This window comes from Taudactylus pleione, unplaced genomic scaffold (genome assembly GCF_031769625.1).
Source record: "Taudactylus pleione unplaced genomic scaffold, aTauple2 ptg000022l, whole genome shotgun sequence".
NCBI classification, from domain to species: domain Eukaryota; kingdom Metazoa; phylum Chordata; class Amphibia; order Anura; family Myobatrachidae; genus Taudactylus; species Taudactylus pleione.
In genome coordinates this window covers 1,117,167-1,189,255 of record NW_028284424.1, presented here as the reverse complement: position 1 = coordinate 1,189,255, position 72,089 = coordinate 1,117,167, and the positions used below count along the sequence as shown (strand labels likewise).

General features: G+C 43.0%; 1 protein-coding gene across 2 annotated transcripts; it reads right to left on the bottom strand.

Annotated features, from left to right (window-relative positions):
* Nucleotides 1-35,299: 35,299 nt before the first annotated feature.
* ARPP19 (cAMP regulated phosphoprotein 19) lies at nt 35,300-62,629 on the bottom strand. 2 transcript variants are annotated; one of them, XM_088451021.1, is made up of 4 exons: nt 62,448-62,629; nt 57,084-57,131; nt 49,944-50,066; nt 35,300-37,184 (listed from the first exon to the last, which is right to left on the bottom strand). In XM_088451021.1, exons 1-4 carry the CDS (start codon nt 62,505-62,507, stop codon nt 37,014-37,016), a joined length of 402 nt encoding a protein of 133 aa, XP_088307147.1. In that variant the 5' UTR covers nt 62,508-62,629; the 3' UTR covers nt 35,300-37,013. The 2 variants fall into 2 exon arrangements, with proteins under 2 accessions (XP_088307147.1, XP_088307148.1); XM_088451022.1 differs by lacking the exon at nt 57,084-57,131.
* Nucleotides 62,630-72,089: the final 9,460 nt, after the last annotated feature.

Here is a 72,089-nt window from a genome sequence, read left to right as displayed (position 1 = left end):
TTTTGGTTCATGAATTGATCAATGCATTTAAGCTTGCAGCCCCTGTCACGGGACCCCACTTTACTGCAAGTCCCTACTCTATTGCTCAGAATTATAACATGGACATAGCCATCACATTAGTGTTAAACTCAGGGTATGCTATCAAGGTTTAAAGCTCACAGCAACTTTGCTTTTAAATGTGAGACAGTTACCAAGCACACCTGTTGCAAAGCACCTAGGAAAACAGCTGACACAAGTTAGATAACTAGTTAAAAGGGGTGCATGAGAAAATGTGATCACAAAATGATTAATTATAAAAATTAATCGTAATAAACAAAAAGCACTAATCCATGGCACTCACCATTCCTAGATTTGGGGTGCAACATGGTATGTGACCACATTGTTTAAATAGAAATCACAGGGGCTCTGCACTCACTATAATAACTAACAATAATAATAATAAACATAATAAACAGTGGGGTTTTGGTTCATGAATTGATCAATGCATTTAAGCTTGCAGCCCCCGTCACGGGACCCCACTTTACTGCAAGTCCCTACTCTATTGCTCAGAATTATAACATGGACATAGCCATTGGTAACCTTGGGTCCTGCTATTCATGTGGATGTTACTTTGACACATTCCCAGTGGAGTCATGCGGGGGGGGGTAAGGGCAGCACTGGGTGGCACCAGCTGCTCTGCTACTTTGCTGTCACCCCCTCGGATGGTGTCACCAAGGACCGGTGATGGCAAGAGTCATCCATTATACACACCCCTGTGTCAGGAAAGGCTGGGGGCTGCCCAGCAGCTCCTGGAGCCTTAGCGTGATGAGACACATGGTCATGACCCCAAAACTGCACATAATAGGGGGCGTGGCTTTGCGAACACAAGAACATGCCTTCTATCGTGCCCGCCTTTACATGTCAATTCCCTGGAGTGGGATTCCTCTCTGACCCAATGGCTTTCTTGTAGCAGATGCATGAACTTCTGATTTAGTCCTACGGATTCACGCATTAGCATAAGGTCAGCCATTTTGCATGCAACTCAGAATCAGCCTCACTTTACTGTAATGCTAAATGACACTTTGTCACCTGGCAAACTCTTTTGGCATATCTGCCGCAGCGGATTCACTATAGACACCGTTTCTGTACTGTGATGCTATATGACACTATGGCAGTGGTTCCCAAACTGTGTGCCTTGGCACCCTGGGGTGCCTCAGGGCACTTGAAGGGGTGCCTCAGGTTGGTTGTTCAGCACCAAATCAAAATATTTATGGTCAATGTAATGTAAATATGTGGACAAACAGAAGCGCAAACCTGTCCACCATCACATAATTGAACCTAATGGTGCATACACACGGTCAGATTTTTCCTTCAGATATGAATGATAACGATTTAAAAATCGAAGGAAAATCTGACATATCTGACATGCCTGAACGATGGACGATCTACAATGCGCGTTCCCGTTTGTCAGATAACGATATCTGACATCTGATGTGTTTGCAGTCAGACTTGGACGATTCCATTCATTTTAATGCAGTCAAAAATCGTTCAATCGTTCAAATCGTTCAAAACTTTGGTAAAATCGTTCAATCGTTCATCTGACAAGTCTGACAAATCTGACCGTGTGTATGCTCCATAAGGATGACAGGTCAGCACAATTTACTTCACTTTACTACTTCACTACATTTTTTTCTGAATTTCTCAACAAACTTTTGGCTTAAGGGGGCGTGAAAACAATTCTGATGCACTAGGGCGCCGCGATTCAAAATAGTTTTATGAACCACTGCACTATGGTGTATATTTAAGTGCAGGATTCTAGAAATGGAGATGTTGCCCATAGCAACCAATCAGATTATACTTAACATTTATCTAGCACCTTCTCAAAGATAATAGCTAGAATCTGATTGTTTGCTATGGGCAACATCTCCACTTCTAAAACCCGCACTTTAGTAAGTATACCCATTACATTAGATTGGAACACTGCTGCTTTGTGTATCAACCGTAGTAAAATCACCCTAATATATATATATATTAGGGGTGTAGCGTGCAGCCATGGAGCATGCGTGTGCTACACATGCCCCCCAAGTGTGCCAGGTAGGGGGAGTGTCCAGCGGGTTGGGTATGGATTACAGGCGGTCAGGATGCCGCCGGTCAGAAACCCGACACCCATAGGAGGTAAGTATGCTAGCCCCTACCATAACCCCTACCCTAACCCTCCCTCCCTGGTGCCTAAACCTAACCTCCCCCCTAGTGCCTAAGCCTAACCTCCCCCTCCCCGCACCTTAAACCTAACCCTTCCTCCCCGGGGCCTAAACCTAACCACCCCCCTAGTGCCTAAACCTAACCTCCCCCTATCCACACACTGACCCTCCCCCTAGTGCCTAACCCTAACCCCGCACCGTAACCCTCCCCTAACTGCCGATACTTACTTTCCGAATGCTGGTGGTCAGGATTCTGGTGCTGGGATCCTGACGCTGTGGGAATTTCGGCGCCGGTATTTAGACCATCGGCATCCCGCACGCCGGGATGCCAACTACATCCCTGTCCAGCATGTAGGGGCAAATTAAAGGGAAATAAAAATATACATTAGGGGCAGTATCAAACTGGGACATGGAGGGCTAGATATATTCCAACCCACTAAAGTAATTCCACCAATTAAAAATAAACCACACAGTAGTGCCCACAAGTCACGTTATGCCGCAGAGTAGTGCCCCTTATTTATATTACACCACACACTAGTGTATTTTATTCATGTTACGCCACTGTAGTGCCCCTTATTCACATTATATTACAAAATACAATGCACGTTAGATCACACATTAGTGCCATTACTTTGCGTTATGCCACAGTTTGGGCTATTTTTCCACATTATGCTACACAGTAGTCCCCACATGTCATGTGCCAAAATAATATCCATAATTCACATTATGCCACAGTAGTGCCCCTTATTCACATTATACCTAACAATAGTGCCCCTTATTTAAGTTATGCCACAGTAGTTCCCTTTTACACATTATGCCACAGTAGTGCCCCTTATACATATGCCATAGTAGTGCCCCTTATTGGCATTTGGTGTCAGAGCAGTCAGACGTGACCTCACCAGACTCACCGCTCAGGCTTCTCCCAGTCATGGTTGCCGTGACCCAGGCTCTGAGCAGCAGCACCCGGCTCAGGCCGGCTGATGTCAGGGCTAGGGTGGAAGGTGGGAACCACCTCAGAGGTGAGAAAGAGAAGGGGGTGATGATAGGAGGGCACCACCTCCTCCTCCCTCTTTGTTATTGCCTGTGGCTCCACCCTTCCTCCCTTCTGTTCAGTCCAAGAGTTAGGTTAAGATCCCACAGGGCCCTATGCAAAATTATGCCTCAGGGCTACAATTATGCCTCTGACCTTAATATATATATAAATACATACAGTGTATATATTTCTCACACCGCTTTCACCACTCACTCAGATCTTCAACCCTTCTCACACATATCTCCTCCCCTCAAACACACACAACGCTATCCCCTCTTTTAGACCCTGCAACAGCTCTTCCCCTTACACAGCTTTCCCCCTCACTCAGCTTCCCCTCACACACACAGCACTCCCCCCTCACTCAGCCTCCCCTCATACACACAGCGCTCCCCCCTCACTCAGATCTTCTCCTCACTCAGATCCCCCCCTTCACGCACACAGTTTTCCCCCTCACACAGACCAACCCCAGCATACACTCATTACACATACAGCTTTTCCACTTACCAAAGCTCCCCTCCCTTCACACACACAGATATTCCCCCTTAATCAGATCTCCTTAACCCCTCCTTACTGTTGCAGGGCGCTGGAGATCAGCCATTCAAATGGGGGGGGGGATCACCTGCTGATGAGCTGAGCTTGAATCACATAAAGAGATCAGTGCATCCACAACCGCTGCTCTGTCCACACGATGCCCACTCTCTGGAGGCAGTGATCTCTTTATGTGTTTCACGCTCAGCAGGTGCTCTACCCTTCGTCGGATGGCTGACCTCCAGCACCCTGGCCGGGTGCTGGAGGTCAGCCATCTCCCTGTAGCGTTACAGTGCTACAAACTCTGGCCTTTTCTTTATATGCCTGTTCCTGGTGGTGACTCCACCCAAGCTATCTTCAGTATTCCAAGGGATAGGGGATTCACTAAGGGTCAGCTTGGGATCACCCCTTAGGACTTAGGGTCTGATTCACTACGGAACACAATTCTGCTTATACGCACGCACCACAGTTGCTAATATCAGCGGTGCTATTTAAATGTGTGCATTCACATTGCGAACGCAGACAGACATAAGGACACCCACTTCCAGTTACATTCATATACTAGGGCAACATAGCAAAACAATCAGCAACATCGAGTAACATCGGACCCATACTCACACAAGCCCTGACCTTACTCAGAAATTGCTAATAGCCACGCACGCTATCAGTGATATGGCTGCTTATGGCCACACAGTGGATAATTTATGCACGCCCCCTGCAAAAGCGTTGAAAGGCACTGGCACGCCTGCATTCGCCCAACCACCTCCTCGTCACCACCAAAAAATGGCACTTCCTGTCAATCACTCTGCTCTGGGTCTGCATAGCTTCTGCAAATGCAGTTCCCATCGCAATTGCTAGTCCGCTCACGTGCACTGCAATGCATACACATGCGCAGAACGTAACAATCGACCGATTGCGTGCATTTTTGCAACTGCGATCCGTGAGGAATCAGGCCTTTAATCTATAAATCCCAACTTCAGCAGGACAGTCAGCATTTGAAGGCTCTGTCTCACTGTCAGGATCGAGACTGCATTGTCCCAATATGCCTTGGAGTCTGGAGGTATGACACATTCACACTACTCAACTGCAACAGAGCAGTAGTAAACGGGTGTCGCACACACCTGCCACTGGGGCATGCAGCATAGATAGGATGGTAGGAGGGTAACTAGAGAGAGATAAGGGGAAGCTTAGTGCTTTTCAGCACTAGACACGCCCCTCGATGTGACATCACCCATGGGCCCTATCATCTAACAACCACTCAAAATTTGGAGGTATGCTGGTCTGTATGTGATCTGAACCTGTTACCCTTCCCTTGCCCAAAATAGATAACACGCACTGAAACAAATTTTAAAAATAAGTAACCCAATAGGATGGTGTTAATTTTATTCAAAAATACTACATAGAATTCATATTTGAATATATTATGGTACCAATATTACAAATGTTTAACCTCAACCATATTTACCAACCTTTGGGCTACCCACTTCAGGAGGGGGCAGCCAGGTTGGCACTGCGGGAGGTATAGAGCTGCTGAAGTGGATGGTTCTAGGGGCGTGGCCCTGCTAGACAATGCAGAGATTACCGGCATAGTAAAGCAGGGGGTGGGGCCAAGATGACTGTATTTTCCACAATTCACATTACTGGGAGACAGATTTTTTTCCAGGCAGCCAGGAGCACCACCCGATTTTCAGGTGCCTCCCAGCCATCCTGAGAGAGTAGGTAAGTATGCTCTTAACTCGCAATATAACTTTCACCTGCCTCAAATTAGAAACAAAACATTATGGGTGGACTTCAATTAGCCACAGGCTTTACCATGCAGCTTCAGCTCCCAAGTAAAAGTGCCTGAAGCTATTCAATTAGGAGTCTGGGTGACCAGCTCTGAGACAGCATTTAACACAGATTTCTGCTCATACCTCCAAATGTGCTGCTACTGCCAATTGTAGTTTCCCATTATGTTGATGTTAATTTCTTGGTGGAATCCTTCTCCTTGCTCCTCACAAATGGCTCCAGAGCAGTATGTATCATTAATTTAAAAAAAATGCAGTAAAACCTCAGAAAATTGCAATTTTCTAAGGTTTACCACAATGTATGGCTTGCCAAATGTATGCAAAAGATCCACAGCACATTTCTGAAAAATCTGCTGTGATATATCTGGGGTAATTAGATCATATAGAGAGGTCAGTGGTGCAGTGAGTAGGTTCATAATAAAGATCCACACGCAGCTTTGCAGGTTAAAAATAAAAGTTATGGTAGACTTACCTTTGTTAACTCTTTTTCTTCGATGTCCACAGGGATACCATGGGATGTAGGTGGTTGGAACTAACCGGGCACCAAACAGTCAAAGCTTTAGCTCCCAGGATGCATGGGTCCTCCTCCACATATACCCCGCCCCCAGCCAAAGGCAGACCAGTTTTGTGAAGAAGCCCAAGGCAGGAGCAGGAAAGAGGGGAACGAAGAACAGTACACTCGAGAAACACTCTCCCAAAAGATGAAGGAATCGGTGATCAAGAGAAAAAATACCCAATGAAGCCAGGTGCATCAGGGTGGGTGCCCTGTGGACCCTATGAATCTTGCAGAAAAAAAGTTAACAAAGGTAAGTCTACCATAACTCTTATTTTCTTCAGGGTCCATAGGGATCCACAGGGATACCATTGGGATGTCCTAAAGCAATTCCTCCCAAGGGTGGGGACGCTCCCGAGCAGAAAGGAGAATCCAGCGCTTGAAGGAAGCATCCTGAGAGGCAACACAAAGCAAGAGAGAATCTGATTTCCTAAAGGAATTAGTACCATGCACGTAGATCCAAAGAGCATGAACCACATCCAGGGAGGCTTCACCTGCAAAGAGAATGGAGGACTGGAAGACCAGAACCACAATCTACATCTTTCAAATGAAACCAGGATACCACTTTAGGGAAGTAACCAGCCTGGGTACGGAGGACAGCACTGTCTGGATGAAAGATCAAAAGGGGGGAGAGACAGGAGAGCGTTGCCAAATCAGATACCCTGCGTGCAGAGGAGATAGCCAGGAGAAAGAGCATATTCACCATCAGCTACTTGAGGTCTACTGAGTCCAGGGGTTCAAATGGAGAAGCCTGTAGAGCCTGGAAAACCAAGGACAAATCCCACAGGGCCACCGGAGGGACAAAGGGATGTTGAAGGTGGAGAACACCCTGAAAGAATGTTCTGACATCAAACAGGGGAGCAATCCTTCACTGGAACCAGACTGACAATGCAGATATCTGAACTCTAAGGGAGGCCAGGCGGAGGCCGAGGTCTAACCCAGCCTGGAGAAAGGCAAGCACCCGGGAGACCCTAAAAATTGTAGGGTCATAGCCTCTGGGGGAGCACCATTGAAAGTAAGAGTGCCAAACTCTATAACAGATGTGGGCTGAGGAAGGCTTATGCGCTCTGAGCATCGTCTGGACCACAGAACAAAAGGGCCCTGCGCTAAAAGATCCTGCTGTAGAGGTAGTGGAATGGGAGTGTCTATGGATAGACTCCATAGGTCGGTAAACCAATGGTGCCTGGGCCAGGCTTGAGCTATCAGTATAACCATGCTGCCTTCTTGCTTGAACTTTCGGAGAACCGTTGGGAGGAGGGAGATTGGAGGAAAGAGGTATGCAAGATTGAAGTCCTACCTCACTGCCAGAACATCCACAAAGGCGGTTGAGTGGTCTCTGGTCCTGGACCCATACCTGGGGACCCTGTGGTTGTGACGTGAGACCATGAGGTCTACGTCTGGTAGTCTCTATTTGTCCACCAAGAGTTGAAAGACATCTGGGTGTAGAGCCCATTCTCTGGCGTGTACATCCTGATGGCTTAGGAAGTCAGCTTCCCAATTGAGGACTCCGGGAATGAACACTGCCAAGATTGCTGGGAGATGATGTTCGGCTCAGACCAGGATGTGTGTTACTTTCCACTCTCATCCTTCACGCCATTCACTTCATTTTGAAACACAATTATTTTTTGTCTAATCATGTTTTTTATTTACAAGTTCTTGGCACAGCGATGGGGACCAGGTTCTCGCCAAGTTATGCTAACATCTATATGGGTGCATTTGAAAAAGAGTACATTTGGGGCGGCCCCTTCGGCACGAACCTGGTCCTCTACACTCAGTATATAGATGATTTGTTTTTTATTTGGAAGGGTGATTATTTGTCTATTTCACTTTTTGTACAATATCTTAATCACAATCACTTTAACCTCACTTTCACTAGTACACATGACCAGACCACCATTAATTTGTTAGACATCACTTTAAAAATCATTGATAATCAGATCAACACATCAACGTTTCAAAAAGAAGTAGACTGCAACAATTACATCAGTTATAACAGTAACCATCAAAAAAGCTGGCTTAAAAATATCCCTAAAGGGCAACTTCGTAGATTCAGAAGAAATTGTTCAGAGAAAGAAATATTTGTAGAACAAGCTACACCTCTAAAGCTTATCCTCAAGATCTCCTTGATAGAGCTTTCAATGAAATTGTAACACTGGATAGGTCCTCATTACTCATTAAAAAAGATAAAACAGTAGAAGAAAATGGAAAAATAGATAGATCTCTTGATTTTGTGTCCAAGCAAAATAGCTTGTCACACAGAATCAAGAACATCATTACTATCAGTTTCTCGATTTTAAAACTAGATCCTGTTTTGAAAACTGAATTAAACAATAAACCTATTGTGATTTTTAGAAAAGCGGACAACTTACATAGGAAATCAGTGTCAAGCCATTTTTCATATGGGGATACACATAACATCAGCTTCAATACTATCACTTGGGCCCCAAAACCCATAGGTTGTTTTAGGTGCAATCACACCAGATGCATCACATGTAAATATACATCCAATTGGGAAAAAAACTTCCATTCAGCTATTACAACACAGTCATTCACTATGGGTACTTTTGTTAACTGCTAAACTAATTATGTTATCTATGTTTTGTCATGCCCTTGTATTAAACAATATGTGGGTTGCACCACTAGGAAATTTAAACTTCGCTTCCTAGAACATAGACGTAATATCATAAATCGCATGACAAAACATAGCATAGGTCGTCATTTTGTACAGGAACACAAGGCTAATCCAGAGCTATTGAAGGCATTCATTATAGAACAAGTCCCTATAACTCAAAGGGGAGTAGACGGGTATAAAATATTATGTATGAGAGAAGCCTTTTGGATTCATACTCTACATACATTATCTCCAGATGGACTAAATGAATCCATTAAATTGGATTTTTGATACACCATCGCCCTCTTTCCATTTATTCATTACATGTTTCCCCCCCCCCTCTCCCCCTACATATACATGGTTACTTGCTTTCGGCCAGGAGTAGTGATCCCACTGCGCTGCCCGGATCTAGGATTGCCATTATATCTTATTTAGAAAATAAAAAAGGGGGGTATTTACAACAGGGACTGTCCCTTCTTTCCCCAATAGGTCAGTCCTACATTGGGAATAAGATTAGTCTTATATTTATTCATGAGTCACCGTTGATTGTCCATTTTTCATTATTTTCTCACTTGATGTCAGGCATCCATAGTTAGTTACATCGACAGGTCTCTAAATGTATCTTATTAAGAATTTTTCTGTGATACTTATGTGATCTGCTTTCTAAGAATACTATTAAGACAACTTACTTTTGATATATGGTAGTTCAAATTATACATTGCCTAGTTCAATCATCCTCTCTCTTATTAATTTAATATATTTTTAACTTTATATATTTTTTTCAAATTAGATATTTGTTTTACTTTATGGTAATTTTTTGGTTTCATTTTATCTTGAATATACACATATTTATCCTGTATATATTTATCTTTGTGTATTCTAATTTTTATTTATCAAAATATCATATAGGGTAACTCATAGGTTATTTCTTTCTTCTATTTATTATTATTCTTTCCTTCTCCTTTTTATCTGTCATGTAATATATGTACAATACATATGTATACAAAATATTGATTTACCATACTGAGGAACACATAGGCCACATTATAGATATTTTTATAATTATTTATTTAATATGTTTATCCATTTTTTTTGTTATTTAATATATGGTCAATACATATATGTTATAAACTTATTTATATTTACATAGTCTTACATGTGCAATTTTTTGTAATTATTTTATATGTTCTATTTTATGAATAATTGTTTATAACTTTGTGCAGTCCCAATAACACAAACATAAAATAATTGCTTTGGGTTGACACTCTGGAACAGCTAAATGACCTAGCTGAAGTAGATCTTGCAATTAAAACTAATGAACTGAGCTCTTTAAACCCTATACCGGATAGCGGATATCATACCTTCTGAGTGTTCATTATCCGGAGCAACGTGTCAAGGATTCCACTTGCTCCTACCAGACTGTCATCCATCCTGCTATTTGGGTTCTTCCCTGCATGAGGAGGCTGCCGTTAATTGTTGGTTGGGCTTTACTTGGCGGCTGTCTGCACCTACACGGGGGACATATCCGTGTATATGGAGCATCCAGACATCGGCTCCTAACCTGTCAGCACCGCCAGCACTGTGCTCCCGCTGACGAGCGGTCAGAGCGCTACCTTCTCCCGGAGATCACATTCACGGCATCTCCCTGTGGGCTACCTGGATACTGGACAGATCTGCATGGTAACTATTCCACAATATACGAGAGAAATACTCCCGCTATTAGCGGTAGAGACATTGGCCCTCATTCAGAGCCGTACGCTCTGAGCAGAGTGCACGCTCTGAATGAGGGCCGGGCTCCATGAAAATGGAGCGTCCTCCTGGACGCTCGTATAGCTGTGGGTCACCACCCACAGGCTATACGAGCGTGCATTGTGATGGCCGCGATGGTCGTGACCATCGCGACCATCGAAATTGCGAGCCGGAGCCTACGGTTGAGGTTTTCAACCGCAAGCTCCGGAGTGATTTTGGCTCTATCAGAGCCAAAATCACTCCCACTGACATCACTAGTGATGTCAGTGGGCCGGCTTTTGACGGGAGGCGTTCCCGTGGGAACGCCCCCGTCAGGGAGGCACACCCCCGGCACGCCCACCAAAGGGGGCGTGCTGTCAATCAACATTGACAGCACGCCCCCTTTGATCGGACACAACGAGCGAAGGACTTTCCTTCGCTCGTCGCGTCTGACGCATGCGCATGACGGAGCTCCCTCCGTCGTGCGCATGCTCAGTCCATAACATCGACCCACTTGCGAGCGGACAGCCGCTCGCGAGTGGGTCTGAATCAGGCCCATTATTCATTATACACCATTTGCACTCAGGTTTATGTAGGAAAGTGCATTTATTTCCATTTATCCAGTAATTCCCAACAGCAACTATTCATTATTGCTGGTCTATGCCATATGGACATAAACGCTTACAAAGAAGATATATTGTCTCACTGTTTATGTTATAGGATCATCCTATTCAAGTCTTGTTTTATCAGAACAGACGCATCCATACCAGCAGTTTTAATATAGCAGTGTCCTCCTAGGACAGTCTGAATTATTGCACAGAGGAATACTCATTTGTCATGCCATTTGGACACTTATTTTCATAAAGAAAGAAAACTTTTTTACTGTTGCATATTTCAGGATTATCCATATCAAAGCTCTGTTTCTATATTGGAACAGATTCATTTATACCAGCAGTCCTAATATAGGAGTGTCAATCTTTGGAAAGTCTGAACACTGTACAGAGCAATGTTATATTGTTATTGTTGCTGATATTCACCTATGTTTATTTATTATTGTCATTATTCATTTGTCATTAAATTATTGGAATCTATTTATTACAAACAAGCGCTCCTATACTTCTTTCTTTGTTCACTTTCCGCATGGCTGCCTGACTTTGCGTGCCTCCCTGATGTTTGAGGCAGGCTACCGCAGTCGTGTTATCGAACTGGATTTCGACTGGCCTGCCCCAGAGAAGATCTCGTGCCAGACTGAGCGCTCTGTACACTGCTGGAAGCTCCAGAATGTTTATGGGCAGGCAACTTTCCTGGGTTGTCCACCAACCCTGAAAGGTACGATGACCGGTTACCGCGCCCCAATAGCTAAGGCTGGCATCTGTAGTGAGAAGCTCCCAATTTGGAATCCAGAAGGGGCAACCCAGATGAGATGTCTGTAGCCACCGTGAGAGGGAAAGCTGGACCTCCGGAGGGAGGAGGATCGTCTGGGACTGGATCAGATGACATTGCCCATTCCACCGGGAGAGAATCAGTTGTTGAAGGGGTCTGGAGTGGAACTGGGCATATTCCACCATATCGAATGTGTATACCATGGATCCCAGAACCTGCATTGCTGAGTGAATGGCTTCAATTGCGGAGCAAGTAACGCACGCGCAAGTGCAGTGCCGAAATTTTGTCCGCTGGCAGAAAGATCCTTTGTATTTGAAAATCCAGGAATGCACCCAGATGTAACATCCACTGTGTCGGAGAGAGGGAGGGCTTTTTCTAATTGATGAGCCAGTCTAGTGTTTGCAGGCAGGCAATGGTCAGCTGGAGATGGCATTGTAACACAGCTGGTGAACGTGCCAATATTAAGAGGTCGTCTAGGTATGGCAGGATTCTGACTCCCTAGTGCCTGAGGTAGGCCTCCATAACTGCCATTATTTTGGTAAAGGCCCGAGGGGCCCTTGATAGACCAAAGGGCAGTGGCTGAAACTGGTAATGATGCTGCAGAACAGCAAACCGTAGGAACTATTGGTGGATTGGAGTAATAGGCATAGGCACATGCAGGTATGCATCCTGAATTTCCAGAGAAACCATGAAATCCCCAGGCTCCAATGACAGGACAATTGATCGTAGAGTTTCCATGTTGAACTTGGGCACTCGGATAACTTTGTTGAGGGATTTGAGATTCAGAATAGGCCGATGAGACCCGTTCGGCTTCTGAACCAAAAAGAGAATGGAATAAAACCCAGTTCATCGATGAACTGAAGGAACCATTATTATCACACCTGAACTCAGCAGGGAGTGAATGGCTTCCTGTAGGGCCAGGGTCTTGATAGGGTCTGATGGGAGACCTGTACAAAAAATTTGCTGGGGAGGACGCTTCAGGAAGGTGAAGGTATATCCCTGAGAGACCACTTCTCGGACACAGGAGTCTGTTGTTGTTTGACGCCAAGAGTCGGCAAATCGAAGAAGTCAGCCTCCCACCCTGGGATGTCTGCCCCATCAGCCAGAGGGTTTGTCGTCAGACTTGTAAGCTGGACGTCTGGCCGACCAAGACTGTTTGGATCTCGGCTTGGTGGAACTAGGCTGCCTGGGAAAGGACTGTATTTTGCCTTACCCTGGGGGCGAAAGGAACGAAAAAAAGGATGGCCAAGGCTTAGGGGAAGCTGCTGATGGCAGAAAAAAAAAGATTTTGAGGCTGCCACGGTAGCTATGATTTTGTCCAACTCTGCACCAAACAACCTGTCTAAAGAGAAGGGCCTTCTTGGATTCTGTGTCCACTTTCCAGGACCATAGCCAAAGGACCCGGCGGGCAACTACCGAGGTCGCAGATGCCTTAGTGGCAAGGAGTTCAGTAACCAACGCAGCTTCTCCCAAATAAGAGGCTGCTTCCTGAATATGGGAGATGTAGGCTAGTTGTTCCCTGGTAGCATCTAATGGCAGGCTGTCTTCCAGTGCCTCTGCCCATCCTTCGATAGCCTTAGCTACCCAGGCCGCGGGCCTAGCCAGACTAGTAATAGTGTCAGAGAGCGAGTAGACTGACTTGAGACAAGTTTCCAGTTTTCTATCCGTAGCATCCTTAAGGGAGGATGTAAATGGTAAAGGCAGAGTAGAGCTTCTGACTAAGCGTGCCACTTGCGAATCAACAGTAGGAGGGACTTCTCACTTAGTACACTCACCAGTAGAGAGATGGTAAAAAGACGCCAGTCTTTTTGGGACCTGGAACCATTTGCCAGGATTATCCCAAGCTTCCCCCATGAGCTCAGCTGGTCTGATTGAGAGAATTCAACATTAACCACCTTTTGACGTTTAAACATTAGGGTTTTAGGCTTAGGGGCTGGTTCATCATCCTCCTTGTTTAGGATCGATTTAACTGCCCTCACTAAAGAAGGGACCCGGGAGAGAACCTTGTGCATCATCTGTTTCCTGAGATGATGCGTCAGAATCCGAAAGCTGGGTGGACTGAGAGGATGATACAGTTCGCCAATGTGCAGTGGGAGGAGGGTGAGGAGGAGGAACAGCTCAGAGGCTGGAAACCTCATGTGGGGGTTCGCACTCTGAGCTGGGGGAGGATCTACCGGGAGAGATCCTACCTACCTGCTGGCCTCAACAAGTCCTACCTAGCTGTACCGCTGGTGCCCACATAATCACCGGACCGCTCACCGATGCTGTGGCACCGGTGGAGGTTGTTGGAGCAGCCCAATCGAACGCCCAGTGCTGCTTGCTCCTAATATTTTTTTTTTTTAAATACTAAGAAATAATAAAAATAAAACTTGGGGCTGTCTAATGCAGTCCCCCTGTCTAAAGATGCAACCGGCTCCCTTCCAGCACCAAACACAAACTGTCCTGCCTTTGGCTGGGGGTGGGGTATATGTGGAGGAGGACCGGTGCATCCTGTGAGCTAAATATTTGACTGTTTGGTGCCCGGTTAGCTCCAACCACCTACACCCCATGGTATCCCTGATGATCCCTATGGACCCTGAAGAAGAAATGAAAATAAATGGTGCTTTACTGTCAGCATTTTGGAAACAAAATAATAAACAACCTAGCCCCCCATGCAGGGCACTACTTCACTGATTGAACCATGCTAGTCTGCAAATGTAACACAGTCTCTTGTAGTCCCAGTCCTGTCTCTTACAGGAATGAACACAGCCCCCTGGTCTTCACACAAAGTCTCTCTTGTGGTCCTCCCTGACTGGCTTGCAGGTCAAGACACTGGCCTCTTAGCCTGACTTCCACAAAGTCACACAAACAGTCCCAGAGATTTGTGGTCCTCCATGCCTGACTTCAGGTCTGGACACCGGCCCTCCAGGCACACTGGGCTCTGTAGCTGCCACTGTCCCACTTGGACTCTGCTCTGGCGGCCTGACTGATCTGCCTCAGTCCTCCTTGGACTGAATCCACTGGGCAGCCTCTAGGTGTGGTCACACTTGGTTTAATTTTACTACCATGTGTGGGTGGATCCCTCCAGCCCCACACAGAATCCATGGTTCACTACCGCCACCTAGCATAATTTTGCCACATTGCTATGGACCAGTGGCACAGCAGGCTCCACTGAATTCTATGGGGCTGCTATGTGCTCATATGCATCAAGCTCTGGAAAATATAACTTACAGAGCTTAAGCCCGATAGGCAATGCCACCTATAGATGGCATGGCTTATAGTAGGCTATGGGCTTCCTTTATGCAGCAATTCTCTGGAGAGGGATCCCCCCATGGCTTGCTTGTAGCAGATGCACAAACCCCTGCATTAGTCCTACGCAGGGGCTTAACTAGGTATTTGAAGGCCCCATAGAAAAAGTTTGTAAGGGCCCCTATGTACCACCCAATGGTGAAAAATGTATATAACACGTCACTTTGACATGGAAGATGGGCTCCCTAAGCTCTGGGCCCCATAGCAGATGCACCTCTTGCACCTATGGTAGTTACGGCCATGGTCTTAAGGATTCACTCATTAGCGTAAGGTAAATCAGTCTTCCAGGGCTGCCTGCAACTACAGCCACTTTGCATGTGACTCAGAATCAACCCCACTGTACTGTGATGCTAAATGACACTTAGTACTGTAAGGTATAAAACCAAGTATAACTACCTTACTTCCAGGTGAGAATAAGGCTCAGATACTTCAGACCAGGGGAGGCCAAACTACATCCCTAGGGCCAAACATGGCCTACCACCTGCTGTACTCCAGTACCCTAGTTCTAGCAGGTTGGCCACTTTGAGAAACAGCAGAACGTGTTCTTAGCTGCAGGCTGAGAGCCTTGGAGAAGTTTGAACCACACTGCCTCCTTTGCTCTAGGGAGAGATTGGTGGGTGGGGACTTTTCCAGCGCCAATCTCCAATTCCTGGCATCTGTGGCCTTTTCAGATTGCATCTTGGCTCTGCGGTCAGCAGCACTATAGGACTCCACAGCAGGCACTCTGCATCTCCATCATCCTGTACTGAGGTACACACATGTATTTATGCATATTTAATTGGGAACACTGCTGTGTATCATATTTTAAATTCGGGACACAAATGTGTAGATTATTATCAACTTAGAGATTTCTGTGTGTCTTATGAATTGGGGTCATTACAGTGGCATATTATCAGTTGGGGGCATTACTGTGTGGCACATTAAGAGCAGGGGCATTGTGTAATATCAATTGGGGCAGCACTGTTGGGGGCATTACTGTGTGTCAGGTATGGTGGCATAACTAGGGTATTTGGGGCCCAGGGCAAGATGAAAAATGCAGGCCCCCTCAAGTGTATGTGCGTGCCGGAAAAGTGGGCGTGGCCACATGCCACAAGGGGTGTGGACACTGAAAAAGGGGGCATGTCAACATGACACATCACTGTTTCTCGTCACTCTGGGAATATTCCTTTCGATTCCATGTGCACCTTAATGCCCCCAGTAGTAGCGCCCCTCATGCAATGTCCACTGTAGTAGTGCCCCTTATGCAGTGTCCCCAGTAATAGTGCTCCTTATGCAATGCCCCCTATTGTAGTGCCCCTAATACAATGCCCCCAGTAGTGCCCCTTATACAGTGCCCCCAGTAGTGCCCCTTATACAGTGCCCCCTGTTGTATGCAGTGTCCCCAGTAGTATTCAATGCCTCCTGTTGTATGGCCCCTTATAAAGTGCTCCCAGTAGTGCCCCACTATACAGTGCCCCAAATAGTTCCTCTTATGCAGTGCCCCTTATACAGAGCCCCAAGTAGTGCCCCTTATACAATATCCCTTATACAGTGCCACAGTAGTGTCCCTTATACAGTGCCCCCAGTAGTGCTCCTTACATATATAACACACTGACACACACACACAACATAAAACACAATACTTACCCGAATCCCACTCATGTACTACCCGGTGCTGTTTTACTGTGTAGTGTGGACTGCACTCAGGGCCTGATTCAGCAAGGATCGCTATTGCGACCGCAATTGTGATTACGCATGCAGTCTCACTGCAAAAATATGCTAATGATTATTATTATTATTATTATTATCCTTTATTTATATGGCGCCACAAGGGTTCCGCAGCGCCTTACATAGTACAGAAACATAGTACATAAACAGTTGAACAGAACAAGAAAACAGTGTCATACAGTTTAAGACACTACAAGACAAGTACATGGTATATAAACACTGCTGCAACAGAAGCAGGATGGCAAAAGTCACGGGTTAGGTGCTTTTGAGTATAGAGCAGATAGTATAAGTAAAGAAAGGATAAGCACAAGAGGATAGAGGGCCCTGCTCGTGAGAGCTTACATTCTAAAGGGGATGGGCAGACAGACAGGGTGACACAGATGGGGTAGACAGTGAGCGTGGGACAGAGGGTTAGGATGACAGATGGCTGGATTCCTATTTTACAGTATGTGTGGAAGTCATTTGAATTAAGATTTACGCCACTGACATTCTACTTTAAGAGGCAGTTTTTGTAGGTGTTTGTGGAGAGCCATGGCTGTTATATCAGTTTACGTGAAGTCTGACGGGTGGCAGAAGCCACTTCATGTGGGGCTATTTAGAGAGTGTGGTTAACGTGTGAACCAGAAGTCTCAGGTAAATGTCGAAATTGGTGAAAGCAGTTATTGTAAAGAGATGTTCAGATGTAAAATAATAAGTTGTGATCAAGTGTGAATTCTATAAGGCACATTTATTGATTTGGAGGGTGATGGGAGAGATGTGAGGTTTGCAGGATATTTATTCCATAGTATATCCGCTGTCCGTGTGTGGGGCCTGGATTTGGTGATATGTCACCAGATAATAAAAGCAGAAGGATGGAGAAGTAGATATAGTTGTAGGTGTGTAAAAGTTTTTTATAGTGACACAATGAGGCTGTAATTGTCACTTTTTGATGAAAAGAAAGCTCATTAGTTTTTAGAGGAGGTGAGTGACTCAATAGGGCGGCAGTGTGCCCAGAGAGGTGAGATGCAGGGAAAGTTAGGGATGTTATATCCTTAGAGAAAATACAAAGGAGAGAGTTGATAAAAAGAAATGTGTAGTGCATGGTGAGTTTCTGGTTTGTTTTTTTTAGACAAATTTTAAAGCAATCAGTTTCTTAATCTGAAATTACCTTAGATGTTGGTCAATGTTTGTTCAACTGTTTGATTAACTGTTATGTAATCACACTTTGTGCCTTTAACACATGGTGCTTTTAACCCCAGCTGCCCCTAGACTGAATATAAAGGAGTGGTATCCTTGATTAAGACAGGCTACAACTGACTCAATTGCTCTGCTGATCAAAGCAGATAACTTGCTCTGAGTTGGAGCAAAAGCCAGGCCAGATATATACCATAAACTATGCTTCACTGAACAATATAGACTATACATGTAAAAACAATTCTATGCAAGAGATGAAATATCACATACATTTAAAAACTGCACATGATTGCATGAAGGTCTATGCAGAGTATATATGCAGTAGGCAGGATGAGAGATGAAATATCACATACATTTAAAAACTGCACATGATTGCATGAAGGTCTATGCAGAGTATATATGCAGTAGGCAGGATGAGAGATGAAATATCACATACATTTAAAAACTGCACATGATATCGCAATGCCGTCGCAGCCAAACATAAGCATGCCCACTTTACCTTATACACAGCCGCAAGTCTGCAAAACCATTGGTAACATTGAGTACAATCCGAGCCTCACGCACACTTGCAGACCTTACTCAGCAATTGCTAACCCCATCGCACGCAGTGAAAGCCCAAGCTGCGTATTGCATCACAATGGCTAATTTATGCACACCCCTGTAATGGCGTTGAAACACACTGGCATGCCTGCGTTTCACTGACCACCCCCAAATGGTCACTTCCTGTCTGTGATGGGTCTGTGTAGTCACTGCAATCGTAGTCCTGATCGCAGGGGAGCTTTGGCGCATGCATACACATGCGCATAATGCAACAATCGGCTGATTGCGTGCGTAATTGCAGTTGCCATCGGTAATGAATAAGGCCCTCAGTGCAGTCCGCATTACTCACTGATACCACTGACCCAGACGGCGGCCGGCGGCAATCCCCACCCCTCTCGTCGCCGGCATTGGAATTTTGGCACAGATGTGTGGCATATTACAAATCTAAAATCTTAAAATATGTGTATGTTAAAAAATATTTGTTAGTTTTATTATTTCTTAGAATAACATATTCTCAGCAAAGAACCCTGGGCCTGATTCTTTAACGATCGCAACTGCGGTTACGCACGCAATTGGCTGATTGTTGCATTCTGTGCATGCGTATGCATCGCAGTGCGCGAACCAGCCACTGTGATCGCAGTGACGTCACAGACCCATCGCAGAGTGATTGACAGGAAGTACCGTTTGTGGGTGGTGATGGGGGGTGGTCGGCGAAACGCAGGCATGCCAGTGCGTTTGAACGCCGTTGCATGGGCGTGCGTAAATTAATCACTGCAATGCCTTACACAGCTTGAGTACGTGCAACAAGGTTAGCAATTTCTGTGTAAGGTCAAAGCTTGTGCAAGTGTGTGTAAGGCTGCGATGGTACTCGATGTTACCGAAGGATTACGGATGTGTGTAAGGTAAAGTAGGCATCCTTATGTAGTGCTGCGATGGCATAGCGATCACAGTGGATTAGCATACTATCGCAGTGAGACTGCATGTGTAATCGCTATTGCATTCGTAGTTGCGATCTATAATGAGTCAAGCCCCTTAATCTAATTGCTGGGAAGCAACCTGGGAGAAGTAATTTTCTCAATATGGCACTTCAAGAAAAATGTTTGGATGTCCCTGGCTCAGACCCATGTTAAGGAGCGTAGAGTTAGCCGAGGGGAAGGGGGCGTGGCCTAATTGCGGGGTGCGTGGACACGCCCCCTTCAGGGAAAAAAAAAACGATCAGTGTGATCTCTCCCCCTCTCAGGCAGAGGAGACTGCTGCTACTCAGCAGCAGCGATCAGTCTCCCACTGCAGCCCAGCACACAGCAGTGTGTGCTGGGCTGCTGACAGGTAAAATCTGGGGCATTATTAGCTCTCTATACTCCCTCTGCTGGCTCGCACTTAGGGCCTGATTCAGACCCGGATGCTATGCTGCGCTCGCTCACATTGAGCAATTTTCTGCAATCTGCGCATGCGTATGAGTCGCAATGCGCATGCGCGAAACAGTCATTGCGATGGGAAAGTGCTCGCCCGTAGCCCACATTCGGGCAGCTGCTTTGAGTGACAGATAGTGCCGTTTGTGGGTGGTAACAGGGGAAGGTGCTTGAAAACGGGGGTGTGGACGTGCGAACGCAGGCGTGCCCGACCGTCAGAACGACATTTACGCAAGTGACTAGGTTGTATTTTAGCCTGAACTGCTCGCAGTGTTGTGGTGGGAAAAGGCTACTACAAGCTCTGCGAGCAGCTCTGATGGCTCTCGATGTTCCCGATTAATCCTACAACTGCCAGAGATGACGTGTGTTGCGAATGGCAAAGGGGCGTCTTTATACAGGTGCGAGCGCATAGTGCGGCCGTTCGTTATTACTTAGTGGGCCGCTTTACGCGACGCAGTACGAGCGTATGATTTAAATAGCTGGCCCCTTTTAGCCAGCGAGCGGACGCAAATAGCATCTGGGTCTGAATCAGGCCCTTACATCAAAATGATTAATTCTCGTGACTGCACTTGTCTTTTCTGGCTACAGGTATCGCTAACAATCCTCCCAATGCCTTCTTTAAATCAGCAGCTATCTGTGACTCTCTTCCAGCACAATTCTACCCAGGGGCGTATTTAGAGAGAAGGGGGCCCATGTTCACTCACCATCCGGGGCCGACTCCTCTTTCTCCGGGGGGCCGTGGCGTACTGACAGGTTCAGTAGACTCTGGGCACTAGTCTGCAGTTATTTTCCAGGCTTTCTGTGTAGTGTCTCTCCAGCCGACGTGGGAGAGGTAAGTATTATGAAGTATGGGTTATAGATAAGCCCCTGATTCTGCTCCTTTCACTTGTGAGTGATCGCCAACAGAACACAAACCAACAGTCTGAATGCCATGGTAGGCTTCCTTAAATAGATGTTGTCCTCAGGCCTCTTCATATTCCTACTGAGAGTTTGCAACAGCCATAGATTCTCCACACTCATGTTGGTCCTCCAGTCTTTGGCAGTGAGTGCAGCACTGCGCACTTGAAGTCTCACTGACATAGCAAAACAGACAAATTATGAATATACGAAAAAAGTGCACACACAAAGAGTGCATTTCCACAGAGATGTGCACATTTCGCTATGTGTTTGTCCCTCCATTGGCAGCATATATGCCTACTTTGCTACAAGTCATCATTATCAGTGTGTACTTGCACCTGCCCTGTAACAGTTGGAAAAGAAGACTCATGACAAGCACATTTTTGCATAATTGCTCTTCTGCATGAACCACATTGCTTAATTTAGCATACACAAGATCACTCCTTCCTATATGCAAAATGCATGCAGGTCGTCTTAAGGTGCAAAGTGTAATTTATATAACAGTTAAAAAACAGTTGAACAAACATTGAACAACATCTACGACAAGGTAATTACAATATCATTCCTTACCAGTAGTTTGTGTGTTGTACATTTTTGAGTGTTTTGAAAAAATGTATCACAAACTTCTATTAATGATCTCACTCCATGGAATCATCTCTAAGACTACTACATCCTTTACTCTCCCTGCTGCTCATCCTTCTGTACATATTGCTGCCTCATTACTTTCCTCTCCTCTTACAAACACATATGAGCTTTTAACTTATCTATACACATTGACAATAACATCCACAACCTCTTGCCATAAAAAACATTCATGCAAATCCCACAAATATATTTATATCTCGCTCCTGTTGCTTCTATTAGCTGGTGACATATCTTCAAATCCAGGCCCGACTCACATGCCACACCCACAACGAACTATAAATCCAGCTAACCTCATAAACATTGCGTGCCTCCCTTCACCCTCCAAGTCACTAAAATGTGCCTTATGGAATGCACGCTCTGTCTGCAACAAACTAACATCCATCCATGACCTCTTTATTTCAACTAACCTCAACCTTCTGGCAATAACAGAAACATGGCTCACACAATCAGACACTGCCTCCCCTGCTGCACTTTCACATGGTGACCTACACTTCTCACACACCTCCAGGCCTAGCAATTGTAAAGGAGGTGGGGTAGGAATATTACTCTCCCAATCTTTCACATTCACAGTTCTCCCACAGGTACCTTCACTTACATTTACATCATTTGAAGTACATTCTATCAGGACTTTCACCCCTTTCTCTCTGCGAGTTGCTGCTATCGCCCGCCTGGGCCACCGCAACAATTTCTGGAACATTTTTCAGCCTGGCTCCCTCACTACCTATCCTCAGACATCTCCACCATCATTATGGGTGTTTTCAATATCCCCATTGACAGTCCACAATCTCCTCATGCCTCCAAACGCCTCTCTTGGCCTCTCCCAATGGACTGACTCCTCTACTCATCAGGAGGGCCACTGCCTTGATCTTGTATTTACCAGACTATGCTCAGTTTCTGATTTCACTAATTCTCCTTTCCCTCTCTCAGATCACAATCTTATCACCTGCACACTTTCCTCCATTACATCAACCTCAATGTCAGTGAAATCAACCAAACCTCCTAAAACCCGCAGAAATATTAATGCAATTAACTTTCAACAACTATCTAACTCTCTACAACAACGACTCTCACCAATTTCTGCACTCACTTCTCCTGAGACTGCTGCATCACACCTAAACCAGATTCTAGTAAAAGCCCTCGATGAAGTAGCTCCAGCTACCCATCACACACCACGTAGACTTAGACGTCAACCGTGGCATTCTAACTTAACAAGGCATCTACAAAAACTCTCACGTAAAGTAGAACGTCAGTGGCGAAAGTCTCGCACTCCCCGTGACTTCCTCACATATAAGTCTATCTACAACTCTTATCGTACTGCTCTGGACACTGCCAAACAAACATATTTCCAATCTCTTATCTCTGCTCAAGCCTCTAACCCCAAGCAACTTTTTAATACATTTAAACTGCTTCTTACCCCTCCCTCACCAAAGCCACCTGCTACTATCTGTGCACAAGATCTTGCCTCCTATTTCAAGGACAAGATTGATAATATCCGAAATGAAATGTTATTCTCTTCCTCAGCTAGTGACCTACTCAATTCCCTACCTGAACCCTCTGGCACATTCTCTTCATTTGACCCCACAAATGAAGATGAAGTATCTACACTCTTCTCATCCCCCTACTCTATTACCTCTCCTCTAGATCCTATACCCTCACAAATTAGTAAAGCTCTGTCTCATGTGCTCATCCCAACCCTAACTAAAATCTGTAATCTCTCTCTTTCTACTGGCATCTTTCCATCACTGTTCAAGCATGCAGTGATTACTCCCATTCTGAAAAAACTAAATTCTGACCCTAACACTCTCTCAAATTAACATTCTATCTCCCATGCCCCTCCAAGCTACTGGAGAGACTTGTCTAAACCTGCCTCACACACTTTCTTAACACCCACAACTTATTGGACCCACTTCAGTCTGGCTTTCGTTCCCAGGACTCCACAGAGACAGCACTGACTAAGGTAGTAAATGATTTGGTTACTGCCAAGGCTAAAGGCCATTTCTCACTCCTAATTCTTCTAGATCTCTCTGCTGCTTTTGACACTGTTGACCACTCTCTTCTCGTACAAACATTACAATCCCTAGGTCTTAAGGACACAGCTCTTTCTTGGTTCTCTTCCTACCTATCTGATCGCTCTTTTTCTGTTCGTTTTTCTGATTCTGCCTCCTCTTCGCTACCTCTATCAGTTGGAGTACCGCAAGGCTCTGTCTTAGGTCCTTTGCTATTCTCAATCTATACCACCGCTCTTTTGGATTTCAGTACCATCTGTATGCAGATGATGCTCAAATCTACCTATCCTCTCCAGATTTATCACCATCTGTATTGGCCCGTGTCACTGAATGTATTTCTGCCATTTCATCTTGGATGTCATCTCGCTACCTGAAACTTAATATTTCTAAAACAGAATTAATTATATTTTCACCAGACAATAACAGTTACCAATCTGATCTCTTTATCACTGTTGATAACTCAACAATCCACCCCACCCCACAAGCTCGTTGCCTTGGTGTCATTCTTGATTCTGAACTGTCCTTTGTTCCCCACATTCAATCTGTCTCAAAATCATGTTACATACATCTAAAAAACATATATAAAATTCAACCATATCTCACACAAGACACTGCAAAAACTCTAATCCATGCACTCATTTCCCGCATTGACTATTGCAATAGTCTCCTTACTGGTCATCCCAAAAACAGGCTATCGCCATTACAATCCACTATGAATGCAGCTGCGAGGCTTATCTTCCTTGCCAAACGTTCGTCTGCTGCCCCGCTCTGTCAGTCCCTTCATTGGTTGCCAGTTTTCTACCATATTCAATACAAAATACTGTTACTTACACATAAGGACATTAACTGAATTACACCTACATCGCTTCACTCATCTCAAAATATCTCCCAACCCGACCTCTCCGCTCAGCACAAGATCTGCGTCTCTCATCCCCGCGCAATACTTGCTCCCATTTACGGTTACAGGACTTTCTTCGGGCTGCACCCACTCTATGGAATGCCTTACCACGCACAATAAGACTTACCTCTAGTCTTCAATCCTTCAAGCGTTCCAGAACTGACCACATAACCTTCATAGCTTCTATGTCTTATTACATCCCCTCTCACAGTCCACACATAACCTCACATATTGTCTTTTCTTTACATACTCCTGACATTTGTCCGACATTCCTGTGTGACTGGATCATGCAGCCCACCAAGAAACTCTGCATTCTGGCCGGACCAAATTGCAATATATATAGCACCTATCCTTGTGTATCAATGCCTATTTCCCTATAGATTGTAAGCTTGCAAGCAGGGCCCTCTTACCTCTATGTCTGTCTGTTATTACCCTGTTTTGTTTTAATAAATGTTTCCAATTGTAAAGTGCAACGGAATATCCTGCACTATATAAGAAACTGTTAATAAAGGTGCCCACACACATACCGACTTCTCATCCAATTTGGCCGATTTCGACGAATCGTGACGACAGATCATGTAAAAAATGGCCAAACCGTTAGTTTCTACTCTTGATCACGATGCCGATGCTCGTCCCCACTCGTCGTACCTCGCATCTTCAGATCCGCCATGCTGTAGGGCAGATTAGCCAATCTGGGATACAATGCCCTGGCTGCAAGATAGATCTTAAGTGAGATTGGACATTTTTAACTCCAAATCGTGACCACGACTGCCTGGGGAGAGTTCAGGGGAAATCATGTACATCGACTGATTGGCAGCAAGTCGGTATGTGTGTGGGCACCTTTAGTTGCATATGTATGTGTTCATTTTCTGATCCTGACAATGGCAGAACTTGCAAGTGGCAGTCCCAATTGCTTTGGGCCCCCTCCTCCGTCCCATGGGGAGAGGCAATGAACAACAGGGAGAGGCAGAAGGTGACAATGGGAGGCAGAGGGTGGTGGTGGGTGTCATTAAGAGCTATCTTTGGTGTAAAGAAGAACAAGAAGTCCTGGAAGTGATGATATGGCCCCCACGGAGCCCTGACCTCAACATCATCAAGTCTGTCTGGGATTACATGAAAGACCGAAGGATTTCAGCAAGCCTACAACCACAGAAGATCTGTGCTTGGTTCCCCAAAATGTTTGGAACAACCTCCCTGCTGAGTTCCTTAAAAAACTGAGTGCAAGTGTACCTAGAAGAATTGATGCTGTTTTGAAGGCAAAGGGTGGTCACACCCAATACTGATTTGATTTACTTTGCAATTTAATTGATAAAAATACACTATTAACACTTCTATTTTTTAAAGCATTCTTACTTTGCAGCATTATTTCCACACCTGCCTAAAACTTTTGCACAGTACTGTATTTATATATACACGCACACGCAAGGTTTAAGAGGGGGCCTTGTGTAGACTACTCAATGTGGGCCCTCTACTCTCTGTAGTGCAGTAGACTCTGGCATTGTGTCACAGTCTACTTCACATGCGCAGGTCTCCAGTAACATGGCTTCCGTGCCATGGTCCTGGATACACCTCTATTGCATATGTGCAAATCTCCAGGAAAATGTCTGCCATGCCGCATTCCAGGTGAATTGCGCTGTTACTGTTGTGCTAATGAAGGCCCCCGGAGAAGTGTAAAACATGGGTGCAGGAGGTGCGGTGTGGGCCCCAGGGCTCGTGTGCGCCGCACACCCATTACAGATGCGCCATTGTGTACACACACACACAATATTCAATTACATGTAATAAATGTTTTTTTTCTCTTACAACCTCCTACTCATTCTTAAGAGTATTTGTCATCCCGTCGCTCGCTTTCACTTATATGCATTCACTGCCAACACCCCAGCAGCAGACACACATCCTCTATAATTCACTGCAAACACCCAGACACACTGTCCCCACCTGCATTTAGTGCCAACACCCAAGCAGCACCCAACTACACACTCTCCCCCTTACATTCACTGCCAACACTACAGCAGCACCCAGACACACACATTCCCACCTGGATTGCCAACACCTATATACTTTCAATACCCCCTGCATTTACTACTAACACCTTAGAAGCACCTACACACTTTCTCCCCATGTATTCACTACCAAAACCCTTGCAGCAGCAGCACCCAGACACACACTCCTCCCTCAATTAACTATCAACACCCCAGCACTCAAACATTACCTGCTGCTGATCAGGGTCTTCCGTTCTTGCTGTTTGCTGTCCCCACAGCAACAGCAGAGCAAGCAGGTCCTGTATTTGTGTGAGGGTGAAGATCCAACAAAGAAGGGAGGGGCCATGCACTCCAGCCTCCACCCTTTTATGTACATTGGTGCAGTTTCCTTGCTAGAGATCCATGTCTGGAGACCAGACTCCGGAGTGGGGCTCATTTGAGAGGGAGGACAGTGGCACATGCCCCCTGGGCTGCCTACTTACTCCTGCTCTGGGGTGCATAAAACAGAGTGCCCTCTTTAGGGATGGAGCCCGGATGCGACTGCCTTCCATTGTTTCCTGTATTTCTGCCCCTGCAACGAACAGCTGTCCTGGTGAATGCAAAACCTGATAGCATTAAAAGTTTACACTGCCAGGTACTGTCCGGGGAGTGTTCCTGAGGCTACCATGTGTCATGAATGCACAAAAAGAGCCAAAAAGGTGCTGAGAGATTTGAATGGATCCCGTTTCGCACTCTGATAGCTCTTCTACTAGAAATATCCTTCTAATGGAGCATACACACGGTCAGATTTGGAAACAGACAAATCTCAGGTGCACAACTCCAAATTATTAATAATATATATAAATGCAATAAAATTTTGCAATCAATAGAGGTTTTTAGCATAATCATGGCCAAGGTTATGGGCCTACCCACCATATCCAGGTAACATCTGTAGGGTAGGTCCCTAACATACTAGGGTTCAAATCCAGAGCGCACGACCCCCAAAAAACTGCCCCAGCCAAGCCGCCCCAGGGCACCAGCATAGTAAGAAAAGTGCAGTGTAAAGAGATAGTTAGCTGCAGCTGCATATAAGGAATGAAAATAAAAAAGTGAAGTACATATATCCAGAGCGCAGGACCCCCAAAAAACTGCCCCAGCCAAGCAGTCCCAGGGCACCAGCATAGTAAGAGGTTACCTGGATATGGTGGGTAGGCCCATAAGCTTGGCCATGATTATGCTAAAAACCTCTATTGATTGCAAAATTTTATTGCATTTATATATATTATTAATAATTTGGAGTTGTGCACCTGAGATTTGTCTGTTTCTGTGCCTGCAATTAGTCTCATCAGGTAGCACCTCCCATCATATATATAGTCAGGTTGTGCAGTCCAGAAATCTTTCCCATATACACGGTCAGATTTGTCAGATGAATGATTGAACTATTTGATGAACGATTTCACCAACGATTTGAACTATGAATGATTTTGGACTGCATTAAAATGAATGGAATCGTCCATCAGATGTCAGATATCGTTATCTGACCATCGGGAACGCGCATCGTTCATCATTCAGACATGTCAGATTTTCCTTCAGATATGAACGATTGTTTAAATCGTTAACGTTCAGATCTGAAGAAAAATCTGACTGTGTGTATGCACCATTACCCCATCTGAAGATGCTATTGGAGACAAGTTCCAAAGACATTTGTTTTTCAGATCTTGATAAATTACACAAATACATTGTCCTCATACATTGTATGGGAATGGTGGTACGCAGCAATCTTAACAGAAATCCAGGAGATATCACAGCATTAAACATAACAATTGTAGGAAAGAAACATCATGGGGAAGCTGTTCTAAATATCTATTCATTGTCTTGAACTGTTTTTTTTACACCTTCAAAAGAATGTATAACTATTCAATGGAGTGTTGGATTTTGGTCTCTTTATTGTGTATTCAGTGTACTTTATGTTAGGGACAGACATATCCAGCTGCTAACAGGTACTGATCTACCATGCTTGTGAGGAAGATTTACATTTAATCTATGAACAAGGAGACATCTTTTTTGATTGAGCCAGGAATGTGAGAACACTGTTAAAATTGTGTCACCTGTGCTATCCCGTAGTGCTGATTCGTTTCTGAGGGATCACCACCTCTATAAAGAAAATCAGTTCCTGGCAATATCTATGGAGTTGGAAGACATGATTCAGCAGATATCAAGTGTTATTTCAAGAGCTAAGGGACAAGGGTACTAATAAAGTGTCAAGAAAAGAAATACAGATAACATTTAGTTCAGGCCCAGAGCTAAAATTAGGCAGCTTAAGGGAAATGCATAAGGTGTCGATACTTTGGATGTGACACTGAGGCTACACCTGGCCAGTGAATCCATGCTGGCCCTGGCGGAGCTTAAGTAATTGAAAACCCGCCAACTGCCACACTACTCCTGGCCTCCCTGATGCTGGATACACACTGGCAAATATATTGGCCGATCAATTGATCGGCCAATATATTGTATGCCGTCGGCCAGTGTGTATCAGCAATATGTCTGTGAACGACGTCGTTCACAGACATATCGCATCGGCTGTGCTGCACAGCCGATGACAGATATATCTATGAACAACCATCACCTGCAACTGGCTCCATTGGCTGTGCTGCAAAGCCGACGACTGATATACTGTATCTATAAACAACCATCAACTGAAGATACAGTATATCTGCAGATCAGTCGATCTGCAGATACTGTATATCTTTTAGGTGTGCCAAGCTTGAGTCTTTCATCTCAGAGAAGGCATGGATGCGGGTCACCTCTAAGCAACGTAAGCCTTGTCATTTTAGGATATAGTCTATATTGGCCTTTAGGATCACACTCTACCCTACTTACATCTGTAATGCCAGATGGAAGAAGATAAATGGTAGTTCTCAAAAAAAAAGATAATCAGTTTTATCTGGTGCACTCACATCCTCAGGTAACATTTACATATATAAAAAATAATTTTTATTAGGTATGCCTTAAAAAGACCAATATTTTTTGGTCTGAATATATTAAGAGTACTAGGGTCCTACGCTACTATTAGAAATGACAAGAAATATTATTATATAAGAATTATATACCCTTAAATAGGGTCATCAAGCAAAATATAATTTTAAAATGATAGAAGTATAGAGTGATAAAGAAATGTATTAAGTGAATAAAGTTGTTTAAAACCAAGCCTGTGTGCTTTCTTTATAATGTGCGAGCATACAGCCTTGACTGAATGATACACAGCCAGGCTTTGAATTAGCTACATCTCTGGCTGACAATAATTTCTTATTGGATATTTTTGTATCTTTAAAACCCTACAGCAAATGTATCAAATTTAAAAAGAAGAGATACATAAGTTGAAACACACACAGTGACTATACTAAAACAGACTTACTATTAAAGACAGCACACAGCCTTGGTTTTAAACAACTTTTTATTCACTTAATAAATGTATTTTCTTTATCACTCCATACTTCTAGAATTTATAAATTATATTTGCTTGATGACCCTATTTAAGGGTATATAATTCTTATATAAAAATATTTATGGTCATTTATAATAGTAGAGTAGGACCCTAGTACTCTTAATATATTCAGACCAAAAAGATATTGGTCTTTTTAAGGCATACCTAATAAAAAAAAAAAAAAATTCTATATGTAAATGTTACCTGAGGATGTGAGTGCACCTGATAAAACTGATTATCTTTGTTTTTGAGAACTAGTTTACATATTCTAATCAGTAGGTGGCACCATTAAACTAATAAAATAACAAACTTGAATTATTGTAAATATATGTGGCATCCTCACTTCAATATTACTTTCTACTTAATAATCTTGGTGCGGGAATATTGTTTCCTCCATAGAAGAAAAATGGTGTTGTTGATTGGAGGGGGTGTTGAAGGAAAGTTCTAAATCTGATGGGGGTGGACAGTAAATCATTTAATGTAAATGATTTCATCTATTTTTATTTATTTATATAGCGCACACATATTCCACAGAGCTTTAGAGAATAAATGTAGTAGGTTATATATATGATTTTGATGGGTTGATGGTGGAGGCTATTTGATATACTAGAGGCATCATGAAGATGCCGATTAATTTAAGGTGGTTTGATGGGACTATAAATCTCATTCTGGGGTTATTTGGGGTAAATTAATTGAATGTAGAAACCTGTTCAGCATTGCTCCTCAGCATTCTGTTTCAGTGCTATCCAGAAAACCTGCCAGCACTGCTTCACAGTATTCTGCTCTGGTGATATTCATAAAACCTGCTCCAGTATCACACTTTTTTCTGGACATTTCTACACCAGTGAGTTACTTTGTTCATTTGAGTGTTCCTGTGTATCACCTTGATGCTTCCAGGCAGATCAGTACTGTTATTATGGGATGTAGTCATGTGACCGGCGGCCTGGTCACACTCTCGACAGTGGAATGCCGGCTAGGGATTTACGATAGGCGTCGAAATACTGACGCCTATCATAATCCTGACGCCGGAACGTCAAGGACAACTTCCCAAACAAAGGTAAATCCGGGGCGCCCTTAGCGTTACCCATGGGGGCAGAGGGTTAGGATTAGTGAGTCTAGCGGGGATGTTAGGTTTTGGGAGGGGGGGGGGATTAGGGTTAGGCACCCCCCGACATTAGGTTTAGGGAGCAGCTAGGAGGGGGTTACGCAACCCTGGGGGTAGGTTAGGCACCACTAAGGGAGGGTTAGAAGGGGGGGGCAGGGGAGGTTAGGGTACTTCCCTGCCTCTGTCGGGATATTCATCCTGATAGGCATCCGCTGTCAGGATTTGAACCGGCAGCTCAACAGCCGCCGGCATTTCAATCCCATTCCGTTATTATCACCACCTGTATTGCAGGAACGGGATTCAGTGAATAGTGTTCATCTGTACAGGAAGATTTTTGCAATGGGCATGTCTTTTTGGAGTGCCAGGGTTAGGTGGGTCGTAGGCGGAGTGTGGTAATAGGAGCTCCCTTGTCGAGAACTGCAGTGAGAGTGGCATTGTAGAATGAGACAGCTGAAATGGTGGGAAAGAGTTTCACGTGAGGCAGCAAATAGATTAGGGTCAATGTAATTTATGTAGGAATCGCTGGGTGTGGAGGGACATACTGTAGGAGCTGGGTGCTGAAGAGTCAGAAGACAGACGTAGAAAAGGAGGTCATAGAGATGGGAGTATACAAGGTAGATCATAATACTTTCTATTTGCCTGCTTAAATCATGCAACTGTCTTGCATGCTCCATCACCCTTGTGTAGATAATGAAGTCACTTTGGTCATAGCACACACAGTTTTCCTGCTAACACATCTCTGTCATTGTTTGGGTCATTGATGGCACTGGGTGGTGCAGTCCATACCTTACATTACCAGATTTTACACTTTCCAAAATGTATGCATTTTAGTTTACTGTACATTACATTGGTAATGTGGTGTAAAATTGCCTCATGTTTTTGTTTTCATACCTTTTTGAAATTTATCTCACTTTCAAAATGTTCCTGGTCCCTTGAGAATGTTTTGGTAACATCCCCAGCTTCTAGGAGGATTAAGATTTACCGTAGCAATTATAGGGTAAAGGGGGTAATTTGGAATAATGTTCTGATATTGGTATACTGGTATTGCCACGCTGCAGACTTATTGGCCACATATGGTAGTGCTGAAGTTGCAAATTTTCCTTCGCACCTCTATGGGAACAGCACAAAGCATCAATTTCAGGAATTTAATGAGTGTTAATAAAGAGTCAGTGAAGGGGCAAAAATAATTCCAGGGGGTGAAGGATGTCTAATAATAATGCCTTGGATAGTAGGAAAACCAGTGTGACCGAACCATGAGATTTCTCTTACAGCAGGAATGGCCAACCTGTGGCTCTCCAGCTGTTGTAAAACTAGAAGCTCCAACATGCTTTTCCAGCTGATCAGTGGGAAGGTAGTTTCACAACAGCTGGAGATCCAGTTTGGCCAGGAACATGCTCGCTGTAGCAGGTTAGGCACCCTTGCTACGGTCATGTGTTTAAGGGCTATAAATGTGAACGATTTTTGGATACATTTGATTTTAGAAATGCTTTTCTTTCATGGGTTCTAATGCTGCATCATTCCTTTCACATCAATAATCTGATTCTTTCCAAAACACAGCATCACTGCCCACTATTACCTTACTATTCGCATTGATCACAACCGCTGGCCATTTTATTTAAGCCTTAAAATATAAATATTAATTAGAACCGCACAATATTTCGGCCATCAGTCGCGCTGGTGTTCCCAGCCTGCGACATCAGTTTCAGTGCCAGAATCGCAAATGGAGTCAAGATAACCAGCAGTGTGCAACAGGGGGCGGGGTCCACGATGACACGATTCAGTTTGATTTGTTCCACTTCTCCTACTGGGTACAGATACACTGGACATTAGGGTGCCACGGTGAGACTCTCTCTAAGGAGTAAGGCCCTCTCCATATTCATTGTTACCTTGCTGCTGCCATAAATGCCACTGTTGAATATTGGTTCAGTCCACAAAATGCCTATTTCCATTCCAGACATGTGTACAGCACCTTACTGACACTTTGAACTAAAAGGTAACATTATGTATCTGCTCTAAAATACTAGCAGGTGCATTAACCATCTGTGTTTGAAAATATTAAAGACATTATTATACCTTTGTAGCAGAAATAACCCTAGAAAAAGAATTGCTTGCAGAGTTTAGTTTGCCCACTGACATTTTATATTCATGGCCTCAGCTCCTCAGTATACCCCCTGCCTCACCAGTCAATCTTATTCCTATAATCTCTCAATATTCAATAACTTGGAGGTATGGTACAGGATCAGTGTAAACACAAAAAGCAACAGACACCTACGAGTGAATTTACTAAAGGTAAGAGTTTTTAGAAGTGGAGATGCTGCCCATAGCAACCAATTAGATTCTACTTTCTAGCTATTATCTTCTAGAAGGTGCTAGTATCTGATTGGTTGCTATGGGCAACATCTCCAATTCTAAAAACTCACTTTAGTAAATGAACCCCTTCATTTGTTCAAAGCCTGTATAGAGCAATAACAAATCTATGGGGCAGATTCAATTAGCCCTGGTGTTTAGCCGACAAGTAAAAATCTGTGTTTAATGCCTGGAGCCATTCAATTATTAGTCAATGTTACCCCAGAGATTTAGCGTTAATGCATGGGGTAACCCATAGATTCTGGCACTTAAATCCCAAAAAAAACACTTCGAGGGTGCAAAAGAAAAATCCAAAGTGCACCCTCTGTGCCTTAACGCACAGGGCAGTGAGCCTTAATTGAATAGCTCATGGGTAACAATTGAATCTCCCCCTGTGTGTATTAAGGATCTTCCCCTGAACCAAATACAATTAGTGGCATGTATACTACACAACAATGTTTTCAAATAGAAATACTACGTAAGGAAGTAATGTATTTGAACTTGCTGTGGAGAGAGAAAGGGAAATAACAAACCTCTCCTAGAAATGGGCATGACATTTCTTACAGGCAGCCACATTCAGGATGTATTGTTACCAAATAAAAAAGGCAGCATACAAAAAGCAGCAGGTACAAATTATAGGCGGTGGAAAGATCATTGTCAACTACTAACAGTAGTTGTATCAAAGACATTGCAAATATAAACATGGATTTCTACATGCCGTTTGCAGAAAGTTGTTTAAAGATAAAGTACACTCTGGTTAATGAAATTCATCAATATGAAGCCTTAACCAATGTATACTGTGTTTTGTACACAATTTTCCACAATATGCATTTTGGTAAACTCAGTCCAACGGGATTATGAAACAAAAATAAAAAAATACATAGATCAACGAAATTCTCCGTCCCTTTACAGTAAAAACAGTATTTGCTCGCTTGTGCCAGGGAATTCACATTTACTACAAAAAGTTTTTCTATGGCCCTCTTACGTATATTGTTGAAAGAGAGCAACATGGCTGTAAATGTACCATGAGGAGGAGGGAGGCACAAGACTTTTCTTTCCCATTACAGAGATATATCTTTAGGTGTGTATGCAGCTTTAGAGGTAGATTTGTAGGTGTTGTCAGTCTTAATGCAGCAATAGCTGCCACCCAAATAGCCATGACAACACTAGGAATATTTCTTTTGTTTAAAAATGTGGCCTAGTGTTGCCATGGCTGCTGTCAAATCAAGGTTATACAATGCCAATTTGGGTGAGGCTTAAGCTGGGTACACACTTGCCGATCAATTGATCAGCCAATATATCTGCTGGCCGTCGGCCAGTGTGTACAGGCGATGTCTGAACGACGTCGTTCACAGGCATATCACATTGGCTGTGCTGCACAGCCGAAGGACAGATCTGTCTGCAGACACCACACACATAGTGGAGGGGGGCTGGGGAAACTTGTTGCATGGCGAAATGACATCACTCACGATCCGTTTTCGACGATAGTCTTTTCGTACCTAATTGAATATGGCCCATAGATTTAAAGTGGTCTTGTCAAGCACAGACAACAATTGTCTGTTTCGTATTCATTTATAGTAGGGGTGGGCAATAAGCTGCTGCCTCAGATGTTGTAAAACTACACATCCCAGTATGCCCTACCACAGTTTTAGCATGGCCAAATAACAAAAGTGTTGCAATGCATGCTGGGATTTGTAGTTCAACAGTTGGAGGGCCACTTACTGCCCACCCGATTTATAGCAATAAAAATGCCACGCAGCTGGGTACCACGCAAACATTTTTTTTTCTGTATGTGCTCCTAGTTGTCAAGAAACCCCTAAACCCACAAGCTTCGTAAATCTAGTATTCCATATTTTAAGAACCTGCCACCATAGGTTTAGCTTATTCAGCAATGATCTCTGCTTAAGCATACACAACAATAGCGGACAGTTTTCTAAATCACTGGACATGTAAAAAGACAAACATATACAAATAGAAAATTACATTATGTCCTAAAACAAATCAAATTTAGCAAAATAATTAACAAGGTGCTAGAAGTGCAGTTGCAATCTTTATTAACAATAGTCATAAATGTTCAGTATATCCAGCATTATTGGAGGTCTTATGCAACATTAAACTACTTTTAAATGTTGATACCAGTTAACGACTGCAGGACACCAATAAGCACAGTAATATTATACACCTCGAAGGTTTAGCAGAGTTACAAACCATAGATTTTTGTTTTATAAATTACTGTTTTTGTTTTATTTAAATATCATGTGTCCCAAATGTGCATTCACCTCAAGCATTTTATATGCCAGTCACAACCCTGTAAAACTGTCTACGTGAGGCAATCTGTATATCATTGGGGCACCTATGCCTAGCATGGGATTGGCAACATTGGGTATTCCAACTGTTACTAAGCATCTCCAATAAAATCTGATCATCAAGAAAGATGTAGTCTAGCAATACCTGCAATTATGAAGGTCGGCCCTAAGGACTTAACAAGGTGCTGTAGTCTTTCCAAAATACCCTTTTTCTGCCACAGATGGATGCATGCTGATCACAACAGTGGCATGCAGGTCCACAGTGAATGGAGTCATGGACATAACGCATGCGATTCTTGCTATGCTGGCATGCAGACCATCATTTGTGGCGCCTCTACGTCAGCCAGATGTGGGGAGAGGATATCTGCTTCACCATCTTTAAAGGTGAACCTACAGCAGCACGGACAGGCGTTAGTGCATTTCACAGACTTGCTTAACAAGAATGTCATGGAAGGTTTTCATCCTTACTAAAACTGGAAAGAAAAAAAAATCCCTTCACGCCTAAATTCACGTTGAAGACATGAATCTAGGATGAATCACGTATCTGAGGGTGGAGGCAACAAACGCTGCTGGGAATTGAAAGGAGCTAAATGTGCTACAGATTTACATATAGATTTTGTAAACTGTAAAAATTAGTATACGTTTGCAAAAAGGTTGTGCAAAACCATTGTATTTACAAAATGGCACAAGAGTGAATTCAACAGTCTATGCACATGCACACTTCATCCAAGTCTTCAACAGAAGGTTCTATGCTACTGACCAGAAAAAAATATAGCAGTTTCACCTGGGGGGGGGGGGGGAGGGGGGGTCACTTCCATTGTGTACTAGGTTCATGAAAGGTCACAGCAGTGTGGGCAAATATTGCCCAAGTCAAATCCTATTGTTAAAGCTGAGAAACAATTAAGGCTATTCAAGTTAAAAGGGCAGGAGTACAGAAAAACCTTTTAGAACCCAGTTTGATTTGACAGTTTTGCTTTACTTCCTCTCAAAACAATCCGTGGTCTTAACCTTCAAATGAAAAGATCAAAGAAGAAGAAGAAAAAAAAAAAAAAAAAAAAAAAAAAAAAAACTTACTACAGTATGAAGAGAAATCTGGTGAAGAAAGAAAAAGCAGACATTAAAATGGTAAAACCCACCGAAGTGTCCATTGTTTTAACCTGTCCTACCAATAGGAAATAGGCATTATGTACATTTGTCTTTTTTTGTTTTTCAAGTAAATCACTTTACATTGCCATACCAAAACATGTCTGTTTATCAGTGCATTGGTTTTAAACAACTAATCTGATTCTACAGAATTTCATTCTACACTCAGACAGCAGCTTGGCACTACTATTGCCTGCAGAGCTGTCAGACTGACTATTTGTGTACAGGGAGGAGCAGAGAAGAACAGAAGGTTAAAAAGGAAGAGATGGGAATGAGGTGGTTTCATGCAGACAGGCAGCTAATCAGCCAGCCAGCTTGCTGGCCACGAGGGAGGGTTTCCTCTGGGGAAGGTCCTGCGGAGTGGGAATATGATCTCCTGTCACCTCGGTCTTGTCTGGAGCAGCAGTTGGAAGTTGCTTGTTCTTTATCTTTGCTTTAGCCATGTTGTAATCCCCAGAGTCAAAATATTTTTGCTACAAAGACACAAAAAAAAAAAAAATTATGTTACTTGATGATTTTATGTTGAACAGTTTCACAAGTATAAATACATTAGTTGTAATGGAAGTGTCTAACACCACGTAGAGAACAGCCCAGAACACACTCAATCAGCATCTACCCCATAACCCAATATGGCAGCCCTGACCGGAAGATGCTCCTTTCAAAGTCTGCATTGAAAGCTGGGTGTAAATATTCTGTGGTGTATAAGCTGGGAGCCCATTTCCTGGCACCAACAGCTCACATACACAGCAATATAAGCCGCTGTGTTGTTACTTTGCTGATAAACGCTTTAGAAACCCAAAAAGGCAGAGCAGCGCTGTTCTGGCCATTGTACCAGCACAGCCAGTCACCACGTATGCGAGCTGTAATCACCGGGAACCAAATATGCACTGGAGGTGTGTCAACATAGGAAATAGAGGCACCAGTAGGCATTACATTTAATGATGTATAATATTCAGGGTAATTGTAGGGCTCGCTCTATCATGGCTAGTGCTAGCTTAGGTAATAAATAAAACTGACTCTTACCTTCCAACAATCACCATACCCCTAAAAATATGTTTAATTAGCTCACAAATTGTTCTAAATTGCTGGGCAATAACTTCTGACCCTGGTTCCTAAACTCTAGAGAGGTTTCTTCAGCCCTGTTATGATATATAGGAGAGCCATTATTTAAAACAAATTGAAGGCCTTCTCAATGCAGAAAGTTATTCTGTTGACTGGACACGGCCATATTTCTGTGCAAACACAGCCCACATCAAAACATGAACAGGTCCAAAGCATTCCATTTATGCATAAGTTACTTTTGACGTCCTCAGTAACCACAACATATAAGTAAACTCACAGACACACCCCTATTCTGCAAAGACAGGTATACGCATTTTCAAATGCAATGTACAGCAGCTTTTCAGACACCACTTAGTGTGTGTGTGTGTTTTCAGTCACTCTTTAAAACACCTTTTGGAATGGATTATAACAACTATTGATGTTCAGCAGAGCCATGTTAAAAAAAACCAAAAAAAAAAAAACCAAACAAAACATCTGTATGTGCCCATCCATCAAACACATTAATCCCAATAAGAGACCAAAGGAGAAAGAAGACTTTTTGTTGGGGGCACTCATTTAGAAATAAAGATAGTTAAAATATAACTTTTAATATAGTATTACTAAAACGGGGTAACCTACACAAACTGACATGCATACAACATATAACTTATATTTAACCCTTATAGTTAAGGGAGCCAGCTCATATAGGGAAAAAAGTTACCCTCTATAGATTCAAAAAGTTTTGTTGAGCAACATAAAATTAATAGAGTAATCCCTCTGTGCAATACAATAACGCACCACTGAAATAGCAATAATTTTATCTGATAAAGATAATACCACACCACGAGCAGCAGAAAATGATGGCTGTCACTCACAATTTAGTAATACAATAGTACATATCAGAAGGTATAATACATCTTAACAACAGATTATAATTTTTTAAAATTTAGCTCTGATCACAGAGCATACGTGCATATAATTGAGATATATATATATATATATATATATATATACACACACAGCTGCGTATCGCATATACAATTAGTCACTATTCCTGATATATGACAGTTGTCAGGATAAATTCCCGCGCACACAGCTGCAGCAGATTCTTCCACTGCCACAGAACATGAACAGCTTAGATCAAATGGGCAGGAAAACATGACCAAAGAAATAGAGGCATGGCTGTGTGTAATCATATGTATACAGAGTCATAAAATACGGCAGATCACTGTAATAGTCAAACTAATAAGTTATAACCAGATCATACCACTGCAGTGGGTATTAATCAATCCTTCTAATGATGTTTAAGAAGAAAAAATTCCCCACTGTCCTGTTAACACATCTGTATATCATATATGTGAGAAATCCCAGTTAATACCACTATGATACACAATCTATAGATGTGGATATGGACATTGCCCAATTGTTAATCTAAATATGCTACAATAGTGATGCTGTTGGAGGTGCATATATCAAGAGGCTGATCCTCAAACAGCAAATGACAGCGTGCTCTGACTAGGAGATTGGGGCATATAGTGAGGGTGTCTGCACGGGCGTGTTTACTTAGCTTGATACAGATTGCATGAGGAAATCCTCAAAGTGTGCTGCTACTCCACGGGGGAGAGGTGACTGTGAACGCGCACAGAGGGCACAGGCTTTGGAGGAGACTGTAGCGGCAGTGGGATTCTCCTTCCACGCGGCTTCCCCAGGGAGATACCTGGCCGTCTCATGCAGATTCGGCGGCAGCTGCGGGGATATCCTAGCACGCTGCCGCACGGGCTGATGCCTCCCTGCTCCAACAGCCTGCCTTGACTCGAGTAGGATGACGTACGTTTCGCCGGGGGCGGGGCTTGATCACATCAGAGTCACTCTACGTACATTCACAGTCACCTCTCCCCCGTGGAGTAGCAGCACACTGAGGATTTCCTCATGCAATCTGTATCAAGCTAAGTAAACACGCCCGTGCAGACACACTCACTATATGTCCCAATCTCCTAGTCAGAGCACGCTGTCATTTGCTGTTTGAGGATCAGCCTCTTGATATATGCACCTCCAACAGCATCATTATTGTAGTATATTTAGATTAACAATTGGGCAATGTCCATATCCACATCTATAGATTGTGTATCAGTGTATTAACTGGGATTTCTCACATATATGATATACAGATGTGTTAACAGAACAGTGGGGAATTTTTTCTTCTTAAACATCATTAGAAGGATTGATTAATACCCACTGCAGTGGTATGATCTGGTTATAACTTATTAGTTTGACTATTACAGTGATCTGCCGTATTTTATGACTCTGTATACATATGATTACACACAGCCATGCCTCTATTTCTTTTGTCATGTTTTCCTGCCCATTTGATCTAAGCTGTTCATGTTCTGTGGCAGTGGAAGAATCTGCTGCAGCTGTGTGCGCGGGAATTTATCCTGACAACTGTCATATCAGGAATAGTGACTAATTGTATATGCGATACGCAGCTGTGTGTGTATATATATATATATATATATATATATATATATATATATATATATATATATATCTCAATTATATGCACGTATGCTCTGTGATCAGAGCTAAATTTTAAAAAATTATAATCTGTTGTTAAGATGTATTATACCTTCTGATATGTACTATTGTATTACTAAATTGTGAGTGACAGCCATCATTTTCTGCTGCTCGTGGTGTGGTATTATCTTTATCAGATAAAATTATTGCTATTTCAGTGGTGCGTTATTGTATTGCACAGAGGGATTACTCTATTAATTTAATGTCGCTCAACAAAACTTTTTAAATCTATAGAGGGTAACTTTTTTCCCTATATGAGCTGGCTCCCTTAACTATAAGGGTTAAATATAAGTTATATGTTGTATGCATGTCAGTTTGTGTAGGTTACCCCGTTTTAGTAATACTATATTAAAAGTTATATTTTAACTATTTTTATTTCTAAATGAGTGCCCCCAACAAAAAGTCTTCTTTCTCCTTTGGTCTCTTATTGGTCCTTTTCTGACTTTGGGGAGCACCACCAACCTATAAAATTGGCCCACAGAGTGGAGGCCCAATTATGTAGTTGGTATAAGATTATTTGTATGTACTTCAGGTCCTGCGGGACTTGAAAGTAGGTTTCTTATATTAGTCTGGTGCAACTTTCACCCCCATGTGTCTGTTAACATTAATCCCAATGTCAGCAACAGATTCTAGATGCAGGAATATTGGTTCACAAATGAATTATATTAAATTACCAATTCCACTTGCAGTGTCTTTGCTATCAGTCTTTTGGTTGGAAGACAAATGTATAATCAGAGGCTACAGAGGTGTGTACAGGTAAAATGTGGTTCAGTAACGGCACAGTATCCAGAGTCTATGCTCAAACAGCCAGAAGACAATTGCTCAAGGTAAGTCCTACAGTTAAGGTAGTATTGCTGTTACATGGAATTTATCAAACGAGTGCAATCTTAATAGGATGTGTTTCTCAGCGATTGGACTGGAGCCTCTGGGAAAGCCTTTGCTAAGAAAATTCAGTGCACAAACAAAATATGAGGTGTGAAAAGCACAAATCTCAAACTAAGGAAATACTTCAGCCTCCTGAACAACAAATATTAAATTGCCTGGAGGAAGCACTTTTGTTACCAGGAAAGAACAAAATACTAAACAAGTGGTTCAGAGGTAAAATGTTATCTAGCAAGTGCAGGAGTAGAGGAAAATGTACGCATTCAGAACACGATTCATGAAATGGGTCATTCCTCTAATGAAGAGTCAGAGGACATTGCAGAAGCACCAAGAAAGGTTTGGTTTGGATAATTTGAATTTGTTTTTTTTCCAGTAAGATGCATACAGACTGCACTATATCTCTTTGGGGATAAATGTAATGGCAACAGAATTTTACAGTATGCACGCATCCCATCAAAGATCAGAGGTTTGTAGAGATTGTAAAAAGGCAGCTACAGGATTGATTTCCACCAGTATCAGAGGAAATGTATTGTACAATCCAGAACACCAGACTCAGCAGAACTAAATCTACAAAAAACTTAAAGCTAAATCTATGTTCTCAGTTCCCTTATATCAGAAGTCATTCCTTGTAAAGAAACCCTCAGGTGCTTATCGCACTATTCTGGATCTAAGGATACTTAAAATTGCTCAAATGTTATATACACTGAAGTGCCAAAAGTCATGGGATAGCAATATGTAAAAGGTAAATGTAGCTGGCATCACCGTACTGACATGTCTTGGAAATGCCCAGACCTGCATCAGATGCAGTCTGACATCTCTTCAGTTAGTTTGAACACTGGCTAAGCTATTCATGGCATGATAGTGGGTGCCGTACTGATGGGACATTCCATTTCCAAGGTTGTGCGAACATTCAACATTCCTCGTTCTACAATGTCACGTGTACCGGGAATACATCATGGAAGGCAATACCACCCGCCGTGGACAGCATAGTGGCTGACCACAGATGCTTAATGATGGTGACCAGTGATGTCTGGTCAGAATTGTACATGGCAACAGAAACGACGCTGGCTCAAATCATAACCATATTCAACGCAGAAGGTACCAGACGCATATCCAGCAGGTTAGTGCAGCGTTCTTTAGCTTCCATTGGATGCGGGAGCCGAAGACCAAAGTGCCCATGTTAACACAACGATACCGGACACCGCGCCTTACATGGACTTGTGACGTCGCTAATTGGACCCTGGAGGACTGGCAACATGTGGCATGGTCTGATGAGTCATGGTTGCAGTTGTTTTGGGATTAAGGTAGGGTCTGGTGTGTCACACAGACCCCATGAGGCCATGGACCCACAGTTGTCAACAAGGCACCATGCAGGCTGGCGGCGATCCATAATGGTGTGGGGTGTGTTAACCGCTACGCTGAGTTGCTTGATGACCATTTACAGCCCTTCAGGGACTTCATGTACCCCCCACAACGATGGAATATTTTAGCAGGATAATGTACCATGTCATCAACCCCATGTTGTCCAGAATTGGTTCGAGGAGCATTCTGGAGAGTTCGACGAATAGTATGGCCACCAGGTTCACTTGGCATTAACCCAAGTGATCATTTTTGGGACGTGAGGGGAGAGGTCCATTCGCACCCAAGATCCTGCACCTACAAATATCAAGGAGCTGTGGGAAGCTATCCTGATTGAACGAATAAGCATCTCTCCAGAAGTATTTGGTCCACTTGTGCAATCAATGCCATATCAAGTTGCTGGGCTAGAGGGGGTCCTACACAATGCTAGGCATCCAATCACATAACCTTTGGCACTTCAGTGTAGTGCTGTATGGCATCAGTGAACAGTATCCTCATGTATGTCAGCAAACGGTTTTCCTCACATCCATCCAACATGTTCTGGATCCTGGAGAAACAGGTCACTAGTACCAAAAAGTACTAGTGAAATTAATAGTGATGTTGGGGGCATGGCTTGGATGCCGACAGAACAGGACGTGTGGCCGCCGAGCTCCTGCAGCCTGGTCTTGCTGTGGACTTTATCAGCTTGCTCACTGCTGAAAAGTGCATCAGCAGGGCTCCTTACTAAATTGCCCGCACCAGAGAGGCTCCATCGGGGCTCTTGCGGACTTTCCAGTGGCGCGGATGCGGTCGGGGCCTACCTTGATCTTGGGAGTGGGGGCCCGGGAAAGCTGCGGCTTCTTCGGTGATCGCGGCTCTTCCAGCGGACCCGCCTACATGGGGATTTGTGTTCTGCCTCTGGCCTCTGTTAGAGGACCGGCCATCCCTCCGGAGACACACGGGACTCGGCCAGCTACCCTGCTGCGCTTCAGTGACAGGCTCTCAGGCGGGGGACTTAATTAGCAGTCACTTTGGCAAGCTGTACGGTGAGTGAACTACTGGATCCCTGCTCTTCATCCCCGCTGTGGTCATAGATACATGGGTGTTTTTGTTTTTTTTTCCAGCTCCCACATAAAATTCAAGGGGTGGGGGGCTGTGCTGTGATCCGGCTGGGTCTCGCTCCACCATGGCCAACCCTGAAGGGGGGGGGGGGAGAATTATAGCTGTTTTCTCCTCCGCAGCCAGAAATTTACAGCTGGAAGTGGCTCTTTCCAGCATTACTAGAGGCAACCTCGTCACTGCCGTGAATCGTGCAGGCATAGTCGCAGATATAGCACCTCGGGGCCCCACCCTTCAGTACTCTGCATAACATTGATGCCACATCAGGGATCTTGATTTAGCTTTTTGTATTACAATGCCATCACTCCTCTATGCTGTGAAACCTAAACTGCACCATTATATTTGGAATCCAGCTTGAATTTGCATTTACAGGGTCACGAGACTCCCATATTTCCTACCATTTTTATTTTGATTTTTTTTACTGCTCACTCATGCCTCCTAAACGTCCAAAAGGACTCCATGGGGGTCACCCCCATTAGTTTTTCCAAGCAATCATCTCCCTCACAAGGAGTAAAGAGTGGATCATGATCAGAAAGCGTTCCCAAACAAATGGTCTACACTTAGTATTCCCTTCGAACCTTATCAGGCACTTCAGATGATTATGCTCCACTGACTTTAGGGTCCATGAGACAGCTACTAGCTTCCTTTAAAGTGGACATTTCAGCGGAATTTAAAGCAGCTGTCTGTTGACGCTATCAGTCACAACACTGACCATTTGGAAAACAAACTGAAAGAAGTTGTTAAGGCTCATAACTTGATCACTCTTCACGAAGAACTCCAATCGGAAGTTATTGCTCTTCAGAGTAAAGTTGGAGATCTAGAAGACTGGTCACGACGTAACAATGTTAAAATCCACGGCGAATCGGTATCCAACGCCAACCTCAAGGAATTAGTCACAGATATCTTAATGAAGCTTTTGCCTACTACACCTATAATGGATTTCCTTCTGGATGGCAGTCTTCCTAAGGCTAGAAATGCTCCAGCAGATGTCCCCAGAGACACTGATGCGCTTCCATTATTTTCATATTAAAGAAATGGTTCTTCGTGTGGCCAGATCCTCAGATAATTCTACTTTGGGGAACATTCAAATCTTTGGAGATTTGTCAGCTGCCACTCTCGTCCTTTGTAGGTCCTTCTTCCCAGTCACTAAAGCCGTTCAGAAAGCGGATATTCAGTACCGTTGGGGCTTCCCAACCGAACTGCTAATTAGGCGGATTGGTTCTACAACCGTTGTGTCCACACTGGCAGATGGCATTCAACTGTTGGTTTTTTGAAACAGAGGACATATCTTCAAAGGTTCCAGACAGTCCCAGAATCACTCGCGATTGGGCAACAACGTGTCAGACCACCTGAATGCTCTCTGCTAGATAAAGTATTTCTAGATTCCCTTAATGCATATTTTCTGTGTTCCTTGTTATATAAACTAAAACTTAGAAAGAAGGTTTTGCATAAGTGGATTTTTTCTTTGCAGAAGGTTTTCAGTTTAGGTTTCCTGATCTCTAGCCATAGATTATTCTGTAGTGACGAGATTTTGTAGGAGGTATTTGTAATTGCTATAAGTGATAAAATAATTAACCTGCAATTTCAAATTGGGGTGGGCTATTGTCACAGTGTATAAACGGCTCTCCGCCGCTATAGCCCCCTTTCTATTTTATCTGGTTAGACCTAGACTAATTCAGTGAGTCCAACAGATCTATATAAATAATGTGGCCTCTCAATGCTGTTATTTCTTTATATTGAGTTATTTTAGATTGATTTATTATTTATACGATAAGGTGACTAGATGTGTGTGTCTATTTCAGACGTACCCCTAATGTGCTGCCTCAGATGGCAGCCTCTAGTAGCTCCTATATGGTGCTACATCTGTTCTATTTTTTTTTTTTTTTATGTTTTTTGTGTTCTCATTTAACCTTTGTTTTTTTCCAGTCTTTTGATTGCCCCTTTTTTTAAAAAAAAAATTATATCTGTATACAATTATGGGTTACAGTTGCAACAAGGTTGTATTTCCAGTTCTTTAAAATGTATATGTTTTGGTAGGGGTGAACTTTTCCCTGTCCACCTTTTTCGCAACAATGGTTTCTCTAATTTTTGATGGTCAATGTGCTATTGTTGAAAGTAAAGGGTCTAAACTCTCCGAACAAGAGAAGACTGGCTTTAAGCCACTTTGCTAGACTTAAAGCTCAAATTTTAGAGAGAATATATATATATATAAATATAAAATGATAAACAATTGGCAGATTTGGATGGCAGGTATACGATTTTGATTGGGAAGTTGGAAAACAAACCAGTCACTATTGCTGTGGTATACACTCCAAACACCTTTCATTAGGAAATTTTGTAACACTCTGAAGTCCTGTAGCTCAGGTTTCGCTCTGATATCGGGGGACTTTAATATGGTCCTGGACCGTGCTGTAGATAGATCTGCTCCGCGAGTTTTACAAGCCGGTCCTATACGAGATCACACTCGGGCAGTCAAAGGTATTTTACTAGAATATGATTTTTATGATATATGGAGAGCTTTGAACAAGTCTACCAGAGATTATACTTTTTATTCCCCGGTCCATAACTCTCGAGAATTGATCTCGCTATCTCAGACAAATGAACCCTTCAGCAAATTACTAGGGCCTCTATTCAAACACTCTTGGTCAGACCACTCAGCACAGAGTTTGAAATGGGATCTAGACTCTTTTAGAGCCCCTCCTAATGCTTGGCGCCTGGGAGATAATTTGCCATTTGATAAGGAAACCGAACAGATTATTTCTCAATCTCTCTTTATATTTAGAGACTAATTCACGAGACGACCTCTATATATTCTGGTGCTCCCTTAAAACTATAGTTCGCGGATTGGCCATTCAGACTGCTGCTAGTCTCCGCAAAAGGGTTGAGTGTTGTCGGGTTGAATTAGAATATCACTTAGCTGATTTAGAATTAAAATGTAAAACTTCCCATTCCAATGGTAAAATCTACCGTGAACTTCTTAAGGTAAGAGGAGTGTAATGTAATAACTTTAACAGTTTCATAAGACTCTTTTCAATCTATGGAAGAAATTCTATGTCCATGGCGATAGGACAGGAAGACTACTCGCGAGGAAATTAAGAGGGAAATTAGCAAGAGAGAGTACGGGCAATTACCAACTTGGACGGGATCAAGGTATCTGATCCCTCAGATATTGCCAATGCTTTTGCACAATATTATTCTCAGTTATATAGTTTAGCTGATGACCCATTGACACCCCAACCCACGAAAGACAGCATAGTTTCTAAAAAAATACATTCATCTGCCCACACTAGACGCTGCTTCCTTGCAGCATCTATAACGCCCATGGACTCCAGATGAAATTAAAGCAGTTATTGCATCTCTCCCCTTAGATAAAGCCCCCAGACCTAATGGCTACACCAATAGATTTTATAAATGTTTCAGTGACACCCGTACTCCTACTCTAACCCAAATTTACAATGAAGCTACTACAAGCGGCTCTTCCCCAAAGAAATGTTAGAGGCACGCATTGTGGCATTTCCTAAGCCAGATAAAAATCCTACCCTATTAGCAAATTATCGCCCAACAGCTCTCCTAAATACGGATGTTAAGATCTACGCTAAGCTTATAGCAAATAGACTTTTTAAAATAACCAACGCTACTCGCCAAGGCTGTCCTCCTCTCTCTTCTTCCTTCCTCCTCCCCCCCCCCCCCCAAATCTATAAAATTTGCCTATTTGCTGATGATGTCCTCCTGACCATCACAGAACCTCTCAGGTCCTTACCAAACTTACATAAGGTTACTTATACGAATGTGTTTCCTATTATAAATAGAATGGATCTAAAGTGGAAGCCCTTCCTATCAATTCCCCCCACCCCGTTGTGTTCTTTACGTGCTAAGTATTCTTACAATAGGCAGAATAGAAGTCTCAGAAATTTTTGTAGTGATCTGAATCCCCAAATATTTGACTGTCTATTGTAATTTTTCCCCTCTCCTGAGCAAACTCACATTAATGACGATGACTGGATGCTACTGAGTCTCATGGATGGGCTGTATTGCTGAAATAAAAATGGTCCTAATGCCATTATATATTTAGAACTATACCACAGCTAGTTCCCAAATCCTTACATTTAATGCCATGTTTATTAAATATACAGTATCTAGTAAGTGTCAAAAGTTTGGACACCTTTTCATTCAATGTTTTTTGTTTATTTAAATTATTTTCAACATAGTAGATTAATACTGAAGACAACAAAACTATGAAAGAACACATTGAAATTATATTGTAAACAAAAAAGTGTTAAACAAATCAAAATATGTTTTATATTTTAGATTCCTCAAAGTAGCCCTCTTTTGCTTTGATGACAGCTTTGCACACTCTTGGCAGCTCAATCTTGTTAAGAGATCCACTAAGATATCCCCTCCTTCCACTGATCTCTCTCCGATTGGAATACCCTCGCTAATCCCGGATTTATCATTTCAATCCTGGATAGCTAAAAAGGTGCGCTTTCCTTAATTGAGGTTACGTAATCAGGCATTCTTCTATCCTATGCTCAACTACAGGCTCAGTTTAGGCGCTTCCCCCCCCCCCCCCCCAAGAGATTTTTATAAGTTTTTACAACTACGACACTGGCTTTTTAGTGTTACTCGGGCTCCGACAATTCCAAAATATATAAAGGAATGTCTTACTAAAGGGGGTATAACAAAGTGGTATTACCTCATGTTAAGCTCGTCTAAACCATTAAAATTCGTCTAAACCATTAAAATGGTGGAAGATGAATGGTATTCATTTTTCAAGACATGCTTTGGAGTATCTAAATGTATGTTCCACATAGAACAATTTTACAAACTATTACATTGGGCGCCCTATATTCATCCTCAGCATCTAATCCCCTGATATGGTGGTTTCAATGGAGTGAATATTGGACAGCGAAATCACCTAGATAACGAGAGATCTACCCCTCCCATTTAAATTTTTGAGAGCCTAGACCCTCACGGATTTTAAGTTTTATGTATGTTAATATTACTGTCAGTTGGGCGAGTATTGTTTACCTTTAGTGCTGTTGGTAAATTATACTGTGATTTACTGTAGAATGTGGATTTTATAATGTGTGTTCTCCCATTGTATCCATCTCTTTTCCTTTCTTTTGTATCCTTTTTCTCTTTTATTGAATTTTATATTTCAATAAAAATGTAATATTGAAAAAAATAGATATATAGTGCAGGTTTCCATGGATGATCAGTTACAGACAAGCCCCAGATCAAAATGAGCAATGCCAAACATTGGCTGAAGAGAGTGTCACTGGACTCTGAAGCAGTAGAAAGGTTCTCTCTGAACAGGATAACCATGCTTCACCATTTGACAGTCTGTGTGGATGAATCTTGTTTGGACAGATGCCAGGAGAATGCTTCATGCCCAAGTGTGTACCTCCAACCTTTAACTTTTGTGTAAGAGGAACAATAGTCTGGGGCTGGTTTTCACAGCTTAGCCTAGTCCTCTTTAGAGAAGTCTATGATTATACTCTGTGGCAACAGTTTGGAGAAGGAGATTTCCTGTTTCAGCATGACAATGCCAGTGTGTACAAAGCAAGATCTATAACAAAAATGGCTTGCAAAGCTTGGTGTGGAAGGACTTCACTGGCCTGCAAAGAGCACCAACCACAAAAACCATTCAACACCTTTGGTACGAAAGTCTCAGCACCATGTATGAAAGTGTATCAGAATTCTTTATAGAAAGGGAGCAGCCACCTTCATTGTAATGCTTAGGTTTTTGAAATAAAATCTTCAAACACGTAAGTTAACATAATCAGTACCATGCAAGGATCTTGAAGTTTAATTTTATCTTGCTAGTTATCGGTCATCGATCCCGGGTATTGCCTGTTCTGCCCAGTGTAATCCTAAAATGGCTGTCTCACCAGGATCCCTCTGCTGGTAGGTTGAATAATCCCTGCAATTGATGACTCAAAATTGCTGCCACACCCTTTACAGTAATTACACGGTCTCTGTATTTCTTGCAAAAATAATCCCCTTTATTATGTTCATTGACAAGATTGTATTTTGTGCCTACAATTTGTTAAGCACCTTGAGTTCTATTGGATAAAGAGCGCTATATAAATAATTGTGTTGTACAAAAGTACACGTGCTTTAGGTCATAAGTATATGTCAAAGATTTACAAAAATTCTCTTGAAAAGAAAAAAAAAAAAAAAACCCCACAAATGGAAAAACAGAGCAAAAAAAAGTGTAATGCAAGGTGGATTCAAGATGGTTAGAAACATAAACCTATAAAAATGTAATTTCTTACTCCTTTTTGAAGCCGTTTTCTCAGGAAGTCAGATCCTCCTGGTTTAGGACCCAGATGGGGATACCTTGCTTTTAATTTTGCCTCTTCTGCTTTTTCAGGACTGATCACTTTATCCTCCATTTCCTAGAAAAGACAAATACCAGTTATAACTACAGGGTGCAACCATCACAGACTGAGTTTACCAATCACTTTCATCTAGATCTAGCAAGAGGTCACTGTTTATTGTAGCTATACAGCCATGGCCAAAAGTTGAGAATGACTCAAGTACAGGTTGAGTCTCCCATATCCAAAATGCCAGGGGCATTTTGGATAACTGAATATTCAGTATTTTGGAATAATTGCATATCATAAATGAAATATCTTGGGAATGGGATCCCAATATACACACAGAATGCATTTATGTTTCATATACACCTTATACACACAGCCTGAAGGTAATTTTACACAATATTTTTAATAATTTGTGCCTTAGACAAAGTTTGTGTACATTGAACCATCAAAAATCAAAGGTTTCATTATTTTAGTCATGCCAAAATTATTCCGTATTTCGGAATATTTGGATATGGGAGACTCAACCTGTATTGGTTTTCACAAAGTTTGCTGCTTGTGTTTTTAGAACTTTGTCAGATGTTACTATGGTATACTGAAGTAAAATTACAAGCATTTCATAAGTGTCATATGTGAAATTCTGGAAGTCAAAAGGCTGACATGCAAAGCCGCCTCGTTAATATATGTAGCTGCATCTCGGAGGTTGCACACTAGATTCACTTGCTCACTGGTAGCATCCAAGAAAGGGACCCTTCAAAAAAAGAGTTCGCCCGGGACACCATAGCCCTTCTACCCAGTAGATAGCCATGGCCGGCCTGGAAACTGCCCCTGAAAGAGAATATATGACTTCAAACAAACTTCCACCTTTCTATCCGTAGTCAGGAAGACATGGATGTCATAGGGAGAGTCTCACTTTTAACCAAGCGCGTCACATGAGAATCCACCACTGAGGAAGTTTCCCATTTGGTAAAATAGTCCTCAGCAAAAGGATATGCATAAGCCAGGCATTTTTGGGGCTGGTTACGCTTTCCAGGCGATTTCCATGCCACTTCCAGGTGGTCTACCAGCTGATTAGATAAAGGTTGCCGCTGCCATATTTCCTTTATGTCCTTGAATAGGGCATGTTTGAACTTGGGAGCTGGAGGTTCGTCCTCATCTATGACCAAAGCCGAACATACGGCCCGTCTCAGACCCGGAATATACATTTTTGACTCTGGCTCCACCTCTCGTGTAGAGGGCTCGGAGTCCGATTCATCTGGAATCTCCCTGTCAGACGTGTCACAGTCATCATATTGTGTAGACTTCGATGACGGCAATGGTCTTTTAGCCGGTCTAATTTGGGGTGCATCCCCCTGCAGCATATCCGCCAGGTGCTGCACCGTAGTAGAAAATATATTTACCCATGGAGGATCAGAAACAATCTGTATGGGTACAGCCGTCTGAAACTGGTTCTGAGCGGGCACAACCACCTGCTGTGGGGACCTCATCCTCACTACCAGACATAATGTAGAGGCTAAATAGAATGACTGAGGTTTATTACACACCCTGACAACATTTGTACTGTAAGGGCTTTCAGTGAGAAAAAGCACAGGTAAAGCAATATAGCTGACAGAAAGAAAAAGAAATACAGACAGATAGCGCTAGCATAAGGTCACATACAATGCAGAAAAACACTTGCACAAATGGCACTACTATTCAACTACACAGACTCAGCGTCTGGTAGGCTATAGTGCTACATACGCTGACCACAATAGAGGAGAGGTATGTAGGGGGACCCGGGCTCCGCACGTCCTGCAAAATTTGCTACTAGCCTGTAGAAAATGGCTGCCAGAGACCTCAGAGGGGGTGTACCCAGAGGAGGAGAACTGCCTCAGCCCAGCCAGACCACAGTAGAAAGGCGCGCTGAGGAGAGGGGAGGAGCCAGCTGTTAAACAGGGAAGGCTGCCTGCCCTGGCCAGCAATTAACCCCCGGGACGCTGAAAAGCACTACAGCCTGTGTCTAAGTGGCAGCGCAGGGAAATTAATGCCTGGCTCCACATGCAGTCATCCGCGAATGGTCACCAGCATCCGGAGGAAAACCGCACGCAGTGACCCGCCGCTTACCTGCCCCCCGTGACGTCAGCCCGCAGTCCAGGGATACTCCCGTGGTCCCTGCTAGCTCAGACCCTGGAGTCCACACCGAGATTCCCGGATCAGTACCGGCCTCTGGACTGTCTGCTCAGAAGAATGAAGAACCTTCTGTAACAAAAAAAATCTTCAGGGGCTGGAACAGCCCCACCGCGTACAGTGACCAGACTCAGGGGGGCACCCAACGAAACTGAGGTGCTTCTGGCCTGGGTATAGCGGGGAGACCCAGTGCATCCTGGGAGAAAGATTTAACTGTGTGGTGCCCGGATGACGCCATCATCAAATATACCCCAAGGTCTCCCTGTGGAGCCTATGGACCCTGAAGTAGAAATAGTTGATTTAGGTGCAATCTTACTAGCAGCAATATCCTTGTATGCGAAGCCCTTTTTGTGCAAAGCAATGACTGCACGTGTTTCCTTGCAGGTAACCATGGTTAACAGAGGAGGAACAATGATTTCAAGCTCCACCCTACTTTTAAAGCTTCATCAGAAAAGCCCCCCATACATCAGAGATTGATTGTAGCAATCGTGCAATCTGTAGACAATTGAAAAAGGGAAAGATTTTTATACACAATCGATTGCAAATTGCACGATTGCTGCAATCAATCTCTGATGTATGGGTGCCTTTATTCTAACTCAATCAGCATGACAGTGATCTCCAGCCTTGTCCTAGTCACCACTCAGCTGTGTTAACAGGAGAATCACTACATGTCAGCTGGTCCTTTTGTGGCAGGGCTGAAATGCAGTGGAAAGGTTTTTGGAATTAAAAAAAAAAAAAAAAAAAAAAAAAGTTCATTGTCATGGCAAAGAGGGACTTTGCAATTAATTGCAATTCATCTGATCACTTCATGACATTATGGAGTATACGCAAATTGCCATCTTAAACACTGAAGCAGCAGACCGAGAACCAATACTTGTGTCATTCTCAAAACTTTTGGCCATGGCTGTACAAGCGAGTATACTCTGCTGCCAATCACTAAATACTGTATTAACAAAATATAATAGAATAAATTTTTCATATGACAGCAACCTAGATCGTAAAAGCTTTATAAAAAAAATAAAAAAAGCTGTCAAGAACTGGAGCCAGGGGCCCAATTTTAGCATGCTTATATAAATTTCATATAGCTCTCCATGGATACAATTATGTAATCTTCTCAACCCTCAATTATAAATATGCCATTTTACAGTCCACCCATTGACTCAAACAGAGCAAACATTCAAATGCCTAAATATACCATCTGGGTGGATCAGATTTTGAAGTGACACGAGTTCAAGAAAAGCCCCATAGGAATATCATTGTGGTGATAAAAAAAAATATATAAAAGCTAGAGAAGAAAAAACAGCACTCAGTGCATAGCTTGTTCTATGAAAAATGCCACAGTATGAGCTTACTGTAATACCATTATATATTATACCATTGTGTCGTGCTAACTGCTATGATGGGTTATTTCCTCACATAGCATGTCCCATGCCAGGAACTCCGCATGTAAGCATCTGGAATAAACAGTTGATACCCAGTAATAAAGTTTATATAATATCCACCCCCCTAACCTACTTAAATATTAATTCTTTCATCTATGGTGTAGAGCAGTGGTTCCCAAACTGTGCGCTGTGGTACCCTGGGGTGCCTCAGGACACTTGCAGGGGTGCCTCTTGTTGGTGGTCCAGCACCAAAATAAAGTTATTTTTGGTCAATGTAATGTAAATATGTGGACAAACAGAAGCACAAACTTGTCCACCATCACTTAACTGAACCTAAGGACAACAGGTAAGCACAATTGACTTCACTTAAATTTCTCAAAAACAAAACTTAAACTTAGGGGTGCCGTGATTCAAAAAGTTTGGGAACCACTGGTGTAGAGTACAGTGTAAACTTTGAAATTCAAAATGCATTGGGGTAAGAATAGGTCTCCTCTTTTAATAAAACAAGAGGTTACACAGAGGTTTGGGTTGTTGAAATCATGAGCACTTTAATGGTGCATACACGGTCAGATTTTTCTTCAGATCTGAACGATAACGATTTTAAAAAATCGTTCATAACTGAAGGAAAATCTGACATAACCGACATGCCTGAACGATGGACGATGCGCGTTGCCGATGGTCAGATAACGATATCCGACATCTGATGTGTTTGCAGTCGGACTTGGACGATTCCATTCATTTTAATGCAGTGAAAAATAGTTCAATCGTAAATCCGACAAATCCGACCGTGTGTATGCTCCATAAGTGTGAATAATGCTGGGTACACACTGGGTCAGTGGTTCCCAAATGGTGCGCCACAGCACCCTGGGTTGCCTCAGGGCACTTGCAGGGGTGCCTCAGGAAGGTGGTCCAGCAGCAAATCAAATTATATATGGTCAATGTAATGTAAATACAATTATTGAAAATATCGTATAAAATTACCTGCAGGCTGTGTGTATAAGGTGTATATAACGCATAAATGCATTCTGTGTGTAGATTGGGGGTCCCATTCCCAAGATATTTCATTATGATATGCAAATATTCCAAAATAAGGAATATTCCATTATCCAAAATACCCCTGGTCCCAAGCATTTTGGATATGGGAGACTCAACCTGTATGTGGACAAACAGAAGCACAACTTGTCCACCATCACATAACTGAACCTAAAGATGACAGGTAAGCACAATTTGCTTTACTACATTTTTTTGCGATATGTCTGAACTATGTAGTTCAAGGGATATCGGGTGTACACACCCGCCGACATGCTCACGATATATCGACCGATTAAATGGTCGATATATCGCCCAGTGTGTATCCAGCTTAAGACATGCAATACAATGGTCCTACTATAGCAACTTATTTGTATTCTAGACCAGTGTTTCTCAACTCCAGTCATAGGAATCCCTAATAGTGCATATTTTCTATATCTCCTACTGGAAACAATGGTGCATCCATTACTGGCTGACACATTTTAAAAGACTCACAGGTGGTGCCAATTTTTTAATTTGCAATACAGAGGAGATTTGCTAAACATGCACTGTTAGGGGTTCCTGACAACAATCCCCATCTTAGCCACTTAAGTGGCTAATTTAAATCCAATTAAGGATGGGCAGAGGGGGACAAGAGGCGGAAACCCAGAGATTTAGCCAGCAGCGGTCTGATTCTTTAAGGGGGAAAAGGAGCCCCCTGAGCCTTGCAGCAAGAAGACAGTCTTCCGGCAGCCGCCGGTGGCCTTCTGTACAGTCCGGCTGACAGTAAGAGGCTGGGGGTGGTTGCTGAGGCAACAAAGGGGCTTGCCAGGAGGACTGAGCCCGACAGCTGCTGGAAAATCAGCTTCCAGCAGCTGCCGGCAAGCACCTCCGACAGTTGCATAAGATGCCACAGTGTCAGAGAAAGCCCATCCTAGCAGGGTTGCATTTCATGTAATCACGCCAGGCAGATGGCATGCTCTACTGATATTAATATGTATTCACAGATGACTATTTCGTAATACATTTCAAACCGCAAATGTTTAGGGGGCGATTCAATTGCTTTACCCGCAGCCATTTCATTTGGGCGCCTGACAGACCGATTCAATTGTTGCTCCGTTCGGGCGCGGTTGCACGCAAATCTGCTCGCAGCCTCCCAGGGTGGCGAGCAGAAATGTGCGATAAGTTGGCTATTTGGGCACCCAAAGTAGGACTTTAGACAGGGTTAGCAGCTAAACCCCGTGCTTTTGGGCGCACAAATGTGGCACTGGCGCCCGAACTGAGTAACAACTGAATTCCTCTAATTGAATAGCCTGCTTAATGCACAGAATGCTACACATAAGGGGTGAACAATACCCTGCAATGTTTTCTCCTGACAGGAAGTAGTTAAGTCGGGAAATGCAGGTTCTCGTGACTTAACCTTGGTTTTTAGGTGGAGAATGCCAGTTCTTGTGACTAACATGCCGGCTGCGAGGCTGTTAGCGCTGCGCTAAGCCGGAAATCAGCCTTCCGGCTGGTACTTTAGTTAGACTAAACAGCACACTGAATTGAATATCTCCTGGACCTGCCTCCTGGTGCTATTCAATACACGCAGAATTGAATCGCCCCCATAGTTAGCAATTATGACAGCTATGGACAACTTGGAAAACACTGAATATTCTTTGTTCCAAGCAGCCAACATCTGAATCACATGAACTCCTTCACAGAGCACTGGTAGGTCATGTAGCAACACATCTGAGTTGAGAGGATCTTACAATCTGTACCACGCAGTCTCACTCCTATCTCTAATAAAAAATAAATGACCTGGATTAATAAGCAGGACTTGTGAAACTAAATCCAGTAGACAGGTTTAGTCATGGGCCAGTGGTCTGCAAGGTTGAGGTCACACCGAGCTATCAGTTTTGTTACAGCTTAACACTTGTCCATCTTTTATTTAAAGCTCTTCTGACATTACTACATATGTCTCTTTGAATAAACATTATTTAAAATGATATGAAAAATAGAAAAACACTGAAAGCAAAATGCAGAAGATGCTATGCACAAGACATTGCATAAAAAACAAAGAAAAAAAAAAAAAGATGGAAATTAACCAGATATTATAAAGGATATTCAACAGTGGAAGCAACCCAGATCAGCCAATCACCTGCACATTCCATAGAACATAACAGAAAATGATACAACTAACTTCGAGTATCTATACTGAAGCAGCACCAGCTGCTGAGACTACTAACTACAATCATTCACGGTTCTGTCCACAAGCCATGTCATCTTTCATGCCATCTAGTGGGCCGGCCACATAGTCCTCCAGATGTAGAAACATAACTTGGTGTAGGTCTTACGAAAAGGAAGATTTTGATAACATTTAATTTTAATAGATTTAGGTTAGGGAGGCAAGGGACTAAGAAATATATATCCCCCATTACACTGGTGTTTACACTGCTATGCAGCTGGCACACTTAAGTACAGAGGAGGCTGAATTTCTTCCCCCATTATAAGTGAAAATACAGTTGGCAGTTAATGTTCTCATAATACATACATGATCTGAAACAGTATTTGCTTGCAGCCATATTACAGCGCCACTATTCTGGAAGATGATGGTCAAAGCATGACGGGGAAAAAAGGAAAAAAAAAATAAAAAGGGAGTACATTAACCCATATTGTAGTACAGGTGGATAAAATAAACATCTAACGTAGGAGAATGCTTCCCTCTCCTGCCACCTTTGGCGTGACAGTCATACAGAGTGCTTTGTATAGTGCTATTCTAAAATGAGTTTACAAGAAGAGAAAATAAAAAAAGTATTGTCTTTGTTGGCGCACAGAGGATAAAAGTTATATTTTATATAAAAATATTAGATAAGTTATTAAAAAGAGTTTGCCGCCTTATTAGTAAACTCTTTTTAATAACTTCTCTAATGAAAGTTATATTTTATATAAAATTATCCTCTATGTGCATCAACAAAGACAATACTTTTTTCTTTTCTCTTCTTGTAAACTCTTATTTATTGTCCTTGGCAGCATCCCCACAGAATGTCATATGTACTACCAATTGCCTAATTGGGGTTACTATTTAATTATATACATTTCTCTCAACCTAAACCTAGTGCAGAGGTGTTTCTCCAGCCCCCTACCCCTAGTTTAATAATTGTTCTAAAAGGAGACCTGGATTAAGCTTTGGAAACGGCTTCATGATTCTCTGTTCATAGCGGATGACATTGAAAAGATGCAGTGATGGGGCAGACCAGATACAGAACTCCATATGGCCAGCCCATGTGTACTACCTAATGAAGTTATAAACAAATACATGTAAATAAACACTATACATCTGGATGTCCTGTGTTTATGTATTACGCCGCGTAGGTGAAAGGATGGTTCCTAAGTTTGCGGCATTTATTACAAAGGTGGTTCATGGCCATGTTGCCCAAAATTTTAAATCGCAATGCTTTCGATAGCAAAACAATCCCAGTTTTACATTTCAGGCTTAAAAACACCAGGAAGCAATGGATTTTATAAACTCACACTAACAAAAAAAATCCCTGTGACGCCAACTGTCAAACATGGAGGAGGAAGCGTGATTGTCTGGGGCTGTTTTGCTGGCTCCCGAATTGGTGGATTAAAAACGAAACCACAAGGGCTACCATAGCATTTTTCAGCACCATGCAATACCCCCTAGTCTACACCAAGTTGGTCAAAGGGTCATCCGACAGAAAGATGACAACACAAAGCATACTTCCAGGCTATGTCAATTACCTCTATAAAAGAAAACAAAAACTTCAAATTATGGAATGGCCAGCACGGTCTACAGACCCCATCCAGCTGGTTTGGGATGAACTGAGAGAAGGGTTATAGCAAAGCAACCTTCAAGTCAAATATATTTGTGGTAAAGTCTGCAATTTTCCTAAACACATTTTATCCCCATTGCAGAGAGAATGCCATGAGTGTGTTCGGTGGTTATTCATGCAAAAAGTGGCTACTTTGAGAAGTCAGAAATGTTGAATAAATTGTTAAAATGATTCTAGGATTTATATTTCATATCCAATTATTCATTTGATCTACTCTTTGAAATGAGGGTACATTGAAATATTAAACTGCGTCAATTTAAATAAACTGAAAACAAATGGGAACATTCTAAAAGTTGGCTAGTAGCGACTAATACATAGCAGCAATATGAAATATATACAGTGTTTTCCCCAGAGATCCCTTTATTGCCCATCTTTAAGAGGCAGAGCTAGTTATGGACAGTGTGAACATTACGGAGGGTATTGGGAAAGTGTAGAACTAGACAGAAGTCTGTGTCCAGCCAGCAAGTGGGAAATATCTGCAAGTCTTTAATACTTTACAATAGTGAAAAATGTTGATATAATTTTTAAAGTGAAAACAGACAGTATTTACTCCACATGCAAACACAAATGTATGTATTTGCACCCCTTACAATGCAACATGGTTTGTCCAGGTACACAGTTACACACTCTTACGCCAACTCTAAATCAGGTAATATCTACATTTGTGACTGCTAGTGGCAGCATTTTTATAAAGCAACTTTTATTTTAGGAGTCATAGGGGTCTATTCAATTAGGTTTGAGATGGGTCCTTGCGAGCCGTTCTCATGCGAACGCACTACAATTTTTTCTAAAGTCTAGGAGCCGGACCACTGAGCAGCTAAACCCACCACGGGCAACCAAACCCCACGCAAACAACCCATTGCACCATCACCCCTTGGGCCACACCACCACCCCTCCGAAATCACAATCCCCGGCCATACACAGACCCTCTTACCAGAGAGCTCTATGCAGCTGGAGTTAGGTGACAGCGAACAGCTAGCAGGAGTTGGGCAGGAGGATGCCCACCGCAATACTACAAGCATGCTCACTAATCTCCGCTGGGGTTGGCAAAGATCTGCTCCCTCCCTGTAAAATCTGGTCACTAGGCAGCAAAATCTGGTCGCCATGGTGACCTGGCCCACGGGATTGGTCGAGCCCTGGTCTAGTGGGTGATAAAGTGGTGGCTGCAGTCACAACAGATTCCATGTCAGCAGCCATAGTACAGAGACGCTGAATGAGTCTTTAAATAGCACATTGTGGATTCTAAGGCACCCAGGAGGTGCAGTGACTCATGCCAACACCAGGCATCTAGTTTCCGCTCTAGAGAACGGAAAGTTCTAAGAGCAACAGCAGAAAAACTGCTGCACCAGGGTTTAGCAGTCACCCTCTGGAGGAGATTTTTGGCAAGAGTTAAGCCTGGCCCAGAAGCAGTCTACTGGAAATTTCTTTGGGTGAGAAATTTGAGGATTAAAAATCGACCAGATACCTAAAAAGGATTATACACCTGGTTGACTAGCTAACGATTGGTTAAGTGTGTGTATGTATGCACTTACCAATCATTCAGCCGATGTGCATGAGCAGACATCACAACTGGGCAGGCATTTAAATTTACCCGCCCAGTTGAGAGGTCAGTCATCGGTGGGTCCCTGCAGCAAGCGTATGGGCAGTTGGAGGGTCACTTGTACACAAAGTCAGACGAGCTAATATAGCAGCATCAGCTGTGATGCACTGCAAATGTACATCGTTCACAGACATATCTGTACACACCCACCGATGCACTACAGAAATATCGCCTGTTCCATTAAATATGTCAGTGTGTACCCAGCATAAGAGCTGTCTGACAGTAGAAGGAGCAGAGTCCTCAACACCCTAGCAGCTTGTGGGTAGAACAAAACCCCAATCACCGATGTAAAAACTCTAGTGTAATGAACATGAACACTGCATGCATCAAACTAGATTTGTTAAAGGGTGAGGGGCCGGATTACCCAATGTCAGTATGTGTGAAGAGAAATGGCAGTAAAGCCCTGGCCATATATAGGTGTTTAACATTTGAACTTCTGAGGAACATCTTGTATTTAATGTGCACGCATGGTCTTGGTACTTTTAACTGAGAGGAGTCTTCTTATCAAGGTACCCTATTGGAGCCAAAATTAATCATATTGCTTCAACAAGTCACCTGATTTGTACCTTGTGACCACCAGGTAAGTGCAAACATGCATCTGCTTTCAGCTTTCCTTATGCTGGGAGTACGAGATAAAATTATCTTCGCGAACCGCCTAATATCGGATGATCGTCCAGATTGCCCTGTGTGCGCAAGAGACTAGAAAATATTGATCGGTCAGGCATGCAAAATCATCCAGCATGTCCATCAGATGCTATATTCTTAAGTTACAAGTCGGCCACATGGTTCAGTGTAGGCAGTGCTGCGGCCGACCCAGTTATTTCACAGGGGAAAAACAGGGAAATGTCTCCACCCCAGGGAAGCCATATATCGTGGCCAATACACTGAAATCTCACAGTGCATGGCCATGATATCTGCTGGGTGTCAGGCTGCCAGTTAAAATGTCTGTCTGTGTATGCCGAGCATTAGTTGAACCCAACGTATGAGACCAGTCTATGCTCGCTACCACGGCAGAATTGAGTCCCAGTATGTGGTCGGCTGGGAATTACTCAATCACAAACCATGAGGTGCTGCAGCCGTGTCACCACCATACACCAAGCAGTAAGCAGTTCGGGAAACGTTCAGTATCCTGGCACAGAGGATGCTGGTGCTTAGAATACAGACGCCGGAATCCTGACACTTGTCAGAAGCCTGGCGCCAGCATCCCGAAGACAAGTAGCCAGATTGGGGGGAGAGGGTTAGGCACTAAGATGGTGGAGGGTTACTTTTAGGCACTAGGAGGGGGAGGGTTAGGTTACCCAAGGACAGGTGTCTGCATCATAACCCTGTTGAGATGCCGACATTGGTATTTTGACCGCTGGCATCCCGTACCCATCGCAGCAGTTCCAGGTGCCAGTGTAGGAACCTGGTTGTGGCAGCAACTACATCGCATATGATGCAATAGGAGGAATCAATAACAGGAAGTTACGGACTGTACAAAAACTATAACTCAAACTGTAGGAGCAGTGTAGCAGAGTAAGCCCATGCAGCCACAGTTGATATAGATTGTGTCATCACAACATCAATTGGTTGAAGGAAAAAAAAAAAAAAAAAAAAAGTGTATTAAGGGTTTTTTTGGGGGTGAAATGAGGTATTAATAATTAGAAGTTGAAAAAAAATGCTACCACCATGAAGAACAACTAAAAACTGTAAAGCGCTGCGGAATGTACGCGCGCTATATAAATAAAGACAACCAAAGAAGTTGTGCATTTAAAATTCTATTAATTACTAAGTGAGCTAAAAGAGTCCCATGATCTGAACATTCAATCAAGACAAAAGAACAGAAATAAAAAGGTGAGGTCATAATACTAAACTTGCTGCAGGGAGAAACTGTAGACTCTGAATTGCTGCAGATTAGGTGGGGCTCCTGTGCAGCAGCAACTGGGATTATCCAGCCAGTTCCAGCAGCCAGGAAGTCAGAGAGAGACCACTGGGAGTCAGTCCCTCTCTCCCAGCCGCATCACATGGACACATGAGGACCACACCAGGAGGAGGATCTTACCACTAGCAACTGTTGAAAACCCAAATCGTGAAGGTTACACCTCCTCAGTACAGACATATGCAACTAATTGTGTTAGTCACTGCATGGTGCATACACAGTGCATCAGCATCAAAAGCTAGAAGATGCATTTGCCATGTGGCTAAATAGTTCCCATAATAAATGTCTGATTGCCTAGAGACCAGTATATATATGGCTGGCATAAAGAAGTACAAATAAGAAAGGATAAGACCCAGTGACAGCATTAAGGATGCACGGAAGAGAGGCCTGGGGTCTCCTGGGACATGGAGGCGGGGGTCTCCACTGAGTGAGATTTGTGGTGCTGGCGTCTGACTCATCCTTCCCCCCACCCGAGAACATGGCATTACAGAGCACCGCTGGTCTGTCTCATGCCACCCGCCCCCAGCCTCCCTCTCAGGTTACCTTCTGCTCGTCAGTGGAATTATCCTCCGGTACTTTGGTCTCCAGGTTATCAGCGGACATGTCGGAGGGGATGGGAGCGAAGCGGCGGCCTGACAGCACCGTCTGCCCCTGATGTACCGAGTCCTCCAAACTCCCCCTACACAAAGATGGCCGCTGCGCTCAGTGCGTTAATATCACGTTGTACCGACGTCAGCACGAGCGGGGAATCCTCTTGAAGCATGTCCCATCAGACCCTGCGTCACGTCACCTGCCGCAGAGCATCACGGGGCATGTAGTTCTCTTCGCTCAGTCTCCCTGAGGGAAGTGAGCTGAGCTAGTGTTTATTCTTCTGACTCCTGGAGGTAAATTTACTAAAGTGAGAGTTTTTAGAATTTAGTTTTAGAAGAGATGTTGCCCATAGCAACCAATCAGATTCTACTTAACATTTAACTAGCACCTTCTAGAAGATAATAGCTAGAATCTGATTGGCTGCGATGGGCAACATCTATTCTAAAAACTCTCAAATTAGTAAATTTACACCTTGCTGTCAGCACGGGGCTGTCACTGAACGCTCAGCAAGCGTTACTAAGGTTGTGTATAGGGTTGCGGCTAGATCCCCTTCACCTGAAGGACCGTGCATTATCATTTACTATCCACGTAGACATCTCAGACCCTCCAACATGATCCCTTTACTACCAAATTCCATCAAGTACAAATTTCTCTGCTTCTGGACTTCCCTCTTCATTTATGATTGCCGTCACCTGGGTTGAACTAGTTGATTGATGAGAAAGGTGTTTCAACACAGGTGGCTGCAAGTCCAGAGCAGAGCACTTTGTATCTGATGGAAAGGGTCATGTTGGAGGTTCTGAGTTGAAACTAGACATTTGGTAATGGGTGGTCCCAAGTTCCACACAGTAGTGCCCACAATGCAACACAGTAATGCCCCTTATTCACATTACGCCACACAGTAGGGTCCCTTATACACACTATGCCATACAGTAATGCCCCTTAATCACATTACAACATACATTAATACCCTTATTGCACATTATGCCACACAGTAGATCACCTTACTTACATTATGCCACACAGTAGTTCCCTGCATATTTTACTTATTTCAAATGGATTTTCTTTGTGGTCCCCATAATTTATGATTGCCGTCACCTGTGTTGAACTAGTTGATTGATGAGAAAGGTGTTTCAACATAGGTGGCTGTAAGTCCAGGAGCAGAGCACTTTGTATCTGATGGAAGGGGTCATGTTGGAGGTTCTGAGTCGATACTAGACATTTGGTAATGGGTGGTCCCAGTTCCAACCTGTCACCAGAACTTATGTCACCTTCAGTGTTGCAAATAGAAACATTTGGTAGTGCATATGCGAGCGCTGTAGGCGTGGCTATGTGTCACAAGGGGCGTAGTCACTTGAAATGGGGGCATGTCATCATGACACCACCCACTCCACAATAGTGCCCCCAACTCACGTTACTCCATATTACTCCACACAGTAATACCCCTTATTCACATTACGCCACACAGTAGGGTCCCTTATACACACTATGCCACACAGTAATGCCCCTTAATCACATTACAACACACATTAGTACCCTTATTGCACATTATGCCACACAGTAGTTCACCTTACTTACATTATGCCACACAGTAGTTCCCTGTAGTTTTGCCTGCATATTTTGCTTATTTCAAATGGATTTTCTTTGTGGTCCCCATTGTGTGTAGAACTGATCTATATGAAGTGAAACTGGACATAGGGCCTATTAATTATTATTTGCGGGACATCCCCCGAAAATATGAACTTTCAGGGGGTACCCACAAATAATACGTAGCCCCTGAATATATGTTGTTTGTAATGGGGTGTTTGCACTTATACATAATATCATGCCTAGGCACATTTTCTACCATCACAGATGTCTGCACCAAATTTAGAATTTTGGACAAAGTGTTAATTTTAACCATATTGATCCTCTCAACCAGGGATTATTTCTTGGACTGACAGTTCTTATAGTCTGCATGTAGGTTGGATAAAATGACACCATAATATGTTTGGAAGAGTTGTAACAAATCTGTGGTTAAATCTAATATTGAAGATATTCAAGATGAGCATAGTGCTGCAAGGCGGGGTGGAAAGATTGAAATACTTTTATTTATATTGATAATGTACCAGGTTAAGGAGTGAGTTGGAGATCAGTTCAAGCAGGTCACCAGTAAAGAGCGCCAAATTATATTCACTGATCCCCATCCTAATACCGGCATTACTCTGGTCAGATCTATTTGACTTTGCTAAAGCCTTCATAACAAAAATGATATTGAATAGGTCAGTCAGAGAACCTTTTATTCTGATTCTAGCAAAAGGTGAGTCGTATAGAGCATGTATCCCATGGAACCATCGGGGATCTATTCAGAAATGTCCCAGAAGGCCAGTCATAAAATTCCAAGCAACTCCATTGAAAGACTTTTAAACTCCAATTTATCGAAGAACCGAATGGATGTTCTTCTGGGAGATATGGTGAACCGATCAATAACGTTTGTTGTGTTGTACTGGGCTTGCTACTAGGGATAACCCGCCTATTCTTCATCAGATTAACTTTGTAAACTGCATTAAATCTTCGCTTGCAATTAGTTTAGCATTTAAGTTTGCATCAGTGTTTAACAGTAATATAGGTCTGTAGGTCATTCCTCTCTTTTGGGACGTTTTGCCATATTTTCACTCAGATTTATTATGTTTATGAAGCTGGAAAAGATTACAAAATCCTTGTTAAATTTGGCCACTATGAATCCATAGTGATGAGATTATATACTGTACCTATGTTACACCTTTGGTTAGCAAACAATTCTCACTCTAAGAACACACGGCCCGATTCAGCTTGGATCGCAACTGCGAATACAATAGCGATTAAGCACGAAATTAAACTGCGATAGTATGCTAATCTATTGCAATCACTATGCCGCCGCAGCACTACATAAGGACGCCCACTTTACCTTACACACATCAGTAATTCTTAGCAAGACTGTGAAACCATGGTAACATCGAGTACCATCGCAGCCTCACGCAAACTTACACAAGCTCTGACCTTATTTAGAAATTGCTAACCTCGTTGCACGCTATGAGTACTCGCAGTGGATCATTTATGCATGCCCCTGCAACGGCGTTCAAACGCAATGGCACGTCTGCTTTTTGCCAAACCCCCCCGTCACCACCCACAAACGTTACTTCTTGTCAATCACTATGCGATGGGTCTGCGCAGTACGCAAATACCGGCTGATTGCGTGGGTATTAGCAGTTGCGATCCAAGCTGAATCAGGCCCAGGGCAAGGGCAAGTGAATAGTGCTTCCTGTCCAACTAGGTAATGGCTCAACAAGTGAATTGCTGTAAGCTGTTTTCCTCTCTTGAGTGCCAGCCTATCATCTCTAGTAATCTTTGGCATTGCATTTGCAGGATGTGTGCCGTGCCTTGTTCTATGTTGGACTATGGCAGAACAGTGGTGTGACTACATACACATACTGTACAACATACAATACTGCTATCTGCATACACTGCTTAGAGAGCAGTGCACTCTGGGCCTGATTCAGAGATGGACACAAAGACGATTATGCACGCAATCGAATGATTGTTTGCCATCGCACATGCTTATATGCTGCACTGCGCGTGTGAAGCGATCGCACTGTGATCACAGACACATATAGGAATCCATTGCAGAGTGAGTGACAGGTTGTCAGCGTTTGGGGGTGGCGGTCTGAGAAATGCAGGCGTGTCTGTTTGTTAAACATAGTTACATGGGCATGCATAAATTAGTCACTGCAAGTGCTTGCGCAGCTCTGCGTGTCTGAAGAGCTCCCAAGGTTGCGGCAGGACAGACCTGCTGGAAGGCCAAGATGGCCACCGATGTTGCGGTGAAGTTACCGATATTCACCCAGGTATGCATCGGCGCATGCAGGTAAGAAGGCATCAGTGGGCATCCTTATGCTCGGGTGATCTTTGCAGACATTGGCATATTTTCGCTGCTGCGTAGCATATGAAATCGCAGCTACGATCACATTAGCGACAGCGTCCGTCTCTGACTCAGGCCCTCTGTTTAAAGCGTTGTGGAGAGACAAATTGTAGCTCAACCTGGAACTCACTGTGACAACTGCTTAATACAGAACACAGGTTTAAGGACTGCCAAGAGGCATCATATTAGAGTAATACCATTTGCCTATGTACCACCCTTAGGCAGCAGATATATTATATGCAAAGCTGTCTACTATTTCCACCCATATATTTTTTTGTGCACATTGTGGCTTCTTCAACTGTGTTTCTTTTCAGCCTTTTTTAAAAATAAGAAAAAAAGAAAATGTACTCGTCCCCACATTGCCTGTACTCCTATATAGATATGCTGTGTGCCTCTCAGGGCCTGATTCAGCAAGGATCGCTATTCTGCTTATATGCACGCAACAGCGTTGCTAATATCAGCAGTTATATTTAAATGTGTGCATTCGTATTGCGAGCACAGCCTGGCATAAGGATGCCCACTTCCTCTTACATCCGTACACTTGGCCGACACAGCGAAACAATCGGCAACATCGAGTAACATCGGACCCAGACGCACAGTTAAGGAAGCCCAGACCTCACTCAGGAATTGCTAACTTTTGGTACGCAATGAGTACTCAGGAGGTGTCTGGTATCGCAGTGGATAATTTATGCACGCCCATGCAACGGCGTTGAAATGCACTGGCATGCCTGCTTTCACACAGCCACCCCCACGTCACCACCCAAAAACAGCACTTCCAGTCAATCACTCTGTCGTTCGTCTGCGTAGCCTCTGGGTACACAGTTCTGACAGCAGCGTCTGGCTTGCGCACGCGTACTGCGATGCATACGCAAGCGCAGTGCGAATTAATCAGCCGATTGCGTGCACATTAGCAATTGTATTCCTTGCTGAATCAGGCCCTCAGTCACTTGTTAATGCACTGCTGTCTCGTAGAGCAACTAATGTCAACTAAGGCTTAAGCAGCGTTTTTATGATAAAGCGGACAAAGCAGACAATATGTTAGCTCATAAGTTCCGGCAGGATCATGCTCTTGGTCTGACCAATGAATTTAAGAATACAAGTGATAACCAGATAACCAGATGACATATGATCCACTGTCAATAGTAAAGGAATTTTGTGATTACTATGAGTCACTCTACAATTTGCTACTTTATCGACCTTGCCAACAGCTGTTTCAGACCCTTATCATACCCCCAATTTGCACTCCACACTATCTTCCATGCAATGTGCTCTCCTAAATGAAGATATATTTATTGAAGAAACCAAGATTGATCAAATCTTTAATTCATCATCAGCCTCCAGTCCTGATGGTCCAACTCTTCAGTATTATCAGAAATTCTCTGAGGTTTTGTCAAACTTCTTTAATCAGATTCTTGAGGGGGCACATTTTGATGGGCCAGTGACCCTGACGAGTATCATTGCCATTCCTAAACCTGGCAGAGATCCCATCCTACATTCCAATTATATTCCTATTTGTCTACTAAATGTAGACCTCAAAATTTATGCAAAACTCCTTGGCAATTTTCTTTCCCCTTTGCGCACTCATCTGGTCCACATGGACCATATTGGTCTCATACTTGGACATCAAGCACTTCACAAACAGCAGGAGGACATTGACTTTATTCACTCTTTTCATCATCAAAAATGTCCATGTCTGATTCTGGCATTGGACACTGAGAAAGCTTTTGACCGCATATTGTCGTCTTTTATATCTAGGGCTCTGGGGTCAATGGGCTTTCCTGGTAGATTTTTCACAGGAATCCAAGCACTATATCAATCCCCCAGCACTGCACTATCAGACAGTGGTTTTACTTGAACTCCCTACAAAATAACGAATGGTTGTTGCCAGGGCTGTTCTCTATACCTTTTAATCTTTGCTCCCCTCATCGAACCTCTAGCTCCCCAAATTCTTCAAAACCCTATAATTTTGGGAATTAAAATAGGGAAATTGAGGCCTGATTCACTACAGATCACAATATAGCATACGCACGCAGTTTTACTATGAATATATGCGAATCCATAGAGATTGCAATGCCGCCACACCACCACATAAGGACGTCCACTTTACCTACACGCACATCCGTAATGTTTAGCAAGACAGCGAAACATCGGTACAGTCGAGTACCATCAGACCCATACGCAGTTAGGCAGGTCAGACCTCACTCAGGAATTGCATACTTCAGCTCACGCTATGAGGTCTCAGGCTGTGTATGGTATCGCAGTGGCTAATTTATGCATACCCCTGCAACGCTGTTGAAATGCTCTGGCACACCTGCATTCGCCGGACCACCCCTCGTTACCAGAGTCGTAACTAGACATTTTGGTGCTCTGTGCGAAAAAGTTCATTGGTGCCCCCCCAACTGCCTATATAACAAATTTCATTTGCAAAACCATGCATATATATATATATATATATATATATATATATATATTTATACACAGGGAGACCCCTGTACTCCAGGGATCAGGCGGCACTCAGCGGACTTCCAAAAAATAGCAAATGGATTTTATTCCATAAATCGACGTTTCAAGACCCACACGGTCTTTTCATCAGGATATACATTCAAACAACAAAGCAGAAATAAGCTTACCTATAAACCCAAGTGCGTCAAAGAAAAAACTAGCACCAGCTACTTTCCGTGACCAGCGTCGTCTCGTGGAGCACAGGGTCCGTGACCTCATCACAATGCATCTAGACCGGCAGGTAACTCCCAGCGTTGTCTAGGAAACAGTAACCGTGCAATGGTAAACCAATGCCTCTGAGAAGAATATGTGATGTCCCGGGCCGCAGACCTCTGCTGCTCCCTGAGCGAACAACTGTGAACAAACATAGACATAAAACATTAATAAAGAAACAGTGCTCATATAAGTAACAGCAAATCAAATAAATATAGCAAGGCACAGGTTAATGAAAATTATATAATAACGCCGCAAAGCAGAACTTAGTATATATATAGATCCCAGGTTTTAAAGATATACACATCCAATATGATCAATACTAATAGATATAAATCAGCGTTAAAATTAACAATATATAAGTCAATTATAAACATGTATTCCAGGACAGTTTTTCATTGAGCCCACCAGGGGATACTGTTTTCAGGGAAAATATCCAACGTGCTTCCCTTATTGAGAGCAATTTTGCCCTATCACCTCCTCGATTCAATGCTGGTATGTGATCAATAATTTTGTAGCTCAGATCTTTTAATTGATGCTTTGCTTCACTAAAATGTCTGGCCACTGGTTGCTCGCTTGTTTTGCCTTCGATGGCCGCTTTAATAGCCGACCGATGGAGGGCTATCCTCTCTTTAAACATTCTGATAGTTTGTCCAATGTAGCAAAGACCACACGGACAGGTTATCATATATACTACAAAGCGAGTTGAACAAGTGACCACATGTTTAATGTTAAACACTCTGCCCGTGTGCGGGTGTTTAAAAGTGGAACCCATCTCCAAATATTTGCATGTGGTGCATGAAATGCACCTATAGCATCCAGGTTGTTTTGTAGAGGTAAACTGATCCTTCCGTTTGAATGGAGTTATATCACTCTTCACCAAAATATCTTTAAGGTTTCTGCCCCGTCTGTAACTTACCAAAGGGCTTTTATTTGATAAACCGGGCAGATCTTTATCACTCCGGATAATTGGCCAGAGTGCCTTTGATGCTCTGGGGATCACCGAGCTTGCCAGTGTATTCTGTGATCAGGGGGATCTTATCCCTAGTGTCCCGTATGGTCGGATTGTTCAACAAAGTTAACCTTGACATTTGTAGTACTTCTTTCTTTTGTCTTAATAGTATCTGTTTGTTGTATCCTCTTTTTTCAAATTTGGTGAGAATCTGATCCAGTTCCTTATTCACGTCATAGCTATTGCTGGTAATACGAATTGCACGTAACATCTGGTACCTAGCCAGTCCCTTTTTCAATGCTGGAGGATGAAAACTGCTTGACATAAGTAACGTATTACGATCAGTGTCCTTAGTGTATAATGATGTGTCAAATTTATTGTTAATTATCTTAATAGTAACATCCAGATAATTAATAGACGAAGTACTAGATTCAAAGGTGAATTTAATCGGGGTGTTTTGATGATTGACACTAGATATCATATTTTTAAAGGATAGTTCATCCCCTTTCCAGAGCAGGAGTAAGTCGTCTATGTATCTCACATAGAAACTTATATTCGCTGCAATGGATGGATCAGTGAAGAAAAAGTTCTCTTCTTGGGCAAACATATATATGTTGGCAAAGGCCGGTGCCACGTTAGAGCCCATAGCACATCCGCTTCGTTGTAAGTAATACTCGCCATTAATTAAAAAATAATTTCTGGTCAAGGTAAGTTCTGACAGGGATATAAAGAAATCAATGTCCACAGTATCAAAATTTACCTTATGTAGAAATGTTTTTGTGGCGTCAATGCCCTCCTTGTGCGGTATCACCGTATACAGGCTCTTCATGTCAAGTGTACACATTAAGATATTATCTGGTATAATGTCCAAAAGAGGAGAGTTTCTGTAGAAGAGAGGTAGTGTCCTTGAGAAATGTTTTTTGTGCCATAACAAATGGTTGTATAAGGTTATCCAAAAATTGAGAGATAGGTTGGTACAAAGATCCTCGGGCGGAAATTATAGGTCTGCCGGGGGGTTGAGTCTGATCTTTGTGGATCTTTGGCACAGTATACAGTAGTGGAACCACCGGGTGCGTTTGTGTTAATAGTTTGATGATTTTAGGATCCAGAATTTTATTCTCTTGGGCCTGTAATAGAATGTTGTCCAGTTCTCTTTTATACAATCCCACTGGATCACCGCAAAGCTTTTCATATGTATTGTGATCAGAAAATTGTCTATCTATCTCAAATTGATAATCTTGTAAATCCTGGATAACTATGGCTCCCCCTTTGTCCGCAGGGCGGATAATTATAGAAGAGTCCTCTGATAGCGTTTTCAGAGCTTTTTGTTCCTCCGGGGATAGATTATGATAAATTTTTGGTTGTGCCTGTAGAAACCTGTGGACTGAATCGTCCATCAGTCTAGAAAATGTTTTTATGGAAGAATTTTTGGATATCGGATCAAAATTAGAAGAAGAGTACTTTTTTAAAAAGGATGTAAACAATGAAGAGGATTCCTCAGAGTTGAGATTTTCTTGGTATTGAAAAAATTCCTTACGTCTCAATGTACGTGCAAATTTATAATTGTCAAGTTTCCAATTAAACTCATTATGTTTATTAGTTGGAATAAAGGACAACCCTTTATTAAGTACTCTAGCTTCAATGTCTGTAATTATTCTGGATGAAAGATTAAATATCAGGTTTTCTTCCTGGTTGCTTTTTTGGAGCCTTTTGGTCTTGTGGGTTTAATGGTGGTAATTCTCCTTGCTTCCTGGTATTTACCCATAAAGGGATAGACCGCGGAGTTGAAGGCTCATCTGAATCCTGCACCTGAAAATCGCTATCACTTTGTGAGGACATTGGTTCTTTTCTAAATCTTTGTTTTTTATTTCTCCAATTCGGGCGTCCTCTCGAGGGACCTGTTGGAGTTGGTCCAAAACCACTGAGCCAACGGTAGACCCGCTTTTCTTCATAATCTGAGCTCACTGTAGCCAATTTTCCTTTTTTATATTTT

Excerpts from the sequence above, each read along its gene's own strand:
- ARPP19 (XM_088451021.1), bottom strand. The coding sequence starts at position 62,507 with ATGTCCGCTGATAACCTGGAGACCAAAGTACCGGAGGATAATTCCACT. Across the intron at positions 50,067-57,083 it reads CAAATACTGTTTCAGATCAT|GAAATGGAGGATAAAGTGAT; the intron begins GTATGTATTATG and ends TGTCTTTTCTAG. Across the intron at positions 37,185-49,943 it reads GAAAACGGCTTCAAAAAGGA|CAAAAATATTTTGACTCTGG; the intron begins GTAAGAAATTAC and ends GTGTCTTTGTAG.